Here is a 72,089-nt window from a genome sequence, read left to right as displayed (position 1 = left end):
ACTAAAAATACAACAATTTAATTAGTATTATAAACTGTGCAATGCTTTACTGACATCTATTTAATATAAAAGTGTCCAGATTTTGGTATGATAAATATCCACTCATTGTCTAATATCCAAAGCCATCCATAGCTGCTCATCTGTCTCTGTAAAAGCTGTGATAGAATTTATAATATAAACCATTATTAAAGGGATGATTAAGTACAAGGAGATGAATCCTGCTCTCTGTGCAGGGGTGTAAATGCTGAGCAACACCACTAGCTCATATGTCATTGCCCTACAATTTAATAGGAAGGCATCATCATATTTTCAGTTACAGACACACTAGTAGCAGAGATAAAGAATGTTGCATATGCCTGTAACCTAATGATTTACAGACACCCTCACCCTCGGTCCTTCTTCTTGCCAAATGGTATATGCATTAAATATAGAATCATCAACTCACAGAATGTTTTGGGCTGGAAAGGACCTTTAAGGGTCATATAGTCCCACTTCCCTGCAATGAAAAGAGTCAACTTTCACTAGATCTGATTGTTCAAATAACCAGTCCAACCTGATTTTGAGCACTTTCATGGATGGGGTGTCCATAGCTCCTCTGGGTAACCTGTCTCAATGTCTCACCACCCTCATTGCAGTAGTTGGGTGCAGCTGTCAGTCAATTCCTTCTCCACAAAATCCTTACATCTGCAATTTAGAGGTAAGAATGTTGTGGAGCTTAACAAAGGCCTTACAGATGTAGGTGATCCATAATTCTTACCTGATCCAAAAATGCAGTTTATCAGCATTTGTTTCCTATAGCATCATGAGAGTATAGCTGCCTGTAATGGTTTGGCCATAGTTATGAATACTGCTGTACAGTACCAAGAAGTTCCAGGACATCACTGCAGAGCACATCCTATCCCAAAGATAGGTTCATGCAGGCACTTCCAAAACTTTCCTATTTGTCATTATGAAACCATTACTAGAATGAAATAAAAATATATTCTGTAAAAACTTGTTTTAGAAAATCCACCTAATTACTAAATTAAAGCCTTCTTTTTGGTAGGTCTGCATTAAAATTTTATTAAATTCTGTGGCAGTCATTGTTTAGCAGAGAGGAATCTGTGGACATAATCATTCTAAATATTTATGCTGGTTATCCAACAGGTTCCAGAGAGTTTGGTTGGTTTTTTGGTAACAATTAGAAGGCTTGATAACATATTTTTGCTTTTTTTCATTAACAATTAGAATGCTCTGTTTGCTCTTAAGGAAAATCACCTACATACAGAGTGAGTTGGGGAATCTCAGAATGACTGAAAATTTAGGCAAAATACAGTCCGATTGAAGTAAGCAGTTCATTTTCAGGGAGCAATCAATTTTCATCATTATGGTCATATAGCTAAACCAAACAAACAGCAGAGTAGAACTTCTGCACTGCAAGTACTGGAATTTTACCAAATATTAATGAAAAAAACATTCCAAAAATAGCTTCAAAAAATGCATTTGAAGTTAAAATTATGTGACAGTGTTTTCATTTATAAATCTATTTTCTTCCACCTCTAGAAATGGAAATAACTTGCATTTTTTTTACTGTATCTCCCATCTGCAGAAATCAGGCTTCAGATTGGCGCCACATAACATTGTAATTTTAAAACGTGTTCTATAGGTGTACTGTGTGCAGAGTTAAAAGTACCGTTCATAGTGTCCAAAAGAACTTCAAAAACCAGAATTCATTACTCCTGTAAGCAAGAAGTGCAAAGAAATCTGTAACCTTTAGGTTTTGAGAAAAGTGGAGTAGTACAGTATGAATGAGTAGTTGGATATAATCTTTTCCATACAAATAATACTGAGTCACACAATCTGCTTCACACACAGATTAATAAAGGGAAATTATTGTATGCTGAACACATTTTACTTATTTACTTATGACTAAAAATGTAATCACTCTACAGATGAACAGAAAACATGGAAGGTTTTGTGATGCTACCTCGCAAAAGCTAAGAAACAGGCAACACATCTGTGTCTCAGAAATGAAGCTTTACCATCTGTATTGTTTTTTGAGGAACATTGTGTGGAGGGCTAAGATGCTACTCTGCCTCAGTTGTAATGCACATTCATTACTCATGCTGCAGATCCCAGGCTGCTACTCTATATTCAACCAACACCCAGTAGAGAAAATAGTGTCACTAAGTGAGGAGATGGTATTGCTTGTTGTAATTAGCAAGTGTTCACAAATAGATGTCTGAAAACAACAGAAGGAACTAGCATTGCTGAAAATAATGTCCAGAAAGAAAGCAAGAAAGCAAGAAAGCAAGAAAGCAAGAAAGAAAGAAAGGGTAAATTATTGCCAGCACAATAACTACTTTGAATAACAAAGGAAATCTGCTTCTCGTGACTGCTGTGGCAATGGGAAGAGCATTACAACTGACTTGACAACTAACAAAGACTTTGGACTGATGCCTTTACTGTCTTCCCTTGACAAAAGCAGATGTCCTGGTTTGACCTTGTATTTTTGAAGCGGGCTAGGCTCTGCACCCAGGAATAATGCATGCCAATATTTTTGCAGAGTCACTGGAGAAGACATGAGGATAAAAAATGAATGCACTATTATAGAGAATTTCATATCCTAATTAAAAACAATATAGCACCAGGTCTTATTCCCTAATAGACCTGAGCCCCCCTGAAGCAACAGAAGGACACTTACAGGCTTTACTGGCATTCTGAAAGGGAAACAAAATTTCTTCAGGCCCATCTGGATTTCATGATTATCAAACCAAATTTCTGGAACAGGACACTGCCTACAGAGTTCACCACTTTGTAAACAGATGTAAATATGAGCTATTCCTTCTGGATGTTATTGCTCAGTCATCTGAAATATGACTTGTCCTCCGACAGGTGAGAATTGAGTTCTCCAGGTCAGTTGTGCCAAGGTATCCAGGAATCAGGTTGGCAGACCTGCCCTGAACATTACTACCAGGACATTATCATCTATTCTGTATCTCCTGCTTTACTAATGAGTCTTTCCTTATTAAGACTCTTGACTGCTTTGAAATCATTAGATCGCTTTATCAAGAAAAGTGTGTTAGGCTAGACAGAGAAGTTTTCACTTCAAAAACATATTTTAGGCATCTTCTGTGTCAGGGAAGAGAATTTTGAGCACCTTCACACCTTTTAAACATAGAAACATATTGAAGTTTCAAGTACCATTAATGCAGAAAATGCAATCTCCTTTCATCAGTTTTTTCAATTGAACAGTTTTATACCAAATGAACTTATTTGACACTCTTTTTCCCAGGCACAGAGAGATATTTGAATATATAGCTCACTAACCTACTTTTTAAAAGTCTGCAAAGCTGGAAAGAAGCCAGGAAGATTTTAATGCAGTATTTTAACTTTTATAGGATTCCAGTATTTGCCAGCTTTCCATTTTGTTGCTTTATTATAACTCTTGAATTCTTACATGGCTTCAGGGCTTTAAAAAATATCAATACAAATGCTTTTAAATGATTAATGGTTCTGAATAAGACATTTACAAAAGCATAATTTTATAGAGTTAGATTGAAATTGTATGGTGGTAATTTCACACAGAATTGAAATCCTTATTCTCCTAAATTTTCTTCTCAAAAGTCAACAACCTGCTTATAAGAGGTGGATGGGAGTTTAGAAATAAGGATGTTTTTACTTAAAGGCCCGTAAAGTGTAAGCAATACAGAAATCTATGCTGTACTATGCTACTAGAACTAAAATGTTCTTTCTACATCTGAGGCTTAGACAACCTCTAGCAAATTCTCAGCCTTTGACAAGACTAGAAGCTACATAATCAGATTAAAAGTGCAATTTCCAGTCAAACTATGAACTTTGAATAGGAACTGAATGAAACAGATCACATAATCCAAACTGATATTTACCGAGGGTCAGAAATTCCTATGGCTTTCAGAAAGGAAAAGAAAAGTGTATGGACTTTGAAAGCAAGATCAGGCTACATAGGATGATTACAGAAGTGTTGTTTGACACAGTAGGGAGAAAATTCATGTGGCCAAAACTTAATTTCAATAATTCTCACTTTAGTTCATGATAATATTGTGTAGGTTATCTGGAAGCTCTTGTAAACTACTTGAAAGACAATGCAGCCACCAATCAATGCCAAGATGTGTTCCTGAAGGGCATGCCTTCCTAAGGTTACTGTCTAGTGGACAAAGGGAAGGCAGTGGATGTAGGGTATTTTATTTTTAGCAGAGCTTTTGGTACAGTCTCTGACATTATCCTTCTGGACAAAATGTTGAGCATACAGGTGGACACGTACACAATATAATGGTTGAAAAATTGGATGAAGGTTTGTGTTCAAAGAGCTGTAGTAAAGGGGGTAACTTTTGGCCATGGCCAGACACTGGTGGTGTTTTCAGGGCTCCCAGCATAGTGCTTTTATGTTGTTTTTTTTTTATGTCGGATACCTGGACAAAAAAGTGAAATGCACTTTAAGTAAGTTTGCAGGCAATACTAAACTAGGAGGAGAAACTGGTTGCCTTGAGGGTAGAGATGCCTTACAAAGAGAGATATTTAAAAGAGTAGAGTGCTGTAAGATCACCAGCTGTACAAAATTTAACAGCATGTCTCACTTTGTACCTGGGAGAATGTAACGGAAAATGCATGTATAGACTGGGCAACCAGATTCTGAAGTGCAGCCCTGTAGAGAGGGATAGAGGAGTTTGGTCAATGGTTGTTCTGATGGGAGTCAACAATGTGCTCTAGCAGCCAAAAGGCCAACAGTATCTTGGGGTATGTCAAGTGCAGTATAGCTAACTGGCCAAAGGAAGTGATTGTCCCAATGTACTCAGCACTGGTGCAGCCTCATCTTGAGTACTGTATGCAGTTTTGGGTTCCCCAAAATTAAAACAAAACTACAATGTGTCCTAAAGAGGGCAACAAACACGTTGAAAGGACTAGAGAGCAGCTGAGGATGTTAGGTTTGTACAGCTTATTGAAGTGTAGGCTGAGACATTATCTCATTGTTGTCTACACCTTTGACATGAAGGAAAGTAGAGACTGAGATGCTGAATTCTTCTGTCTTGTGTCTGCTAAAAAGACTTGAGGGAATGGCTTTAAACATCAGGGAAAGTTCAGATTGGATATGAATTAGTATCTTCCTCACAAAGAAGGTGGAAAGCACTGGAAATTGTCAAGGCTCCAAGCTTAGTTTTCATTAAGTGGTCAGACATAATTTTTGATATATAAGCTTGTGATCTGTCCACAGAGCAGGTGACCAAAGCATTTATTTATGCTGCTGCTCAGCAACAGCCAATCATTTTATTTAGACTGTGCATTGCTGATGTCCTTTCACAGCTAAACATTTCTTCTGCTGTAGAGTCCAGCCCTACACTTTACTTGAAGCTTAGCATCACTGCCTGTTTCAAGTCTCCAAGTCATAATGCATCTGTGAAGGTTCTTCATCCTGCAGAATCTAAGTACGCAGCACAGTCAATGGGTTTCAACTTTTTTCTTGTCTTGTCAAATTGATTGTGCAGGCATAGAAGGTGTGTCCTGGCCATTTGGACAGATAGAAGCCAGTGAGAGATTCTTGACCTTCCTAGTATGTACTAAGTTCGGCCATATAATGGCTGTTTCTTCTTCTTATGTTTTCTGATAAATGCCTACTAAATAATTTCTCCTGTACCTTACATTCATCACCCGTAGTGTAAGGTACAATCTCCCACAGCTCTCTGCAGTGCTAGGAAATTATTGTCATCTGCAAACTTCTCTAAGGTTCTTGAATGTAAGATGCAATGGAAGAATGACATAGAAGTTGGAGGAGGGAAGTCCTCTGGATAAAAGTTTTAGTTTATAACATTACAGTGATTATTAATTTATCTGCCTTGCAGAAAAACAATTTAATGATTTCCATAGGAGAATGCATTGATGTGTGCGAACACTCAAAAGAGAGGAATTCCCTTTCAACTACATATTTCTGCTTATTAGTTAGTAATCCTTTAATGCTGGTGGTGTTACTACTTTGAAGAACAAGTGCCTACAGGCAGATGTCATAGTTTGAAAAGAAGTGTCAAGGGACTCAGCGATTTCTGAAGACAAGTGAACTCAAAGAGGAGAAGAGAGAGATTTGATTTAGTACACACATATCAAATGTGGCTGTTCATAATTCTAATTATGTCAGTAGGACTAATGTGCTTCAGCTTGCCAGCTGTATTTGAAACTAGCAAAACACATTGCTCACTTTCAAAACATGTACATCCTTTCCCTGTGAGCTGCAGGATGCTAGGGCTCCAAAACAGCCCTTGGACAAAGAGCAGCAGACCACAGGAACAGGGAAATGAGGAACATCTGGATAAGACATAATTGCAAAGTTAAGCAGCTTCCAGTCTATTATTCTCATGCAGTGAGCACAGAAACTGTGTTATTAATGGTAGAAAGCTGGCATCTTTTTTGTTTGGCCAGGTATCATAGTTTAACCCCAGCCAGCAACTAAGAATCACACATCCATTTGATCTCTCCCCTCTCCTTCAGAGATAAGGGCAGCCAAAGGAAAAAAAACTGAACTTCATGGCTTGATAAAGGAACATTTAATTATTGAAACAAAGTAAAATTTAATAATGCTCCTAATGACAAAAATAATACTAATGACAAAAATAGCAATAATACTAATACTACTAATAACTAATAATAATGCTAATAACAAAATAATAATACTAATGACAAAAATAGCAATAATTACAATAATAGTAATGATAACAATAGCAACAATAATAATTGTAATGGAAAGGAGAGAGTAAAACTCAAAAGAAAGAAGTGATGCACAATACAATTGTTCCCTACTCACAGTAGTGAACAGCAGTGAACAGTAATGATGCCTAACCCAGAAAGTACTTGGCCCCTTTCCACATAACTCTCCCTCATTTATATACTGGACATGGTGTTCTACGGTATGGAATATCTTTTTCGCCAGTTCAGGTCAGCTGTCAGGTCCATGGTCCCTTCCAGCTTCTTGAGCACCTGCTCACTGGCAGAGAATAGGACACTGAAAAGTCATAGACCCAGAGTAAACACTGCTCAGCAACAGCCAAAAGCATTGCTGTGTTATCAACATGATTCTCATACTGATTTCAAAACACAGCATGTACCAGTTACTGAGATGAAAATGAAGTCCATCAGAGCCAAAACAAGGATAGTATCCACCCCTGATTCCATACAATTTACTTCATACCAGGTCCAACACTTCCTAGTAGCACATCACCTTTCTTGTCTCTCGGTATTTATACACACAGATATGATTTCCTTAGTCTATGGACCATCCCCGTAAAGGTCCAATTAGTTAATTTAGACCATGACCTCGGACTCAATCTGTCAAAGCTGCCTAGGTCAGTATATAGAAGGTGTTTGGGCTGTATTTCCACCCTGGGGCAGATGATTTTAGCTGTACTAGACACCCCTCTAAGTGAAGGCTGTGGTCTTCACTCTGCCATCAAAGGGATTGAGAAAGATGCATAATCAATTTAAATTTTGGTACCACTGGGTTACTTTTAACTTTTACCAGTTCTTATGTTCCAGTTCCAGCATGTCTGGTATGGCCATAGTCAGTGATGGCATGAATCACAGAATCACAGAACCATGGAATCACAGAATCACAGAGTGGGTAGTGATGGAAGGGACCGTAGTGGGTCATCTGGTCCAAGGGCCCTGTGTAAGCAGGACATTTCTAGAGCACATGGCACAGGATTGTGTCCAGACAGTTCTTGAATATCTCCAGTGAGGGAGACTCCACAACCTCTTTGGGTAACCAGCTCCATTATGGGTCACCCACACTGTAAAGAAGCTATTCCTCATATTCAGGTGGAATCTCCTGTACATCCTTTTCTGCCTGTTGCCTCTTGACCTATTGCTTGGCAACACCAAGAAGAGACTATGTCCATCTTCTTGACACCCTTCCTTCAGATACTGACAGACAATGATGTGGTCCCTCTCAGTCATCTCTTCTCAACATTGAACAGGCCCAGCTTCCTCAGCCTTTCCTCATAAGAAAAATGGTCCAGTCCCTTAATCATCTTCAGAGTTCTCTGCTGGATACACTCCAGGAACTCCATGTCTCTCTTGTAAAAGGCCAAGACGAGAGGCGGGATCACCTCCCTTGACCTGCTGGCCATCCTCTTCCAAATTGCACTCCAGGTTATCACTGGCCTTGGCCACCAGGGCACTGCTGGCTCATGGAGAGCTTGTTGTCCACAGGACCCCCAGCTCCTTCTCCACAGAGCTGCTTCCCAGCAGGTCACCCCCAGGCTGTGCTGGTGCCTGGGGTTGCTCCTCCCCAGCTGCAGGACCCTGCACTTGCCTTGGCTGACTTTCAGAAGGTTCCTCTGTGCCCATCTCTCCAGGCTGCTGAGGTCCTTCTGAAGGGCTGCACAGCCCTCTGGGCTATCGGCCACTGCTCCCAGCCTTGTGCTGTCAGTGAAATTGCTGAGAAGGCCTCTGCCCTTCACCCAAGTCATTGATGGATAAATTAAACAAGACCCACTACTGAGCCCTGGGGACACCATGAGTGACAGGCCTGCAACCAGAGCCTGTGCCACTGACTGTGACTCTGGGATCTGCTGTTTAGCCAGTTCTCAATCCACCTCCCTGTCCATTCATCCGCTCTTCCTGAATTTGTCTGTGAGGACATTGTTAGAGACAGTGTCAAAAGCCTTGGAGTTGAGGTAGACAAGATCTGCTGCTCTCCCCTCATTCCCTCATCCATCCATGTAGTTGTTTCATCGTGGAAGGCAATCAGGTTGGTCAAGCATGACTTGCCTTTAATGAATCCATGCTGACTACTCCTGATCACCTTCTTTTCTTCCCTGTGATAGAAGTGGCCTCCAAAATGAGGTGCTCCATCACCTTTCCAGGGACTGAGCTGAGACTGACTGGCTGAAAGTTCCCTGCATCCTCCTTCTTGCCCTGTTTGAAGACTGGAGTGACATTTGCTTTCTTCAGTCCTCAGGCACTAGTCCTGATCTCCATGGCCTTTCAAAGGTAAGCAAGCACAGCTATGATGTCCATCAGCTGTCTCAGCACTCCTGTGTGCATCCTGCACATAGGACTTGTAGCTGGCAAGTTTACTTAGGTGTTCTCCAACCCAAACCTTCTTGACCAAGGAAAATTCTTCCAGCATTCCTTTACCTTAGTCTCCTGGGTCAGAGATCCCTGCAGGCTGGTCTTGCCAATCGTGACCGTCTGAGACAGCCAGGACACAGCTTTGACCCAACTGGCCAAGGAAACAAAACAACCTTCACCAGTGTCCAATAACCAAATCACTTTTGGTAAACAATCTCCATAACACATTCCACATGTGCAAAACAACAGGAGCAGTGAATAGAGATAAGAATTGTTTCCTCTTCTTCTCTGAGGTTCTCACTGTCTTCCCTAGGAAAAATCCTGGAAGAGAGAATTATGTCTCTCTCTGTTCAGAGAATGTGAATACCACAGCCAGTGAAGACCAAAATAAACGTGTCGTTCAGTAACTCTGCCTTCTCCGCATCCCGTTACCATGGTCCCCTAGGCCCATATTATCTTTTGTTTTCTTTCTGTTGTTGATGTATTTGAAAAAGCCTTTCTTGTTGTTCTTGACATCCTTGGTCAAATTTAATTCTGTGTGGGCCTTGGTCTTCCTTCTCTCATTTCTACTTAGTCTGACAGCCTCTCAACATTATTTCTAAGTGGCATGACCCTACTTCTACCTTCTGTGTGTTTTGTGCTTACACTTGAGTAATGACACAAGTTCTTTATTCATCCATGCCAATGTCCCACGCCTTTGCCTAATTTCTTGCCCATCACGATGTATCATTCTTGAGCCTGAGGAAGCCATCCTTGTATAACAAAATGTCTTGGACCTTCTTTTCCCCCAAGGCCACAATAATCTTTAAGTCTCCATTCTCTGTTAAATTTTCACACTTAAAGCCCCATATAGGGGCTTTTTCTGCCTTAAAAGCCCCATATAGGGCTTTTACAAGGTAAGCAGGTCCGGCTGATCACCCCTTGGCTCTCCAGTCAGCAAACCAGCCTCTGAGGAGGAACCATGGAGTCTCAGTTGCAGAAATCCTCTAACTGGTGCACCTTTGTGGTAGCAATTGGCACCAGCTGTTTTTCAGCAACCCCACAACAGAAAGGTCCTTCAAGAGACTAGTTGATGTAGACAGCTCCCTAACTTCCTTCATCTCCAGGGCAGCTATACCAAAGACCAGTTGTTATCCTTTTGGGTCCTTGAAATACCCTCTCCTGAGGTAGTTTACGCCAAAGATGCCTCTCAGGCAATCATAATAAGGCATTTTTTCCACTCAGTCCCAGTCAGGCTGACATCAGCCTCCAATACAGTAGCTGCTGGGATTCCCCTGCCATTCCAGAAACACTAATGGATTCTCTCCCTGCATACTTTGATGTCATTAAGGGTACATTGTGCACTGGTGTCTACTAGAGATCCCCATGGGGCTGATGGGCCAGGTCATCAGATCCACAGAGTCCAGTAAACCATGTCCCACTCCTCCACCTGGCAGGGGTCAGACCCCTCTAGTCCTGGTCATAGGATTCCTCACTTATTTGTAAAAACAAATTAGAATTCCTTTCCATGTGATATTGAGGAAGATCAATCCTTCTACTTTGCCAAGGGAACTAGTAAATGAAGACTGGACAACGAGTTTTCTGGAAGAGCCCTCATTTGTGATTGTTTTTCCTCCCAGGTACCCATGCCTCTAGGGTTGTGGTAGATTTTCCATCCCACTTAATCATGTCTTCTCCATATACACATAGTACCCCATGGTGTGTATTTTCTATAAACTCCCTCTTGATCAAAAGAAGGCATCCTGTTAATAGCTGAGATACAGGCCCACACATGGTTCATGTGCACCGGACTTGGTCTGTTTCTGTGGGCAATTGCATGTTTCTTGGAAGTAGATGTGTAATCTCTAGCACAGCTAATTCCCTGAGGCATGGGATGCCTCTTCCTACTGTGGTCCACTTGCCAGGGCATCACATAACATCTTCTTTGCTGGGATACCTTTACTTCACATTTAACAGGAGTCACCTTCAGAGAGTCTGGGGACTTATGTCCCTTTTCCAAGCACATTGTCAATGCCCATTTTCCTAGAAGGTGATCCAGCTGCTTGACTTCCCTAACCTTTTATTCAAGGCTACTGGCCCCACAATGCCAGCATCCAAGCAGCCAGGTAACAATGTGCTTATACTGGACGATAGCTGAAACCTTTTCATACACAACACAGCTCACCTGGGGAGCAGGATCGAGTGGTTACCTCTTGTTCTGCCTCTTCTTTCTGCCCTTGTGGCATCCCTGCTTTGTGCTTCTGTAGTAAACAACTTGCCTTTCCTGTCCATTTCTTTGTACGTATAGAGGCAACTGATAGAGGCATTGATTTGTTCTCTGGTTCAGCTGCATCACCCATCTCTGGGGTATCAGTAGCTGTAGTACCTGTTGCTCGGGTTTGAGGAGATCGTGCTTGTCACAGGGGTTTGAGTACAAGCAGTGTCTGTTGCTAGAATTTGAGCAGCAGCATTGCTTGTCCCATGGTTTGGAGTAGACACAAACAGCTGATTACCCTACACAAGATCTGAGCCACATTCATGGCTCCTAGCAGTAGCAAAGTGCTGGTTTGAATTTCAAAATTCTCAAATGCTATAGCATTTGACTTAGAGAAGAAGGAGAAAATGTGCGAAGGTGCCTTCTCCATAGGTTGGTTCTTGGAGAAAAGGTAAGATGTGCAATCATTAGGTTTCCAAAAGATGGCTCCTGTAGTACAGACATGACAGCAACACTGAGTACCATACCAGATTAATTTCAAGACCACTGATTCTGTAATATCACAACCCAGTGTTAGAGTACAGCAACATGCTAATTTTAGTCCAGCCCTTGGAGGTTATAAAGAGGAGGTTATGACAAGAACACATACTGCAAGTAAGCTGTTACATAAAACAACCCTGGGAACAAATGCAAAAACTCGAGAGTGAAAGAGATTAATATTGTAACCAGCTATTAAACTAATACAATTAATGCTTATAATAAATTTGTTCTAATATGTTCTGGTCAGATCTGCCATTATCTCAATGCTTTGTGCCCCTCATTGGGCACAAAAAAAGACTGTGTTGGTTTAACTAAGTACCTTCCATTCACTCACTCACTCACTCACTCACTCACTCACTCACTCACTCACTCACTCACTCACTCTCTGTGCCTCCCCTCTAGTGGGTTATGGAGAACTGGTAAAAGGTAAAATATGTGATTTGAAATAAAAAAAGTTTAGTAATTGAAAAGAAGTAAAATATAGTAATACTGCTATTAATATTAATATTAATATTAATATTAATACAAATAGCAATGAAAAGGAAAAAGGGAGAGAGGGATAAAATCCTAGAGAAAAAAGCAATGCACAATACAAATCTTCACCACTCACTGACTGACACCCAGCCTTTCCCTAAGCAGCAATCACTTCCTTACAGCCAACTCCTTCTGATTTATAACACTGAACATGGCACTCTATGTTTGGTAAGTTCAGATCAGCTGCCCTAGCTGTTCTCCCTCCCAGTTTCTCGTGCACCTACTCGCTGGCAGAGCATGGGCAAACTGAGCGGTCCTTGATTTAGGGTAAGCATTACCTAGCAAGAGCCAAAACATCAGTGTGTTATCAACATTATTCTCATACTGAATCCAAACCACAGCGTTGTACCAGCTACTGGGAAAAAAGCGAGGCTGTACTGTGGGGTGTATTGGTAATAGGATTTTTTCTCATGAATCAGAGCAGAAAGTAATTGAGATGAGTTAAAGACGGGTATCACTGTCTCCAGTGCATTTACTAGGCATAAAACAATGGGTGAATTTCTGCATCCATCACTGTGAAGTACCATGAATTGAAAAAGAGGAAGCTCTTTATGATATACATATACAATTACAGGTTTTAATTTAGCCATAATCTCTCAGGAAGAAGCTTAGAGCATTTGGGACAGTTCCATGTAAACATAACATCAATATTTAACATTACTCAAAAAGGCAAATAGAATGTTAAGAAGTGTAAGGGGAGAAATCAAGCACAGCACAGGAAATACCACACTGCTGCTATATAGATATTTTGTGCAACTTCATCTAATTAATATAATATAATATAATATGATATAATATAATATAATATCTCAAAAAATAGAAAATTGTATATTCTTTTCAGAGTAATACTGCAGAAATTGAAGAGATACAGCAAAAGGTGGTGTAGCTGATCAGTGTTGCAGAACAGCTCCTCAAGGAAGAAAAGATAAATAGATGAGGATTCCTTGAGCCTTGGAAGCAAACATCTGCTGAAAAAAAATGGTACGTTTATGTCAACAAAAAAGATTAACAGGAAATTAACAGGTTTGATGAGGATACATTTTTGGGAGATACCTTCTGAAATTTAAAAGTAATAGAAAAGCAAGTCCTTGTTCCCCAGGGCATAATTAAAGCGCAGGCTATTAAGGTCATCGACTGTCATGACTGTAAAAACAGGGAAATTCCAAAGCAAAAAAAAAAAAAAAAAAAAGCACCATGTTTTTCCACACATTGAAACATCTGATCATGTGTCAATATGAACTATTTATATGAAAGCTGATCATTGCCCAAGCATCAACATAACTCAAACCCTGAAGTACAGCACTGTTTGAAAGTAAAGAAAAGTAAGTCATATCTTTTTTATCCATCTCATAACTTAGTTTAGGTTCCAAAGGGAAAACTCCTGTTTGTGCAGGACTTCAGGAAAAGCTTCTTTTCACAAGAAAATACTTGCATTATCAGCTAAATTAACAATAATGGCTATCCCCAAGGCCCAGATTATTTTCCCTTCACCTAGTCAGTTTTTCTTCTGTAATTTGTCTTTCAACAAGCTGTTCAGGCAACACAGGGGATGCAGCACACTCATTCAGTTTTCTGTTCTTCATTGCAAATGGGTTTGCATTGCCTTCAGCACAAGGACATCATCAATCAAGTTGATTTTTGCTCTGAATATCTGGAATAGGTGGCTTTCTTTCTACCATTTAGATGTCACTTAATTTTTTGTTACTATTGCAGTTGATGTCAGGGGATAAAGAAAAAAAATTATGATCATGGTCAGATGAGAAGGAGCCTGGCAACCAGACTGACTTGTGCTTTGTATTTGGGGCAAACATTTACTATTTTATAGCACTCTCCCAACTTTAGTGTGATTTAGCAGCCGTTGCAAAGTGGGATGCATCTGATTTGTACTTTTTCTGAATTTTATTTTAGTAATACATGCAGTCTCTTTGAAGTATCTGCTAAGATTAAGGAAGAATGCATTTAAATGAATACTCTTCATTTTTATCTACTCTTATAAGAAAGACAGTGATGGAGAAAAGATGTCCTTTTTTATTTAGCTCTACTATGGGATCGGAAGATCCTCATCTGATAAAAGAAATAATCATGATGTCGGTTGACCCACTTAGAAAAAACATATGAAACAGAATTTAAAGCACCTTAACCTTTTGTCTTCTACTCATTTGTCACACTAAAAGAAAAACTCATAGAAGCAGGGTTGGAAAATAGCTTGGAACTAGCTCCACAAGCTGCAAATTATCATGCTTGGAGTAACTTCTTTCTGTGCTGAGTCAGAAAGAACTGGATAATACTGAACTACTGCTCCTGGGATGTCTGTATCACATGCAATACAAAACCATGGGCCGCAACAAATACCCTCACCACTGAGGTGAGGAGTCACTGACAGTGCCCTTTTCCTCCTAACATGTAATCAGGGTGAGCCTGTGGTCTGTAGAGTATGTTGAAATTTTCAGCCAAGAAGCACTGGTCTCATTTAGGACAGTTCCCCACAGACATATACAGAAAGTTGTTGATGTGAGTTATAAATTCATAAAGCACAAATGTAGCTGAGATTCTGAAATTACAGATAAATTTTCCAGAGATGCTCAGGTCTGCAGTGAGATGCTGTCTTGTGCTGATGTAATTTTGCTGCATATATCCATTGCAGTCCCCCAGTCCACTGTTTTTCTCATCCTCATTGGTGTTACAGATTTCATCGTTCCTTACATTTACTGTGCTTTTTCTGCCAAAGCAGAAGTTTCTGCTGTTTTATCAGGCACTATGTAAATCCCCAGTAAAGCAGATCCCCTCGAAGAGAAGTGAAACAGCAGTTTTAGCCTCCACTGTGCACACACATAAAGCAAGAGGAACTGGAGGGTGTCTGTGACCATGTTCTGGGCAGGCTGAAAGCTTCAGAGTATCCAAATCTTGGTACTTGCCTTGTCCCCAGAGAAACAGCAAATTTTGAGACAATCTGAACCACTGTGTGGATGTTCAAGACCCTCATTTTTTGACTTTTAAACCAACATCATCTTAGCCATAGTTGAGCAAGCACATTACTATAATTCTTCTAAAAATAAAGAGCAGCTAGAGTACTGAGAGGCTTCAGCAGCTTGACAATCAGCTAAGAGTAAATGCTCATGGATCATTAACTCTTTGGGTTTCCCAATGCCTGTTGTTGCAGTCTGATTTGCTGCCTAAGGGCTTAAGGCCCAACAGGCCTCTAGGAGCCATTGTAAAGTGAGAAAATTCACTTACTGGGAGAAAAGATGAATCTCAGGTCCCACCACTAAGGGTTGACAGATAGGACTGCGAGTACATGAAGACCATTAAGAGATAATGGTGGAGGCCAGAGAAAGAGATGGAAACTAGTCTCAGCTGGGTGAAACGACTCAAAATGAACAGAATTATTCTCAGCAGCAGTGTAAAAACCCTAGTGGGAAGACCTACAGTAGTCACGCAAAAGCAGAAATTTAAGTGAGATGCACTGGCAGGACCAACCTTTGACAATTTGCACTTGAGGAAGTTCTGACACAAGCTGCTCAGAGTTGGAGGTTGCTCAGGACAATGGGACCCATGCTAAGAGAAAGACACCTCTAATTGACTTTGGATGTCTTCTTGACGACTTTTCTATGGTTGAACAATGCTTCAGAGTAATGCAGTGGAGACAAGATTAGGGGGTGTGGTTGAGGAACATAAGGGATAGAAAACAGAAGTAGTCAGTTTTTACAAATGTTTGCTGTCTGTTTCCATTAGACATCCAGTATTCCCAGTGTACAAGCCTCAAATCTTGGCACAAAATACATTTATAGGCAGTTTACAGTTAGAGAGTTTTACTAAATACAAATTCTTTTTAGGTGGGCCTCATTTCCTGGCATCTTGATAAGTAATTTGCAGAGCAAAAGATTTCCCTTGAATTTCTGGTCAGCAAAGACCCTCATCTCCATTTCAGATGCACAAAAGTTTATCCAACTTACACTATGATAGCCAGATTCAGGTTATGAATATACTGGCAATGTAGTCTTCCACATTCAAGAAAAATTAGGCTTGCTGGGTCCCAAACCCAAGGCAGACTACTAGTATACAGTAAAATAGTATGACCTGATGCAATGCCTAAGCCACTATCTATCTCAGGAACAGCAGAAGTGGTTCAGTTCTTATTATATCAAGGAAAAACTACTGAGCACTGAAGAATTAGCTGCTCTTATACCCTTATCTTGAATTTTGTATCCTCTTATATCTCATCTCCTGCTGTCTTTTCTGTGTTTTTCAAAACTCAGTACTTTAAAGTCTTCTACTTTTCTCTACCATTTGGATACTTAGCTAACATTTTTTACCCATAGCAGAGTATTGTCACTTCTGGAAATATGAAAATTAAGGTGACATTCTGCTTTGGAGAAATAAGACCAAAAGAGTACTAAATAACACAAAACCTAATCACATATATTTTATTAAAAGAAAGCAGAACACTTCAAGTAAAAACAGTTTGCCATAACCTAGTTACTTTTTAACTAGTAATATACTAGGCAGTAATATATTTAACTGTAAATGTAAATTGAAAACATACAGCATATAAAATATCAGATGTCAAAAAGAAGTGTCATCATTGGAGTTGGGTACAGGCATGGAAAATAAAAGACTTCTATTTTGTCCAGACAAATATGGCCTATGAGCACAGTCAGCACAACTGTTCTGTTGTGTTCCATTTAACCTCCCCATAAAAGAGGAAATTGCAGGCATAGCTTATTGCATGGTCAAGCTAATCTATTTAATATTGGTAAAGCTGAGAGGGCAGAAGGCAATATCAGACTGTGGGTTATACATTATGTCAACTAATTCAGTACTGCTCCAATAAATCTGTCTTACTAAACGAATTTCTGTGCTTAAGCAATGTTGCTAGCAATTTGAAATTCTCCTGGAAGATGTAATATATTTGTATGGAAACCAAATCTTTGCATTGCTTCATTGCCAAGAAGAAATCAAATATATATCTATTGCAGAAAATGTATGCTAAAAAAATTGGATAAATGGAAGTAACAGCTGTGTGAAAACAAGGACTTCAAACAACTAAAAGTATCACTTCTTTCAGTGAAGTATTTGGAGCTGCATAACCTTGAATCAAAATCTGTGTATAGCAACAGAAGTGAATTTGGCAGTCAGCTGTATTTACATTCTGTGCTATTAGCTTTTTGAAATATAAATATCTTGCTTTTACCACTCTTCTGGTATAAAAGCAATTGGTATAAAAGTTGAGGTTTGATTCTTTTCACCCTTTGACGGAAAGTGAGTGCTTGGCAGAAATGCAGTCGTAGGAGAAGAGATTAGGTTTTTCAGGAAGAAAAAGAAAAGTGGACAAGAAAGAAAAGAGAGAGGAAAAGAATGAGAAAGCACCCAGTTCTCCTTTTGATGTACTGCATTTACTGGTACACTGTTTGACCCCACTGGCAGACTGGCTCCACAAAGAGGATGAAGATAGATGTCCTCATTTCTGGAATGGCCCTCTGTCACACTGTGTTTCAGCAGCTTTCAGCCACCGCACTGGTCTTTGGTCACCTGAAGCTATGAGTATCACTCCCACTGTGTACATGAAAAGCAACTAAGAAAAGCAATTCATTGCTCTGAATTTGCTTGACTGCTATTCTCACCCCAGATGGAAAATTTTCAAGGGCGTTCAGTGAGGATGATGCTGTACCAGAGCCCCGGCTGGCATGAGAGAGCATTGCAGATGCAGAACAGCACATAGCAGCATGAGAAGCTGCAGAAACAAGTCCCTGCTCAGACCTCGGCCGACCCCATTTTCCTGCCCCTCCATCCAAGGCTGCTTTGCAAGCTGAACTGCTCTGTTGCTGCTCTGTGAGCAAGGCAGGTGAAGAAATTCTGTGTGAGCACAGAATGCAGTTGTTCCCTCCTGCCCCACATGTTCAAGCTCCTCTGTCAACATACAGGTGCTGTGCAGATTCAGCCACTTCTCCTGTGGCAAGGTGGAAACAGCCCACACAAAGTGTATGTGGACAGTATCAGGAGGCAGTACACCAATGCCATGCTTAAGCTTTGGGAAACCTCCCCACTGTGGCACTTCCAGCACAACACTGACCTACCAAAATCAGCTTGATGGATGAAGAGCTCCTCCACAACCACTACCATCACCTTTTTTCCTACTTTGATCATATCTGTCTGTCAGACTTAATTCCGTTCTAGAGGGAAGGATGCTTTGGCCATGAGTAATGGCCACTTCTCCCGGACACACTGACTGCTGTTACTCATCTCTGAGGAGAGGCTGGGGAGACCCATCCTGACAGAAGGGCAGAGGCCACAGATAGACTGCAGGGCTTCCTGGGATTTCACCATTAGTGCTGTGGCTTTCAGAGCTAAAACCTTGTGGCAATAAAGTCAGCAAAGTACTGCCAATACCACCAGAGGAACGCACACACACAGAACTCAGCAAATTCCAGAGTGGATATGCAGAACATGGAATCAGGTTTTCCTGTATTTCTTTATTAGTACCCTAGCATCAAATCTTGTATCAAGAAACTAGTTTTGGCACAAACCATTTGGGTCACTAACTTAATACACAATGGGTATTAAGATGCTCAGGTGAAACAGGATAATCGTGATTTTGATTGGTCTTCTACTGTTAGCATAAGTTAAATATTTAACCTTGAATTTTTCCTCTCACTGGGGGAAAAAAAATCCCAAGTAAGTGGAGAGTGAAAGTCCATGTAAATTTCTTAGATTCCAAACAGATTTTCCTACTAAAAGGAAAAAGATAATTTTTTTTTCTTAAGAAGATAGTGTCAAGAACAAACCTATCATTAAAAATACGAGCAGCAGACTGGGGATCTCCCAAGTCAGGATTGTGTGTCTTCCAGGCAAGAGGAAATCTCCCTGTAAGGCAGATAGGGAGTTTGAATTATTAAACTGAAGGAATAATCGAGTCAGACTGATCAGAGCAGGGCTCTCTTGAGAGCTGGTGGGGTTTTTCCATTGGCAGGGAGACTATGTTTTGTACGTGAGCTGCATTTAAAGCAGTTTATTTCCATATTGCTTTCTCAAGCAGAATTTCTATTGCTGCAAGTAGTTTCCAAAGAAACCTCCACCACTTCACCACCCACCCACACACACACAAAAAACACCCCTGTTGTTAGAGATAATAAAAAAACAAATGAGGAATTAAGATTAAACTCTCTAGAAAATAAAAAGTAATTTCCCCATCACTCCACTGATTCCATGGGGAGAATTTTGGGGGAATTTTTTGGATGAAAATAGCTACACCTACAAGTACATAATGCAGCAAAATGAAAATCAACGGGCACAGGGTTTCCCAGGCAACCTCTTATCAATTGTCTGTTTCTTGGTGATACTGTTCACTGCAATATAAAACCTTGAACAGTTTCATCTGCTGCAGACTCAAAAAAAGGGGGGTGGCAGAGGGAATCACCCAAACAAGAGGCTCATGAATAAATGAGTACTTCTAAGATTGTTTTGATTCCTCTGAATAATTTCCAAGCTATCCGAGCGCAAAGACTGGTTGTCAAGCAATGCATTAATATATTAAGAGAAATTATTATCCTAAACACTAAAGTATTTTCAGTCTCTTACAGAATATATATCCTGTATTTTAAAAAATATTTCCTGGCACCCCTGTGAAATATTTCTGCCTTCTTTCATAATTCAGATCTGTCACTCACATTTATTATGACTTGCACCTCCTGAGGTTTCACAAGAAGAAATGCCAATCATGCTGCAGACATACATAAATAATCACTTTGTTGGAGTCAGCCTCAAAGAGCCAGGCATTAGGAAAAGCAATCTAATGTCCTGACATTCTCTCCTCACCATGTCAGTTGCCTTGTTTATAAATTCTCCTCGAGGTGGGGAACAGAGAGTTGCTGGGTGCTGTGCTCTCACCTTGCAAATTTGCCTGGTGGTATCACAAACGGCTGGAAGCCCCACTGCAGCTGAAAGCTCATGAAAGCTTATGTTTTGGGTAGGTATTTATGTGTTACAAAGGTACCCACCTGCATTGAGAAAATTTAAAAGTCTCCAATTACTAAACACAAAAGCTTTTCAGGTTACAAGAATGCCTGTAGCCATAAGCCTACCATCCTCACTGACAAACATCTTGCATAAAAATTCTCCTGTGAGTTCCTGCAGCAGTCACATCTTCACCTTCTCTTTCTCTCCAGCACATTTCCCTGTCCTGGCTTTTGCCTTTTCCTGTCTTTTTTTGTCTATTTGCTTTCATGAAAAACTGATATTTGGGTCAGTCCTGCCAAGGTGGGTAAAGAGTATGTGCTGGTAACCTATGGAGCCCCTAAGAAATCACAAGCATATTTCAGGAGCCACATTTCAACCCCCATCCTGCTGTACTAATTGTAGTTCCACAAGCACAACAACAAGGCAAACTCTGTTGTCTTTTTGTCCTTTCATGTTCCCTTGAGAAGATGGTGAAAATGTGTCTCATATCTTGGTACATACATACAGAGGTAAACAAATACTTAATTTTCTTTTATTTTCTCCTCATATGGCAAAACCACTAAAGTCTGTTGTGGGCACACAGCTTTGTGGATTCCTCCATCATGCGATTTAGATTGGAGATATGGGGAAACATTTAGCAGGGAACCTTCAGATCACTAATAGTTTGCAGAGAAGTAAGGGAAGAAATTTATGCCAATAAAATGAGAAGGTCAAAAGCCAACACTATACTTTGAATACTAAACGGACTAGCACTGCCTGGATATGTTCAATCACTTCCATATTTTTACTGCAGCTTGATTCCAAATTTTACTTTTAAATCCTAAGGTTAAAGCATTGGACACAAAGTAAATGTGACCCAGCTTTGGTAACAGCAATAACCGGTAAACAGCAAGTAAAGCAGAACACACAGCACTGATAGCTAACATCTCATTGAGTTGTTGGGAGTTTTTGAGACTCCCAAAGTAAAACTTAGTAATAATTACTAAATATTACAAAAGGAGATTGATTTTATTTGGTACCCGTACCAAACACTACGGCACAATTTACTGCAATTGTTTATTTTGTTGGCTATATGTAAATAGTAGAACACAGAAATAATGTTTTGAAAATTAATTGAAGCAGAAGACAAACAAAATCTGCTAGTCTCATCTACAAGAGTCAAGAGGGAGAGATTAAGCAATACTACTACTTGAACCTTGCTAATTCATAAAAAAATTTCTGGATTATTTCATCTACTTTGCAAGACAGTAAAGTAATCCAGTCCCTGATCAATTATGTTTGCTGCAGCAGCACCTCTACACAAGACAGCATCCTGCAAGAACTGCTTCACTATTGCTTAGTGTGGAACAGACTGGCGAGCCTCATGGGGGTAAAGCACTAGATAGAAAAGACAGGGTGTATGGTCAATATGGGTTTGATCACTACAGTATCAGAGGTACCACCTCTAACTGCAAAAGATCACCTCCAGAGAAGCAATTCAGTGTAGAAAGAAGCCTCATTAACATCAATACCTTGCTAGTGTCAGAAAGCAAAAGCTCTGCAGTCTTACAAGGCATAGCTATGGAAGGCAGGGCAACAGCAATTTTCTAATTTGATAGTAATATACACAAAATACTTGAGTGCTTCTCTGTTCAGATCTCCAACAAAACTTACTCTACAGTAAGTAGAAATTTTGGATATTTTAGGGACAAAACCTCTCATTGCTCCAGATTCATTAATATTTTTCTCCACAACACCTGTTGCTATTTAGGCAGGACATAGGTCTACTGAAGAAAGGCCCTTCGCTGTCACCTACCTTAACTCTTAGCTACTGGCCAGAGGGTAATACAGAGCTTACACTCAGAGCTAAAGAAATCAGAATTAGAAGTCTTTTTCCTCAATGAATTGGGCGTGAAAATGTGTGATGCACTCTGTGACCTAAGCACACCACTTCCTCCTTGTAAAATGTTTTATTATCTTATGTTGTGGTTACAGGAGAAACAGTACAAATATGGGTGTAGCCAAAGCATGCATTCCACACCCATCTGCATTATTCCTGATGAACTGTTAATAGTGGGCCATTTGCAGAAGCTGTCCCATGCACATCCCACATATGAGCTGGGTGTAAGGTTTTCTTTGGCTTCACATGATGATCCTTAAGGGGGATCATCTCTGCCAATGAGCCATCAAGGACCCCCCATAATATTCTATGGCTCATAGGAATACATCATCCCATTGTGAAAATGCCCACCCTGGGGGAGGTACCAAACATTCTCTGCCTGTATATATGACACCACCATCACCACTGGACACCTGGAGGGGGACCAGACTTTCCACAGGACCACGTCTTTTGACAAGACTGCAATCATGTCTCAACAGCACTACAACCACTGCTTAATTGGACTGAGACCACCACCCTGATTAATAGAGGCCACGTTGTATCCTGTGGTTTTAAGCCAGTTTTCTGCATTCATTGCATTTATTGTAACCTTTCTATTAAATTTTAACTTCAACTTAAAGTCTCTTGCAAGGTATTTGTGTGGGGTTAACTTCTCCTGCTGGCTTACCCTCAAGCTGGCACAGCTTATTAAAAATAATACCTAAATACACTATCTCATTACAGCTGAGTGACCTTAACTCTTCTCCATGTATTTTTGCTATATGTCCAGAGGGCCATAATCCTTAAAACCCCTCTATTAATTACCTTGATTAGCTGTGCAAAACACAGTTAGTTTTTGATGTGCAGAACTCTTTACCTTTTTATCACCAGTTCCAAGTTTTGAAGTATCAAAGGACAGAGGTATCACCCCCTGATCACAATCACACAAAAAGGCATGAAATTAAGAGGTGTATCCATCCTGAACCCAAAGAGAGTGCCCCTCTCAAATGCAAAATCTGGCCTCTGTAAACTGTAGTACAAGGTTTCTCTTCCAGTCAGCAAAGAGTCTATGCCACCTCCTGATTGTATTTGTGGGTTTTGACAAGTTGAAGAACTTGATGCTGATTTCATTCTCCTGCTGCAGCCAGAGAGCTCTGCTGTGGGCACAGTTCTGCTTTATGCCACCAGGTATTCCAGAACCCCCCTGCATACACAGGCTCCTCACAATGGCTTTGTTGGGGTTGGGATTGGCATTACTGGGATGGCTTAACTGCACAGCCATCTCTAGGGGTCTTCATGAATGAAAATCTTCCAAACTAGAAAAACTAAGTAAAATAACTGTTATGCTAATTCCACTACTCACCCAGCAGGAAAAAAAGCACTTTATGACTGATTTTTGGCAGTAATTTTACTCAGTATTGCCCAAAAATACTGAAGCAAAAGCAGTTACCTGTGCACAACTCTGGCATTAGAGTGCTATTGCTAGCTGATTCCAGTTCCAGAAGTTAACTGAATGCTCAAAATCTCCTTTCACTCAAAAGTAGGATCAGTTAAATGTTGAAAGAATGGATGTCATTTTGAATTCATCACCAACAGAGTTAACAGGCTTCAGCGTTTTATTACTTTGCAATATAACCCAAAGAATATTGCTGTTACTGAGATCTACCATGATTGCCTATAAGAGAAGCACAGCTATTTTACTGAGAGTACAAGCAGGAGCCTCAAAGCTTAAATTGTGGCCTTTTTCCTAATGTTCACAATAAAAGAAGCGCAGCATAATTAACTATATTTAAATTTGGCTTTCTGTCAGGGGTAAACAAAATTAACCTAAAAGATTACCATGATTACAAATTATGTGCATTTTTTCCAGATGTGGAGTTTACAAAGTTCCTAAGTGGCAGCATTAAAAATCTATAAAACTCAAATGTTATTACAGAATTGAGACCTTTACAGAGGAATCACAGTTTTCAAATACAAGTATGAATCCTGTTTTCTCAACCAAATCCTAATATTTAATATGGAAAGCATAGCTGAATACCTATTTTTTCAGAAAATGTAACAGTTTCCTTATGAATGATGAAATTTCAAAGGTTATTAGCTTTTCAAAGGACTAAATGCCAGCAGCCTGTGGATTGAAAAATGTTTTATTGCAAGAGTGATGTGCTAGAATGTGCTACTTCACTTTCTTATTAAATATTTCTGGTTAAACGAAAAAATGTGCCACAGACTCCTGCTAAATGCTCCTCTCACCAGCAATACTAAGGACTCATCCTCTGGACCTGATAAACCCAGGTAAGCTCATGGACAAGCTTCCCCCTATCCTGTTGGATACAACTTTTTACTTGACTCTAAAATGAGATCATGAAATTAAAAATATGTGTAATAAACAGAGGTATCTTTATAGTAGATGTTGCTGTGCAGGAGTTTGAGCCCAGCTTGCTCCACAGGTAGCATGCCAACAGCCTGTGTGTGACTGCTATGTGGCCACATAGCTCTGACTCCGGACCGGAGGCAGGCGAGGCGTACAGCAGCCTAAGGTGCTCTCCCTCGCGGCGTGGCGGGGAATGCAGCACCTTGGGAGGCAAGGCAGACAGCCGCAGGAACGAGGCGCAGGCACGAAGAAGGCAAACGAGGCAGACGGTTCTCCGCAGCGCGGGAAACAGATCCACTCAAAAAGGGAGGAAGGCTGCAGAAAACTGTCCAGAGGGGAGGGGTGGACAAAGGTTATAAAGGACTCTAAAAGGGTGGAGCAACCCACCCCCTGGCCAGTAACATAACAGAACACAATGATTGATACGAGGCAGCAGCAAATGGGAGATGTGTTAGGGAGGGACAGCAACCCCTGCTCCAATCACTCCCTGCCCAGAGTGGAAGGTTCTAGGGAAAGGGTGTGGGCAGAGAGTGATGGACAGGGAGGTTGCCAGGGAAACATAGGAGGGGTTTACAGAGTAACTATAGAAACAGGGGAGGGAACAAATGATCGACTGAAAGGGTTGGGACAGTCTCCTGGCAACCAGGGAGAGTGACAGGGCAGTGGCCGGAAACAAGGGCCCAGGCAGAACCATTTAACATAAGTGAACAGGGGGCGCAGAACATACAAACTTAGTACAGACATTAAAATATAACTTCAACATTAAACTTATACAAAACATAACTGTGAACAGAAAAGTGGCCGCGCTGCAACAGTAGTCTCCTAATTTAATTGCACAGCATCCTGTTGGTTGTCCAGCAGTTTCTTAAGATTTCAGTATTATAGACCTGGGATGGTTTTGCCTCTCTAACAGCACTTGTGTCTTCAAAATATAATCAGTAATAGAATCTTGGTATTTTCTGCTCTGGAAAGATTTTCCTTTTGCAGCATGATTGGACATGGCATAAAACAGACAAAAGCTTTCAGCTGGGGCAGTAAGAGCTGCGGAACTTCTTACAGGGTGAATGTTCTCTCCTGTGAAAAAAGCAAGCTATCATAGTGTGGTTTGATTTTCGCCTAAAAGCCACCTCCATATCAGGGGGCTTCATCAGTATTTACAGCAATGCTGGAATAGTCAAGGCATTTCTAAGGGATGAATATAGAACTTATTAATCAGATGAAAATTTGAAGTCACTAATGTCTCTCTCATTTTTTGTGTGTTGCCAGTAAGTAACCAAGAAGCTCCTCCTTTGCTTGGTCTACAGCAAAGTTAATGAACCCCCATAGGACAGATACAGTTTACACACCAAGACTGCTTATGCTGACACAGCTTATTACTACTGCCACAAATGAAATAAACTGTATTGACTTGTTTGTGAGAATGAGTTGCATTTGCACCAGACATTTACTCTGCTGGTATGAAAATGCCCATTATTTTATTTTTTACCCCACAAGCCTCAGAGACATCACTGGACTTGGATGAGCTTTTTGCATCTACCTGTCCCAGTGCCTTTCCCTCTCCCTCCTCTGTTGGAGAGGCCATTTCATAACTGACTGTGTTGTTTATGAGTTGGCGGATAGCCATAAGTTATTTGGGCATTTGTTTTTCACTGTTCCTAAAAATGCTTGGGGGAAGAGGCAAGGGAAGAAAATTAAATTCTTATTTTTATTTAATCAGACCTCAGAAACTTGTTTTGGAATGTAATTGGCAGGAATACGATCTGGGTGGAAAATTTTGATTTAGCATTTCACACATGCACAATTCTCAAAGACATGTAATAACTCCTAAAACAGGTTGCTGCGGACTAAGGAGACTATTTCCTTCCCCTTGTGCCTATCCAGTCCAAAATACTGTGGTCATAGATTAAAATTCTTGATAACCCAAAAGATTCTTATATTATTTCATAGCTTCCAGTGTGTTTCTGCTCTCTCTTGATCTATATCAAGGAGATTGCAAAGACAAACAACTTTGCAGAAGTAGGAATGGTAGTCACACTAAAGAAAGTATTTGTATTTGCTGGAAAAGGAGAGTCATGCAGCAGAGAAGCACATATCAAAACGCAGATATGACTGAATTCACCTATTTTAGTATACAGGTGCTCTGTATTCTTGCAAGTTTCATAACATAAGCTGCAAGCAGCAACTGCCAGAGAGAAAAGAACTAAATACATCTTTTCTGCTTCTTTTTAATACAGAAGTAAAGACCAAGACTTCTGTTATACGTTGGAACGGCAAATTCTACCCATCTGGTCAAAATTTTAGGAGATAACAAGAAATTGGTATTTGGGAAAAAATCAAAGAGGTTTTAACATCTGTTTCAAAATTATGAAAAGATGATTCTTCTGAAAGTTTAAGTACACTTTATACTATTGCCTGTGACATAAGGAACAATTATCCTCTTATTTAAGGGAGGACCATCCTGGTTTTAAGGAACACTTCTGCACCTCCTTATAGAGTAGGAAAACATATAACAAAGCAAATACATTTATGAAAGCAGAAATGTCTCATAACTATATGTCAATCTCAACACCTTATTTACTCCCTTCTGTATCAACTCCAGGCATAATTTTAAACATCAGATTTGAAAATGCAGTATCAGATGCCAACACCCTTCCCAAGATCTTTACAGCAGTAGTGTCAACTGCCTGATGAAGGAAGATGTAATTATTCATGTACAAAGCCATTACTCAAGTTAACGTTCATAACAAATAATTCATAAATTTGAAATAAATCAACCAGAAAAGAGGATTTTTTCCCCCTGAACTTACAAATTTTGCAAAACTATAAAGAAAAAACTGCAATAACTAAATAATTGTAATCTCTACGTTCTCTGGCCTTTTTCATCCTTTATTCATGAATCTGTAGCTCCCATATTTTAAGCTTTTCTTTGGCAGAACATCACCACCTAGTGATCATGTGTGCTTACAGGAGCTTCCAGAAAGCTGATTAGAACCCCAAAACAGAAGGCTGATGGGGAGAGAAAAAGAAAATTTAAGTGAAGAAAAATCCTTTTTTTATTTACATTGGAAACAGTTCCTAAGGAAGATTGAATAGGACACTCTAAAGTAATATAAGAAGATTTTTAGAGACTGATTAATTGAATAATAGTTAAGTAACAATATTATTTGGATAAGAAAATGTATCCTTTTAGCTGACAGTATCTCAGATAAATTTATTTCATTAATATCAGGTAAAATTAAAATTAAATTTACATGTAAAATACTAAGAAAGAGGAAATTCAGACTTTTTAGGAAAACCCTCCCAGTAGTGACAGCTATTAAGTGGAAATAGCATCTTGATTACATGTTATACCCTAAAACAAGGCTAGTACACATCATAGAATTAAAACCCATATTTACCAGCATCTCATACAGTCCAGTTGGTAAGTTTCTTCAGAATTTTTTTTTGGCTCTGAGACACCTAAGAATCAAGATGGAGGTCTCATTTGTAGATAAACTTCTCCCAAGCAAATCACTTAGTATTGCAATCATTGTTAAAGTGTTTCTTTCTGTGAGACCATACTGCCACTCCAGTTATACTCTGTTCACCTTTGGAGTAATTTTAAAAGGCAGAAATACAAAATAAAGACTAACTCAGTATATATTTTCTAAATATTAAATATTCTAAATATTCTAAACAAAAAAAAGGAAACATACCAAATTTTTGCAGATATGTTCAGAGACTTATAAAATTAAATGTCATTGCTATGTTGAGCTAAATAAAGTAAAAGATAACAAAAGATAACACACATTTAAAAGCCAGCCACATTGAACTGTTCCCTAGAATGTTTCTCAAAAGTGGACATACCTGGAGTTTTCAGCTTGTTCAAACAATGAACACAGGTATAACTAACACAGAGGAGCCACACAAATCTGTGCAAAAAGCAAGAAAGTATTTCAGACAATGAAATTGCATTGCAGTCAGTTTAACCAGGGAAGAATCACCTCAACAAAATGGTTTCTTTTCAGGAAGTTCACTTCAGAATATTCATAAATGCTTTGCCTCTTTAAATGCTTGCTAAAGCTTATTCTCCCAAATCCTTCTGCTTAGAAGTGCACTGGAAGGATCATATTTATGCCTTTCCTGCCAATAAAGTTCAATTCCAGGCCCCATTCTGGAGTTTTCTCAATTACATTTTCTACGGCTGTAAGTGGGAATCTCAAGCAAGAGCTGTAGCAAAGGGAAAATTAAAGTCCATGACCTGTCCTAAGCAGGAGGTTCCAAAGAACTGCCCAAAAGAGAAGGCAAGCCACACCAAGCCTAGGTGCAAAGGGACAGAGGCCAAAGCTTCACTACTCCTGCATACGAGGGGCTCACCCCTTGCGAGGCACAGGCCTTTGGTAAGGGGCCAGTGCAGGGCTGCCAGAGGGGAACCCATGGCCTCAGCAGGGCTCAGGCTGCCCACAGCCAGCATCCCTCCCACTTCAGGTGGGCACTCCGGGCTCTGAGTGCCACTCTGCCTGCATGGGGGGATGCCCTGAGCATTAGTGGCCCACTGCCAGCACCGGCTCAGGCTCCAGAGATGCTGGCTGGCCCTGAGCCTGCTCAGCCTCCCATGGGAGCAACACAGGTGGAGAATGCCAGAAGAGAAGAGGCCCGCACTGTGTTTGTGTCTCAAACACTGCCAACTGCATGGCTGTGGAGTCAGCCAAGGACCTGGTGAAAACATGCGAGAGCTGTTGGGAGGAACCCAGCACTATTGGTAATAACTGCACATCAGAAAGAACAACTTGTGGCCGGAGAAGGGGGCCATGCAGAGGTAGGACACCACTCCTCTAGGACAATATCCTTGTTCTAGTGCCTGGAGGTAAACACAACACAGTACAGCAAAACAGTAAGAATAAAGCCAAGAAGTGAGCATAGGCTGTAGAGCAGAGTCAAGATCATGCAAGAACCACCACAAAGCCTCTGACCTATTTCCAGAAAGGTCTGAAAAAATGGACTGTGCATGACAAGTAATTGGCATACAAAGCAAGAAACCTGGTTTCCGAGCAAAAAAATGAAGCCCCTAAATCCTGGGCAGTGCTTACAGGACCATGGACATCTATTTTATCATCTGCATCAATGACAGAACCAGGAACGACATCCCATCATCTGGGTTGATGATGGAACCAGGATTGCTGGTCTCTTTTTCTCTCCCTTTTTCTTTCTCTCTCTCTCCTTCTCTTTAATCCACCTCTCCTTTTCTCCCTTGTCTTTCACCATTCCCCTTTCTACCAAACCCTCTGCCATGCGTATATAGGGTAGGCTAGGACTCACATAGCAATTTCCATGCCAAGTGTGTAATCTAGAACTGGGACTAGTAATCTCTCATGCACTTTTTTTTCTTTCCCTCCCTCTGTTTAATTAATGTTTTATTCTCTGCTTTCCCTTTCACCCTGCCCTTTCTCCCAAACCCTCTGCCTTGTGTATAGGACAGGGTATGGACTAACATAAACACAGCAATTTCCATGCCAAGTGTGTAAGTTACTAATGAAACTTGGTGAGGTTTTGCAGACCCTGTCACTTTTGCTGTTCCTTTTGATCATGAGCAGTTACGAGTATTGGATACTTGCTTCCCCGTAAAGGGGGATTCACAAGGGGGTGGTTTCACCATGGACACACTAATAAAATTCTGTCTCAAGAAGTTTTCTTCCTCCCATTTCTGGGAATCTCCTGGACCAGTCCTGCAGGAGAGGATCACAGAGATGCCAATGGAGGAGAACACGATCCCCAGCTGTTGGGGCAACCACAGTGAGCAGGGCACAGCCACAACCTCTTAGAGCTTGGGGGCTGCACTGCGCTGCACCTCATCCCATGGCACATACACCATGCACAGGAGCTGTATTCCTGTACAAGTCTCCCATGTGGTCTCCACTGGGATCCAGAGGCCCAGCCAGCAGTCAGCTGCCCCACAGGACCAGGCACACAGCATGCCTGTGTCAGTTCCCCTGAGAAAGCAGGACCCAGAAATGCCTTTGCCCAGCATGGAGGAGAACATCAGCAGGACACCTCTGCCAGACCCTGAGAAGCATAAGAAGGATCAGAGAGTCATCTCCCAGACAGAGCCTTCTCACGTGGTGAACACCAGCAGCCAGGTAGCCATTGCACATCCCAGGAGACCTGCATCAAATACTGGAGTTATATCACAGGAAATATCCCTCACAAGAAACTGCCAGGATTTAATTATTTGGACTACCTCCCAGATATTACTCCCCAGGTAGATCTGGCACCCTTTTCTACACCTGATACAATCCTGAGGAACTTTTATCAGGTATTAAGCTTTCACCAGACCTATCTAAGAAGGTCTGTTTGTTTTGCCTAACACAGTAGGCCACTTCTCACATTACATTTCATTTAGGCCTTGGATCACCACCAAAATGGTAGACAGCTGATTTTTTTCTCTAATTTAAGACCTCCAGAAGCAGTGTATCAGCCAGATCTATCCCTTCTGTATTTGGTACTAATTACCTGTAATCCAGCCAAACAAAGTATAAAAGCCCAGCTGCAGCAAGTAAAGGAAAGACAGAGACACCTATTTTAATGAACACAAGAATCAGGAACCATTGTGTAACTCAGCTTCTCTCCAGTTTGGATCTGGATCTTAGTTCCATGCCGTACTTATCCTCACTTGAAATTAAAGCAAGGAGGTCCTTAAGATCTTCTAAATCCAGAGATACTATTTTGTCTTACCTCTGTTACTCAGCACCTTCCCTCCTCCAACCAAACCCAAACTTTAATGGCTCCCTTAAACAGTAAATAGATACATCCCGATTGCCCCACAGGCAACTGGGAATGCTCCAAGAGACTGCAGAACAACTGCAGAGCCACTACAAGCAAGATCAATACAAAAGCTCTTATCTACAGTTTCATTACAAAATTTTTCATACAGGTTATTTGACAGGATGAAGACAATTAAAAAAAAACCCCAAAAACTGAAGGACAGAGAAAGGCACCAAGTCTAAAAAAATCAGTTTATGCCAAGTACCTTGTTCAATGAGAACACTGAGAAGCTGAACATTTTAGTACAGATTTTCTGCCTCCCTTCCATCAGTTTCAGATCTAGGGAAAAAACTACGCATTCCAGCCTCTACTCCTACAAAGAAATAAGTTTACCTCTTAGGGTCCTTTCAATAAGGATTCCTCCAAATGCCATGTTAATGAACAGTAATGATCACTTTGATCAGGTAGAGAGAAAAGGTAGCAGTCAGAGAGGACATGGCAAGCATGCCCTAGGCCTGTTTATGAAATTATTGCATCTTGATTGACATAGAGAATTAGCAACATGCCAAAAATCTGACTGTTTTCTAAGAGCAGGGTTCCTGTAGGTTATATTTACTATTTTTACATAAGTTAAATAGGGTGCTAAACAAGTAATAATTGTCTTCCTAGGAAAAAAAAATGTGAGAGATGGATTTTAAAGAACACTACTTGGTGCAAATGAGTCTTCAGTTCTGGATTCAAGATGAAAACATACTATACATGTATTTTTTAAGATGTTTCTTTGGTTTTTTATGCCTAAAGATCCCTTTTCTTTTAAATCTTTGGATACCTTTTCCATCTCGTTATCTTTCACAGCCATTCATATCCTTGGCAGCTTTTTTATTGACTGCACAAGGCCCTGCAGTAGCCTGTTTCAGGTCTAACTTAAATTTCTAATGATGCTGTGCCAGAGTTAATGAATACATGGGATAGTCTGAACTATAAGAACATCCTAAGAAGACATGAGAAATTAAGTAGAAGCTCAGAAGCAGAAAAAGCTTTCAGTTTAACTCAAGAATGAGCAACATTGCTGACAGTGAGCAGACTGAATTTGCAACAGCCTTACGTTACAGTATGTTAATGACTAAGGAAAAGCCCAATAAATGAAAACAGCAGTAGTATAGAAGAAAGATATGAACTTGAAAGGCAAGGTTGAAGACTACATTGAAAGATGAAGCAACTGGTGCCAATGTACTGGCAATTATTTTTTATTTTTTATAAAAGAAGTAGAAATCTTATAACAATGCTCAAGTTAGTGAACTATTAGAATACCATTTGGCCACAGGCCTCTCAAAGATTGTTTCAGCTTGTCAAAGTGTGAGTATTTTTACGTGCAAAAAAATTGAAACTGGAAATACCACTGGATCAATCCACACTAAAAAAAGTCTCATGCTCCTTTCCCTTCTGTATTTAAACTAGAATTCAAAAGCTATTGTTCTCCAGTTGTCTAGTTGCTTGTAATTGACTATATCCTTCTCTCTTACATACAGAAGTTCATCAAACAATTACAGAATCTCCCAGCATATTTGGAGACATCTATTCTCAATTCATTTATTTTAATCAAACTGCAAGAATGATTAATTAACATTAAACCGGCTTCTTTCATACATTTACTGGATTGAGAATGCTATAAATGTAAACTGTCTGCTGTGCTATTTTAAACCCATGATTTACATGTGGTGAATTGCTTTAAACTTAGTTTTGAACTTTACCACATTTTCAAGTATCTGCCCACTACTGTAGAAAAAAAAAATCAGTCAAAAAAAGACTGGTGGATAACCTTATTGACATTTTTTACAACAAAGAAATGCTGAAACAAACATAACTCCCTCTTTTTTTTCCACTGCTAGCTAAGAGCTAGCATGACTAAGAGCTTCAGGAATTTGTTTGTTGTGCCACCTTCTTCCTTATCTTGGTATTGTAGGCATGCTGCTGGTTTTAGTTGTTAGAGCTGATGTTTCAACAATGTCAGCTAGAAAAAATCAAAAGGAAGAAAACATTTAGTTCTCTGTGTACCTGTTGTTCCACAAGCTACAAATGACAGTACTGAAATGATATAGTGTATGTTGACACCTTTTCCTCTATCATAAAACCAGAATGCAATACATGAAATAATAACTACCTCTATCTCATTATCTGTCAGGCTTAATCAGTTGAATTTTTTCATTCCAAAGGAATCTGGTCCCAAAGCTGCAGCAACTGCTCTCCAACCTGTGGTTCGAGCTCCTAGAAGCAATCAGGAAATTAGAAAATTTATTAGCACTGCTGCCATTGTGCATGTAAAAACTATTTATTACAAAATCCTTACAAGAGGTTGCTGGTGGTCTTTCTGAAAGAATTGTTACTTTTGCTATTGTGACTTATATTAGAACTATACCTAGAACAAGGGGTCAACAGGAGATTAGAAACATTCATAAGCAATCCTCACCTACCAGTTGTTTGGGGTTTTTTGTTTCAGGCAAGATATCAGTTCTCAAAAAAGAATTCTTAATGAAGATACCATCACTAGAACAGATGTGCTATACAATTTGTGTGTTCCACAGGCCACTTCCTTATTAACTAAAGATCATTATTCTCCACATCTTTTAGGTTTAATTCCATTAAATGCAGCGGAGAATGTGGAAAGGCAGGTCACAGATAATGCAGTGGCTCTTGGTGGAATCACAGACAATAATATAAATCACTCATCTTTGATATTGTTCAGATTCTTTCGGTCTTAAGAGCCACTTAAGAGGAGAAGCACTGTCAACTTCAACATGTGCTATGTTCCTTTCCTTGTTCTTACAATACGCTCCTTTCCTTATTTTTCAACAGAAGAGTTTTTGGGGAAGCAGTGAGAAGACAATACAAAAAGTTTAGCTCCAGAATCTTGTATCAAGGAGATGTTTTGGGAGAAGAGTGAGGAGAACAGTACTAAGATTTATTCTGCCTCAAATATCAAGATTCTCTTAAGGCTTTACAGAAAATGCAAACCTCTAATTATGAGCAGTTATTTGGGTATGACAGACTATTTTATCTCAGAGGACACATTTGAATCAAACAGGAAACAAACCTCCAGAAATTAGAAGAAAACCACCAACAACACTTCATTTATTTTGGAAAAATCCAGCTTTAAATATTTTTTTTAAAAACAACATTAAGCAAGAAACTGGTTTGATTTTAACAAATTCACTACTGCAACAGTAATTATGCATTAGCTGAAGCTACAATGTCCTCCAAGGAACTGTGATTCAGATTAATACATATATGAGCACAGTTGAGTTCAAGGCTGAACAAGTAAAGAAGACTTTAGAAGAGAATAACTACCTGGCCATCTCTGCTTATTTGTACTTTCTTATTGTCATTCCAAGGGTTGAGCAAATGATGTGCAAACTGGAAAGGAATGCTTTCTTTTCGGATCCACTCAACTTTAAATACACCTCCAAATCCAGCAGATCCCCAGTCCTGACTTTTCTCAAACCCTATTGATGAACACATTCTAGCAAAACCCTGGAAGAAAAATTTAAATATGAACAAATGGACATAATGAGAGCATATCTATTTATGCTGGAATTAAATAAATGAGTGGACTTCATATGAAATTTTCAAATTAGTTTCACTGGTTAGTTTCAAATACATGAAACTGGGTCTCCCAAAATGTTTACACCTAGAAAGTTAGAAGTATAATTTGTTTTTTCCACTTCAACTATACCTTCTAGAATATGAGCATAAAGGATATCTTTCAATTAATCTTTCACAATTAACATTCAAGCGGCTTTTTAGAGCTTCGTAACAGAGGCTGAAAAGCTGCAGTAGAAAGTGCAAGGTATCAAGATGAATGTTCTATGCCCATTAGCTATCCCTTGCTACTCGTACAAAATTCTTTCAAACATCCCTTCCTCCCTTCCTCCCTTCCTCCTTCCTTCCTTCCTTCCTTCCTTCCTTCCTTCCTTCCTTCCTTCCTTCCTTCCTTCCTTCCTTCCTTCCTTCCTTCCTTCCTCCTTCCTTCCTTCCTTCCTTCCTTCCGTCCTTCCGTCCTCCGTCCTTCCGTCCTTCCGTCCGTCCTCCTTCCCGTCCTTCCGTCCTTCTGTCCATCCATCCTTCTTTCCCTTATGCCCTCTTTGTTAACAAACATTCATATACAATTAAAAATGTGGAGCTGTTCTCCAAAGAAGTAAGTTAAAGCTACTTAAAGTTTCTTTTCTAATGAAGCTGAAAGAAATTCCAACAAGACAAGTATTCAGAAATGAAATGAAAGAAACTACAAATCCAAGATGGCATTTAGTTTATTTAAGGATACCCTTTAAACACACACACCAAACAAAACAAAAATGAACCCAGACCATGCAAAATGTATCAACTGCTCAGGCAAATTTACTCCAGTTATGACTCAGGAGTCCAAGAGATGCAGTGCACTGCCTAATGTTACCAGCACACACTGCTGCTGTAAGTCATGAAGTCCTAGACAGCTCAAGCCTTAAATTAAAATAAATGAAAATTAATAAAAGGAACAGAGGAAAAATACAGGTGGAAAGTAGAGACATCTGAGGCAAGAAAATATTATTAGAAATGTTAATCTCACGTTCCCATGAAGATAAGTGCATTGTCAAAACTGGAAGGGAAAGGCAACATAATCCACCTACATCCTGAGTTCAGTGTGTCCTCCCCTCCCAGATTTCTTGTCTAAGAGCACCAATACAACAGCCCATTTTCAGATTCAAATGGCATGCTGAAAATTACTTTCCAATATGGCATTTGCATTTGCCAAATCACTGTACACATATGTACATTTCACCACAATCCTTCAGTGGCATCATCAAGATCTCTATATTTGGACTGGTTCATTAAATTTTAAGTTTAGCTGACTTCTATTAATAGTTTATAATATATAAAGAGGCAAATTGAACTTTCTTTACTTGGAGCAATTGAGTTTAGCAGGCTCTACAAAATAGTTAACCTGCAACTTTGTACTAGCAGGCCATGTCTTTACCTTTAAACTGGCCACAGATTTGTCAACAAACTGCTGACAAATACCTCACTAAATGTGAACTCAAGGCAGCTGTGAAAGAAACATGGCCATGACTTTCCAGCTTCCTAACTTTGAGAAACTACAGTGCCAGCAGAACAGTTCTTATTAAAACTTGTATTAAAGATATATGAGTTTCCTGGCTTTAGAAAGCTGTGACTTGATTGTATCTTCTTGTTCACTTACAACATTTATTTTGGCATGCAGAGAAAATGTCAGCAGTTCCCTGCTTTGTATGGATTTCTTTGTTTGTTCCACTGCTGCTGTTTTAAAGCATTTATGTAGGGTAGAAACATTATTCTGACTCATTATGTTTGGAGACAACTTAAGTTTTATCCTTCGAGGGAAAAACCGAGTTCATTAAAAGGGACTATTTTGGAAAAGAATGAAGTACTCTTCCTCAGCAATCAGAGACATTGGCACAGTACTTATTATGAACTGAGAAGTCATAAGCAAAGCCCTCCCTACTGTCCACAGCCATTTGCTGCACTTTCCTAAACCATCAACCACTACCAACAGCTGGTATTAGCTAAGGACTCACCTGGAAGTGTCCAGACCCTTGAACAGAAAACACTAAGTAAACCATGCTGCTTTTCCAAAAGGCTCCATTCAGTTTTTGTTCATTACTTGGCATAGTGGACCATATACCCTTCTGCTGAGAAATCTCAATGTTCTGCAAGTTGCTACTTTTCATTATAAAGTACCGAACTGGCATATTTTTTCTTGGTGAAGGTAATTTGGAAGCCTGAAAGAATTAAATTAAATTAATAAATACAATAAAAATAATAATACAATAACAAAAAATACAGTAAAATAATAATTAAAATAAACCAAGCTTTAGCTCTGAAGTTCTACACGCATGCAGACAGACCTTTCAAGGAGTTTTTCCTCTCTTCTCTAAGTTTATACAAGAAATATACTATCTATCAGCTGTTCCTGTCAGAATTGACTTGAAAGTATATTTACATCTATTTTACATTTTTAAGCATTTTTCAAAATTATAATTCATTCATGAGGGCAGCAAACAATTATGGCAGAACAAGCCTACAGAGTCTAGTGATTAATTACAATTTTTTGAAGTCTGAGACAATTTCAGATGACACAAAATTAATCACTCTAGACTGTAGCCTGCAGCACACTTGCATTTCCATTTTCAGGAACAAATTTTCTCTCTGTAACACTGGCTGAACTTAAAAAATACAGGGAGACTTATGAAAATAACCTCACTAAAAATGTATGCTTTAATAAATAATCATCAAAAAATGGCCAAACAGTCATAATGTTGCAGATAACACAAAACTTATAGAGAATCAGTACCAATGTATGCTATAACAGAAACAGAGGAAGACAGAATCCACAGAATTCGGAAATGTATGTATTGTACGCAAAAAAAAAAAAAAAAATCAAAATTGGATTTTTTTTCTACTTTGAATAGCTTTTATAACAAGGATATTTATTCTTGATTTTTGATTCCAAAAGAAATATTATGTGGTTGTTAACAATGAAAATCTAAGTTAGATTCTTAATTTATCAATACAATACCTGGTAGTTGCTGAAAGATATCAGCAAGAGGTTCTATTAATTTTGAAGAGCAGGGTAATATGTTTATGAGAACCGTACCTTTCCAGACATTGTAGAGGATGGACTAGCACAGGGGCTAGGGAAGCTACTGCTGTCTGCAGATTTCACCGATGATCGATCTGACCTGTCATCTGAAGTTTGTTTGGAGTGCATAATATTTTTTCGTTCGTCCTTCTCTGGCTGATGAAGTATGGGACATGTAGATCTCATCAGAACTCTAAAATGTAAAGGTAGATACACAACAGACCCTGACTTTTGCAAGAGGTCACAGAATAATTTATATCTATGTATCAGCCTACTGGATGACCATATATATTGGTCATTCCAAGACATATTAAACATTAAATAAAAAAGGATGCATTCATTCTGTAATGGTTAAACCTCTTCTGCTACTTCCCAAGGAGTACAACTCATGAACACTATTTCTGACTTCTCTCCCAAACAGCCAGCATTTATATTAAATAGTTCTCAATGAAATCACAACTACAACACAGCACAGGGCAGTATCAAAGCTTTCAGCTGTATTTATATTGTTTCTTTCTTCTTAAAACTAGCAGAAATTCAAGTGATGATTTTACAGAAAAATAAATTACAAGCTACAGTCTCTGGAAGATCTCAACATCTTACTTTTCAGCATTAGAGGAGTCAGAGAATTCAGTTTCTGCTGTACTTCTCCTGGTGTTAGCTCTCCTCCATGTAGATGGTACAAGATGATCTTCAGAATCCATACGTCTTGGTCTCTGACCAATTCCTGAAGGCTGCTGCAAACCTGCAGACTGTTCTTCAGCAGTTAAAACAGCTACAACTGCTCTTACAACTGCTTCATCAGCTTGAGACCATGATTTAGAAGGAGCTCGCATGCGACGCAGAAATAAGCTATGCCACTTCTGTCTGAGTTGCAACAGCAAGCCAGCAGCCTGTAATGAATTTCAGTTAAAGACTAATAAAAAATGTATCAGTTAGGCAAAGGGTATCCTACATCTTTCCTATCAGGCAGCAGGTGGCAGTCCGGCAAACTGAAAGGCAAGTCTAAGGTCTCAAGGGGGGAAGAAAACCTCACATTTAAATTATGCTGTTATCTTTTCTTTCCTCAGGTCCAAGATAATTTCTAAACCACTTCATGCTGCCTGCACAAAACTTAAAATCCTGTTGTAAACACACAGCATTTTTCATTTTTCACTTTAAAAATTTATCTTCTCTTTAAAAGCAGTCTTTTCATGTCTAATGCCCTTCCTGCCAGTTCAGTTTGTATTTATGGGCTCTTCAAACATACTTGATGGAAAAGACCTCTGGTTACTCTACCTTCTAACACAATCAGAGCTTCGCAATAACCAGAAGACTTGTATCCTCAGAGGCTGGGGCTCTTTTGTTCTTTTTATAAAACCTGACAGCAATTTTCTTTCAGCAGTTCCAGTTTCAGGTGCTCCATTTTAGTCAAGCAACTTAAGTCATCCTCTCAGAAGAGGAAATGCACAATATGCCATTTTTACTCTTCTCTCAACTCTTGCTCAAATTTTGTCTAACCCAGCTCAAGCTAAGGTCTTGTGTGCTGGGAGCACCACATAGGCAATACACAAGAGCCATTATACAGCCACTACTCCTGCACCTTGCTGCTCCCTGCAGCCATTTTCTTTTGTCTGCCAGTTTCTTTAGAATCTCCTAACTTACGGAAATGGATCAAACTGCCAAGCTGGAAATCATAAAACATCAGATACCCAAACTGCTTCTGAAGCAAATCCAACAGCAGATGACTGCTGAGGCTTTCCTGCTTCCCAGTGTGATATGTAGGACAGCTGCACCACGACAGAGGAAGAAGGATGAACACTTGCAGTTGGCTAGGTAACTAATTCTTTCTTCCTTTTTGCTCACAGGCGCAAGATTTAAGAGTTATGGGTTGTTAAAATCCATAGGAAGCCCTACAACTTGGATGCTGTATATGTGAATTCATGCAAATGACTAGCCTGGGCAGAAGAAGATTGAGTCCGTGCTTGTGTGTTTTTCATATTTCTTACTGAACTCACGAAATAAAAGTTAACTAAAAGTTAGTGTGTTTTCCTGTAAATTTGAGAGACTAGAAGGGATCACAATAGCCATTCTTACAGCAAACTTTTGGCTATCCAACTGTTTTAAAAATCTTTTTAGGATGGCATGGCATAAATATTCTTCTACACAAAACAAGCATGGAAGTGATAGATTACATACTTCAGAGTCCAATTTGAGGTGGAGCCATTCATCTAGCTTCAGAAGTGATACATTAGAAGTTGTTCTGTCCTCCATCTCACTGTCACTGCTATCACTAGATACCCGGTCTCCTGAATTAAGTATAAAAAGTGCATTAACATTTCTGTATTATCTACATTTACATAAAAAAACTTGAACATCACTATATTACCAGCAATAAGCTAATTTTCCTTCTAAATTTTCACTTAAAATGTAAACATTTGTAAACACACTTTTTCATTTCTGAATATACAGAAGGGAAGGTCCTTGCTTCAGTTAGGAGAACAGGTTCCCAGACCTCCTAAGAGCCTTACTACATAAACATCTATACTGATGTGATCTGACTCTTTCATGTACCTTCATCAATAGCAAGCCATTATCAAACTTTTGCCTGAAGTTGTTTGTAAAACCACACACTTCCCTATGCTTTATATCTTAGTATAACGATTAAGAAAAATATTATAAATGCACATGGCTATTTAGGATTCCTTTTTCAAAGTGCAATTCAATCAGCATTAACATTATTTTAAGGGTAACAGTTTCGGAGCAGTCAGGAAAGTCAGCCTGGACTCTTACTTCAAACTAGTATTTCTACAGAACTGACAACAGATAAGATTATTTTTGTTTCTATTCTTACAGCACGCCCTTTAAATATGAAAAAAGGAAATTTTAATGAATTGTCTACTACTTCTAGCTAATAATATGGCTAATTGACATTAAAAGTTATCAGTAAAAAATAATCTTTAAAATGCATGTGTCAACTGAAAGCAATATGGTTATTTGCCACATTAACTGTAACTATATTATACAGTTTGAATCATCTGGTTCAATGTATCAAATACACTAGGCTGTAGAAAAAATACACATACTACACTTCTCAGCATTACTACTGTCTTTAAACATTTTGGTTGCATTTTTTATTTTTTTGAAAACTAAACTGTAATTTCTGAGACTCCAGAATTATAAAGATTATGAACTTACAAGGATTCACAAAACTCAAGGCATTTGTTACACAGCCTATAAATTATTCCTGAACAGCTACAGGAACTATATATAGCTCTGTATTTCAAGAAATAGCCAAATTATGTAGAAAATACACTTGCAAAATAAGTTTTCCAAATGACATACTAGTATAATACCAAGGCAAACATTCCAAATCCAGACTCCGGTATACCTTGACAGGATGAAGATGCCTGTAAAGCATTACTTGGTAACCTAGCTGGTCCACAGAAGAGAGCCACAGTGATGGGTGTTACAACAGAACAGCACCTGATGTTTGCTATCCTGTGAGCTCTCGTCATTTCATCATATATCAGCCAGTCGGTAGGGAGTGCCTGAACAGCTGCAGTTTGGCCATTCACTGGGGGAATCTGTGCAGGAGCAAATAAGACTAGGTTATTTTATTGTCTGTGAGTCATTAAAATAAATGTTAAACTTAGCTCCTACTTTATGTATGTAGAAATAAATACGTAAATATTTACATACAAAGAATAAGAAAAGCACAAGTATATTCAACCAGACTTAAAAGTTATCCTATCACCTTGATATTTGAAGGAAAATATTTTGCTTTAAAAGCGAATCTAAAGAAATATCAGTTTCAGAGCAGAACTTTTTCCTCGTAACAATGAGCAGAGATTGCTACCTCATCCAAATACTTCTACAACTAGCTTTTTCTTTTTATATTTTATCTTGTTCCACTAAGCAGAACTAACTGAAATACTGGAAAAATACATCAACTCCATTTTTTCATTCTACCATCCACCAGAAAAAATATTTTCTAAAACATTCAAAGTGCCTTTACCTTTTTATACTGAGGTTGACTAAGAACAGAGGTTGGATGAAATCGCACTTTCTTCTCCTTTGGTGCAGTTAAAACCAGGCTCTCTCGGTCTACATGCACAAGATTGGGATACATCCCAGCCACTAAGGCAGCTTTAACTACAGCCCAGTTTTCAGAGTTAGCATTAACAACTCTAATATCAGCTCCTCCTCTGCCTCTAACAAAACCTGAAGAAAGAAGGAGATCAAAACTGTGTTATATTTGCTTGTATTTAAGATTTCCTTTTTTGCTTCTCAAAAGGAATTTGAAAAACAAAAATTAAATAAACTACAAACTAGGTGCATTTTTCACAACTGCCAACATTAACAGCACCAAGAAGAAACCCTTACACTGAACTCCTTCCTGGTAAAGGGTTTCATACTAATGCAAAATAGAACTACTTTTTACAATACTTCTTAACAGAGTATTAGAAATTGTGTAATTTAATTGCAACTTGCTTACATCTTAGCATGAGTGGACCCTGCTCAAAACCTAGAGTAGGTGAACTTTAAATATAGTGCAGGTGAACTGTTAGCATGAACAGCTAAGCAGGGGAAGTAAAAGATATCTCTGGATAAAGAATGAGACCTTGGAAGGGCCCCAAGGCTGGCTCAATCTGTAATATAAGAGCAGGTGATGGGCTGCCCACACTGAGTTAGTGGAAGACCCCAGACCATAAACTGCCATTGGATCAAGAGAAGCATGCAAGGAACAAGCGGGCTACGTGAAGATCAGGCACACTGACAGTAAGGGATAAAGGGATTTCATTATTCAGGACACTCTCCAGGGACATCCAGCTTGAGCTGAAATTAACTGACTCTGTCTGAGAACCTAGGGTCTGAACTCATTTTAACAACTGCCTCAGGAAAAAAAAACCTAGAACATAAAAACCCAAGGAAACATGTCTCACACTACAAGACAGCAGGATGTTGAACAATCAGGGTGCTTTCAGTTATGCCAGCTGTTCCCCAGACACATTTTCTTACCCTACCATCTCCCCCATGCCCAGCATGAATATGTACTGGTCTTTTTCAACTTACAATGGAAAATTACAAGTAAACACTACTTTCCTTACAATTTGTAAACACTTAACTCTAAAATTATGTTAGAACTTTTTCTAACCTATTTACCTGAGGCTCTAAGCTGGCTAAGCAACTGTGCTCTCATTCCTACGATGATTTGCATTGTGGCTTGAGACAGGAAGTTCTTTTCACAGAAGGCTCTCTCCCAGCCATCACTGTGCGCCTTCTGCCATGCCTGTAAAGAATAATTTTTTAACATTTGCCTACTAATTTAAATATCTAAAATTCAAAGGTGCAGAGTTCTAAAAGCTACATTTATGTCATTAAAATTAACCAAAGTAAATGTATCAAACCTGATTTATTTAACGACTAGATTTTTTTCCCATTCCCTAACTGAAATATAATGATAATTAATTTATTTAAGGTTCATTATGTTATTATAGAGATCGCTATGTCAAGCTTGCTATTTTAAGTTACCCATGTAACAGGATATAAAGTGGCATCTTGCTGGAACTAACAGAATTTAATCAGGTTTGAAAAGGTCAGACAAAATGTGTCTCTCAGAATTTGAGTCCAATATACAGGAAGGCCATAGTCTATCGCTCTATGTCCAGCTTGGCTGGTAGGTCATTTACTCTGATGTGTGAACAGTCCTCGTTCTGAAAGGATACCTGAAAAGCCCTGAGAAGCACCATGTGGTCGCTGAAGGTTCCCGCAGTGAAAAGCTTCCTGCACAGCATGGCTGCCTGCTTCTGAGAGGCCAGCGTGGGCAGCACAAAAGGGTCTCGGTAGGCAAGAGCACAGGCAATGGTCAGGACAGGATCCAGGCACTTCAAAACAATGGCGCACAACACCATTTTACCAAGGTGTGGCTCCACTGGCAATTCAGTGAGATGATAACCAAGTTCAGTGAGATCTTCCCAAGGGTCCATGGCATCTATAGTCTTCGAAAAAGGAAAAAAGGTGGGGATGCAGGGAAAAGGGTAAGAAGGGGTAAGGGGGCAAAATTAATCTACAATGAAAGCAGAAAAGATATTAATTACATCAACTGGATTTGCTCCCAAACACTAAAGAAGCAAGTCAAACTAGTTTCAATTCAAGATTTTACAGTAGTCTCTTCCCTTAACATGGAAAAATACATACACACACACACACAAAATGAAAACCAACAAAAATTCAAAGCATCCTTAAGTAAGCGAACAAGACTTTCAGTACAATTAAAAGTCAGTAAGATATGTTACCACACCACAAATACTAATTAAACACAACTCCCATCTAAATTGTATTCCTCTGCTGACCTTGAGCATTTGCAGAGCATTTTTCTCAATTAAAGCTGGTGGAGGATCAGGAGCTTTCATAAGAAAGTCAACAACTGAACAATTAATTGGAGCCAGAAGTTTTGTGTGTAAACAAAGCTCCTGCAAATTAAAAAGAAGAAAAATACTATGAAGGTTTGGGAAAGAAAAAACACCTTTTTGGAGTTATTAGTATGGTCTGGTGATAATACATTTTTTAGAAGTTGTAACTTCTAAGTGAACATGCACCTGAAGTGGCATTCTTAGAAGTTCTGGAGTCTGAAATTCCAACATATTCTCAAATCGGAGCCTACTGAAGAGACGAAAACAGACTCCAGGCTGACAGCGCCCAGCCCTGGAAAATAAAATGTGGGAAGCTGTGAAAATTAGGGTTTCCTTTTTATAAAAACCCAACCAAACAAAAAACAATCCACATAAACATAGAATGCAAATGCAGAAGGTCTAAGAGAATGGTAATTTTGTTGTTAAGAGGAAGTCCCTCATACGAATTAAAAGAGTTTTCCAGTACATTAATTATTTTTGACAGTGTGGAAATTTATATAATTTTATTATAAGAAAATACTTATAATTTTATTATAAGAAAAATCTGGACAGAAAAAAGAAGCAAGACCTATCTAAATAAAGTGATACAATTTTTTTGCTAACTTGAGATCAATCCAAATCTCAGCCATCTTGCGCCATAGGGAACCTAAGTTGGAAACTTTGTTTCTTCCTCTTCAAATTCCCCAGATAAAAGTCTAGATGCAAACGGTAAAATGAAGACCCAAAAACATGTGAATGAAGGAACAGAGACAGCAAATGCTCACAATTCATGCTCAAAAACCTGGAGGATAATGACAACATTTTATCTCCAAACAGGCATTTGTTGCAGCCCTCACTCACTGCACTGGGAAGATATGATCTTGAGCATCCTGGTGAATATACAAAGTCATGAATACTCTGGAGCTGGTCAATAAGAAATCACTGCTCAGTGTCACTTCTAAAGAAGGGATGCCAGTATATCAATTAAAAACAAGCAGTAGGCAGTCCTTCGCCCACAGACAAGTTACTGTGTCTGCTGGTGCTACATGGCAGAAAGAGGAATTAAGTTCACAGGGGACAACAACCTAGACCTAATATAAGTTCTGGGACATTCCTGAGTGCCGCTTCTCTGTATCTTGGGAAATCAGTCCAAGAAAATACATGCTGACTCTTCATTTACTGCAGAGAAGTAGTATTAGCCATTGTTCAACATGACACTGGACTAGCCTAGAAAAATTACCCAGTGTGGCTGTTATAGGTTTGCACTTTACTCTTAATATATGGGATGGTGGATATCTGCAAAATAAAAATCAGTATGAAGCATTTATTACCTGCCTTTTCTCTGGATAGCACTGGCTTTTGAAATCCACACCATCTTCAGCATTGTAACACAACTCAGTGCATCAAAGGACTTCTATAAAAGCAGAGCAAGGAACATAAAGCCATGATTAACTATGATACGTGAAATAAAGTTATTAATAAGCTTTTAACAGAAGTTCTTTGAAAAACAGAAAAAATAATTTGAACAAACATCAGCAGCTTCTGACACAAAGGTATGCTCTGAAGTACCTCCTTTCAATTGAATTTATAATATATGTTTTGCATTATCTTTGTGCTATAGTTTCCTAAATTGAAGTTCTCTTTCTAGTCTCAGTAGGTAATTTTGTATCAATAAAAGATACAGACTGTATTCTGAATTATCACAAATCAGGAAAAAAACATATTGTTGTATTGATTAAAGTCTTCTTTGTTTCACTTGGAAATCACATCCTTATATTCTTACATGTGATGCAAAGTTCCAGAAAAACTATTACCATAGGAACTTCAGAAATTTGGCATGTATCTCCTCTATGAAATCCAACTTCATTTTCACAGACAGAGGTCTTGAACTACGTCATCATACTACATCTCCTTTCTTTCACATATAATTTGGGAATGGGCATTCAACACATCATAAGCACTACTTAAAAACTTAATGGCTTTGATTTGGACTTTACACAATAGTAGGACAAAGGGAACTCCCAGTGCTCTCTTAAGTCTCAGGAAGATGGTGGTCTAAATAGATGGACTTGTTTTAAAACAACTAAGAGAAACTATAAATTAAAAAATATATATTAGCATATCAATCTACAACAGTTTTTACAAGGTTTATTAACAGCTAATTATTTACAGTATTTGTCATAAAATAAATGTCAAAACTTCTGTGATCTTTGTTATTTGACATGCACTAGCTGTCAGCCTACTGTAAGAAAATAGTACTCTAAAATTTACCCATTATATATTGTAGAATAACACTAGGAAGCTTACTTGTCACAGAAAGTTTTAACCAATCATACCTCTTTCACCTTGCCTGAGTCAATAACAAATACAACATCACTGACTGTTATGCTGGTTTCTGCTATATTTGTAGAAAGAATCTGCAAATGAAACAACCAAAACTGTAGTTAAAAGCAAAGACAAAAGAGATTCATATAGTATCTGATAAAGTCCTCTAAAACTTACTATTTTGCGCACACCAGAAGGTGGAGTTTTAAGTACTTTCTTCTGATCCAAAGTCTGCATATTTGAATGAAGCATGAAAACCTGGTATCTAGTGCAAGACAAAGAGTACATTTAAGTATTTTTAAAAGACGCAATGAAAACCTCAACTATAGGAACCAGAGGCTTTACCTGTGCGCATCGTCAGCAAATCTCCTGTCATCAAATAGAATACGGTCCCTCAGGCTAACTATCTCATCATATCCAGGAAGAAATATTAAAATCGCTCCTGAAAAAGATGGGGGTTGGCAGAGTTAAGCAGCAAATTCACTTAAAATACACATCAGTATTGTGCAGAGTAGCATTTGGAAGGTTTTATCTATTTAGTGTTTCCAAAAGAAGGGTAGAATTCATCAAAGGCTGAAAGTACAGTCATTTATAGGGAGTGTGTGTTTATACTTACCGGTCTCATAACTATGACAGATGTTATAAAGTAAGTGCATAATAAGGTCAAGATCCACTTTTTCATCATCAAAACTGTGAAGATAAGCTGTCAACAGTTCTCTGTCCTCTGCACTAAGGTCACTACCACTTGTTCGGACCAGGGAACTTTCATCCAGATTTCCAAATCCTGCTGAAGCACTAAAATACAAAAATGCACAGACCAGAGTCTAGGATGTTTGTTTTAGGTTTGCATTCAGCCACCAAGTAAACTTAGATCAACACCAACAAGACTACTCCTTTCAAATTTAAATTTTAAAGAGTAGCAGCTTCTCCAAAATACTATTACTGTTCACTGATTTACGTGTAATTCAACAAAGCATGAAACTTCAGTTTTTAGCATACCTTTACTTTTCTTACTCTTTACTGAAACACAGCCATAAGCAAAGTGCCAGAACTCAAAGTATAAAGACACTACTTGTTTACCTGTTAAATAAAAAGTATTTAAAAGAAATGTTTGCCCAAATGTTTTCCTGACATGAACAGGTACTACGAAAACGGAAACTACACTACAAACTGCTCTAAAAATACTGGTCTCTACCAAACGATAACTGAACTATAACTGTAAGGTAATCAGAAACCAATTCTTAAATGACCTAGTGTAAATGTTACTTCTATTAAATTTCTTTAATATGGCTACTATGTATAGACAACAACGTATAGATAAAAACACAACAGGTTTGTCTCCTAAATAAGCATCTGAAATTAAAATGGTACACGGTAGAATCATTATCTCTATTTACCTAAGTCAGTATATTCATATCTTGCCTAGACATATAATCATGATAGCAATGCCCACATCAAAATGATAAAAAATAACAATATGAAAGAAGTCTAGACAACTCTAACTATATTTATCCTAGGATTTGCACAAACATAATCAATTAAATACACTGACTACAAACATACTTTTTTTTTAAAGAGCATCTTTTTTAAACATTCCTGGTCTCAAATAAATCCTGCTTTTTAGGTCAGATTTAAAGGCATAAAAGGCTAAAAACTGTTCTGATTAGAAGACAAAATCCAAATTTCCCTTCAACATTTCCCTTCAACTGTTTCTGCAAAGTAGTTATAGCTTACCTGTAGGATTCCAACAGATCAACAACCTCCGTCTGTCCAAAGTGCTTAGCCCAGTCCACAGCCATCCTGAAATATTACACAGAAACATTTTTTAAACTTCTTGCTTCAAAAGAAACACAGCCTAAGACTCTGAATTAAGAATTCAAGTTATAATTTCCAGAATAAAATGTGATAAACAGAAGTTAGAAAATGCTTTGAATGTCAAAATTTACTATTGTGTATAGCAGTCTATTAAGTTAGCAATTAGTTTAAATGTTGAAGAAATTTCTTTCTCATTTGTATATTGACAAATGAATCTATGTTCTGGTTTGTCTGTTTGTTTTTACCAGCCATTAGATGATCTGCAGTGGATATTTGCTCCCAAACTGATCAGCTGCTCCACTTGACTCAAAAAGCCTCTCCCTGAAGCAATCATTAGTGCAGTCGCACTGGTTTCACTGTGCCTATAATCAACTGAGAATTACAAATAAATAAATAAACAAATAAACCAGCAAACCAAATAAAAACATTCTTACTTTTTCACCTAAATGTGGTATGAATGTGGCTTACATGACTTTTAAAATCTAGGCCAGAGAGAATTTGTTTTCTGACTTCATCCCACCATTCAGTTTGCATGAATTTAACACTACTTTAGACACACCATAACATCTGTTAATACTTCAAACAAGTACAAACAAAAAATAACTAAACAATTCATTAATTCTGCTAATTCTATTCACTTTTCCAACAGGCACCAGAATTCAAACCTAACAACGTTTGAAACTAGATAAAGATAAAGCAGCCACAGAAATTCAAGTCATTTGTTACTGTTTTTTGTGTTATAAGATGACAGACTTACCACTGACATTTTCATTTAACATGAGATGGAACACCTGAGCAAAGGCATCAATATTTTTATGCAGCCAGATGTCAGAAAGACAAGAATCCATTTCTTTTATTAACCATAGTTCAAGGCAATTTGCATCTTTTTCAGTCTGAAGAGGAAAAACAGTATTGAAAGATAGATGTCTTCTAAGAATTATCTTTATTCTCCTATATTACACATGAAAAAATTGAACAGTTGCTTTTCCAAGAAGCAATCAGAAATCCAGCATTCAGGTACCAGTTAAAGCATTTATTGTATCTTGCAAGTACTTTAAGCAATGGCAGTTCAGCTATTTAAGCTGAAGAGAAGTTTTGCACAAACCATTTTCAGTGAAAAGCACACTCCGGCTAGAGTAGTTCTTGATAACTTCAAAAAAATCATCCATAAGACATGTTAATACCCTTCAAGAAATTCTACAGGACTAGTATCTTTGGAAAACAGTTTTTAAAGCAGATTTAAACACATTTTCCAACAAAAGGAAAAGCTTACCAGTTGATTGAACACTGTGTCACCATCATCACCCAAAAGACTACACTCTTCAGCTACCCTTGGGACAAACCTTGGTCTCTCAGATTCCATCTTACTATCATTTTCTCGAGCAGCGCACCACTCAGTAAGAGTGCTTTGCTGTTTTTCTTCTGCAACACATAAAAGATTTCCATGAAAAGTTTTACAGCCATCTTAATTATCAATTAATTTCAATTTTAAAAAATTGCAATATCTAATTACAAAGTTTAAACTGTTGGATCTCTTATTTAATCTAGAACGTTGTTACCAGTCCAATATAAATTCCATGATTAAGGGCACCCAAAGTGCACTTAATCTACAAAAATCTACTATAAGAATAAGGTAAGAAATACCACTTGGTTGCTTAAACCATTAAGCCTGCAACTTGCTGTATTCAAATGAAATTCCTAAGTAGCTTCTACACAATTCTCAATCCAGATGCTCCTCCAGAAGTGAAATGCCAAAGAGCAGTGACGTAACTCTTGCATGTAACAACTAATTTTTGCGTACCAGTAAAAGAAACAGTAGAAGCCATCAGTGTCCCAAGTGAACTTTTCTACCTACAGTGATCAGAGCTGAGTATCATGATCAATATGTAGTTAGGACTGCATGTTACAGCTTTGGGATCGGCCTTTTCAAAAATTTTTTTAATACTCATGAAGATAATTACTTTCAGCTGTCAGAAAAACTTCTCAAATATTATGATCAATATACCAAATACTTAATCAATTGAAATAAATCCCCTATATTTGGTTCAAGTATTACTGGAGGAGTAACAAGGAGTCACTGCTCCTTGACCTAAATATGTTAAATGAATCCATGTCTGAAGAATGCACTTAAAAATGTTAATAGTAGAAAAAACTTCTGTGCAAGACATGCAAAATCCTGCATTCTCTAATGGCCGCTCTTAAATTTGCACCTAAATGTCAGCATAGTGTATCTTATGTTTCTATAGTATTCATGTGGGCAAAGCCCATGCATTATGTAATTCTACTTCATAATAATTAGGAAAAAATATAAAATTTATCAACTAAAATAAATGTGAATATAACCACTGAAAGTAAAAATACTTTTTTCAATCACAATTTACATCAACAATGTAAACACAGAGTTTTAAAGATACATGCGGTCATCTAATAGTCTCATTTAAAAATTTGACTTTAGAATTTTAACAGAGAATCATTTTACTTGTTCAGTCAATCAATCAATTAGACTCATTGTCAACACATAACAATTAACAAGTCCACCAACCTTGCTGCTTCTCTTTTTTGTACTTCACCATCTCTTTGTTTGTATACCCAGTACTTCGTAAAATGTCCTCCAAAAACAGCTCTTTAACTTCAAAAGGTCTTCCTTGGACTAAAAGTAGAAATAATTCAAGAAAGATTAGATATTCCCAAGCTTTGCTTTAAGAACATTAGTTCTTAAAAATAGTTTTTATAGACAGGAAAGTGAATTAAACATGATTAGGGCCAGATTTAATGAATTCTTATATTCCTTGGAAGGTCTTGTAAAAGTATCTTCACTTGAGATTATCTTCTTTAAGTGACTGGGACATAAGAAAAAATTCAAAAAGGAAATGTCAGCTGCATACCATGTTTTTCATTAACCTCTTCAATTCTATTAAGTGTTAATAGCAAGAGACGTAAGATTGACAGTTATTTACTGCAATTTTATCAAATGAGAATAGTCACTTTTGTTTAGGCATACAAAGAAAAATTCACTGTGTCAGCCACCTGAATTACTCAATATAAGAGCAATTAAGACAGTTTTAGTGTAAGATCCCACGAGCAGACTGCCATGTCTGCATTCAGACACTACCTCCTTTCATGAGAAGTATACGAGGAGATGGACTTCTCTCAATGCCCTCAATTACTGCAGCCAATTTTGGCTTTCTTTGCTGACCACTTCCCATGGTCTTTCTCTCTTAAGAACTTACTCTGATTTCTCTTTTAACATCACTGTTTTCTAGACCTTACTTATGGATATCAAATTATGTTTCTACACAGGAAGAATTCACATCTATTTTAGGTTCCTTAGCAGACACCACAACTAAGTTCAGATCACCTAGGACTTATCTCTCCTTCAGCAAGAACAAGCTACAGCTCACATATTTTTAGAAGCTGTCATAAAGGAAGTCTTCTAACACTAATCACAAACTCTGTGTTCTACAGAAACCCACAACTAAAAAATATTGGTTTCTGTGGTCAGGATTGTGTCAACTATACTGCTGAACAATCAAAGCTTTTTCATTATATTAATGGATGAAGTATCTAAACCCTCTTTTCTTCACTCTTAAATTAGCAATATTGGAAAAAGCATCTTTTCAATTGTGATTATCCCGTGAAGTCCAGTATGTGGTAATAGTATAACCACTGCAGTAAACTGAAGAAAGAGACAGTAGCCAGAATTTCCAAAATAAATCTATTAATCTAAAAGGATGAGAAGCTGCAAAAAAAGTAAACTGGAAAGTCACACAAAAATACAATGAGGTTTTCCTCCTCCAAAAAAAATTGCCAAATATTAAAATCAAGTGTAACTTCCAGATCCATGCCTTCACCAAGCTGCAAGCCTTATTTTCCTAGGCAATAATTTAAACCTGAAAACCAGAAATGAACACTTTTATGTGTAAATAAGAAAAAATAATGCTTTCTCATTAACATCCCATAAAATTAACAAATGGACTTGTGTAAAAAATTCTAAACAAAGCAAAGAATCATACGATTCAAACATATATCCCAATTTGCCTAGGACTGCATTTCTGAAATGAATACATAGAGTTATCTGGGTTTTATCCTCTAACTAGTAGCAATCTCTGAAGCCAGAACTACAATCTACTGCAATATACTAATAGATATCACACTCTTGTAAATCCCAGGGTCTGTATCGCTATGCAGACCAGCATTTTAAGAACCTTCTCCTCCTTGAATTCAACACAGAGGGGATGGACCAGGACATCCCTGCATTTACAGAATATCCATTGATAAAAACAATTCCCTCTGAGGTACATGCAAATAGTTAAGAAATAATAAACAAAATAACAAATAAGTAAACAAGGAACAACCACTGCTGGTAACTGTAAGTATATTTATCACCTGCCTTTACTCAGAATGGTTTGGTACAGTTAAGATCTAGGAGTCTCAGGACAGGTATACTGAGATTTAAGAATTTACTTAAATACTTACTGTGTATTACTGGGCAACATCCAAAATACCTAATAAAGAGGTCTGCGTCTAGAGCAGCACTGGAAATAATTAGTTTTAAATTAGCTTGGCTTTGCAACACATCTCTCAGTTTTGTTAGCAAGAAGTCACTGAACCTATCCCTCTCATGTACTTCATCCTGTATGAAAGAAAAAAAAAAAGAACATCTGAACATCATGGATCCGAGATCATAACTTTTCACAAATATGATTTTTTTTAATTAAAACATGTAATTTGGTGGTGCATTGCAGAGGTTTTAAAATGTTTAAGTTTAACTTAAGAAAGATATTTTCAAAAATTTAAAAGTAAAAAAAAAATACTTCAAAAAGTTTTATAATGGTATCAGAGTAGACTGCACTGTAATGAACAACCCATCACAGACCTTAATTTCAGAGATCAAAAAGAGCATCTGAAACTTCTCTAATTCTTGCACTTGAATCTCAGTTTCAAGATAAAGCCACAAAGTGCAAATCCTAAAATCTTATTTCAATACAATTACCCTTCACAACTGATAAGAATTTTAAAAAATTTATGATACCACATAATGATAAAAAGATCGTTTTCTTAGATCCAACAAATCATTCACAAAGCTTATCATTAAGGCACATGTCTGGTTAATCATCTTTGCCGATCTTCTGTTTAGTTTTATATTCTGAATCTATGAATCAAGAACAAAATTTGCAGGCAGAAGTCAAGAATGCGCAAACCATTCTTCTGCTTTTTTCCTCCTTGGTGAACAGACAGCCATCTAAACTTACCATGTTTTTTTTCTTTTTCAGCAGTGGAGAGCTTGAGTAAACATTCGGGTTCCACTGACTTATCAAACTCCACAACAGGAAGTTCACATAATCATACATGAACATAAATAATTTGCTAGAAATTAGACTACATTTTATGTTGAAAACATTGGGCAAACAAAGGGACTGCAAACTTGGTACTGCAAAATCAAGTACATGATAGCAGAAATTCTGACACACTTGTATTGAACCTTCCTAAGGCTTTTCTGCTGACAGAGGAAATTCAGAAAAATTTTGACCTCTACCCCCCATAATCACATCACAATTCCAAAATTAACTGTTGACAAAAACCTAATATAAGATGCTTTTACAAGAAAAAAATAAAACAACAAACCCCAGAAAAATATGCATATTACAATAAAATAATCAATAACTCTTTAAAGTTAATTCAGATTCTAACTTAACAAAAACACCTTAAATGTCCATCAAATTAATACAGAAAACTAGGGCCTCATCTTCCAATTAAGAAACAATACATCCTGCTCCACCTCACCCGAAATAAAAGACCCTTACCACAATGACATGTGTCACGGTTGATAGGGCGCTGTCTCCTGCCATCAACGCACGGAGCAGTATGCCATTAGAGCAAAAGGTTACCAGCGTCTTTGGAGAAACCCTAGTAACAGTGAACAAAGATGCTTCTGCTTTTTTCACCATTTAAATGCTGCTAGCTTTCCACTATTTACTGAAAATTAAAGATTGAAAGGCTCCTCACCAGAAGTGGAATCACAGTTCTGTCACCAAAGAGTTCATGCATACTATTTGTTTATAAATTATGCCTATTCCCTAAGAGCTCCTAAGGATTCTTAGTGCTAATGCTCAAAAGCTTTAGACAAGTGATTAATAAACAAGGAGAGATTCATTTTTTCTAAATTAATAAGCAAGTGAAACAGAATCTGGAGAGCCTCACCATGTTGTTTGAATTAATTTACTGGAAAATTCATTGTGGACTGTCTTGAAGAAACAGGTTACAATTCGTCCAAATACCCTCAGATATAGTCTTTGTCTACATGTGGTAGGTTGACCTTGGCTGAATGCCAGGCACCCACTCAGGCTATCCCTCTCCTTTTCAGCTGGACAGGGGAGAAGGAATTCAACAAAAAATTCAAGGGTCAACATAAGATCACTCACCAGTTACCACCATGGGCAAAACAGACTTGACTTGCACAACTTGGTTTAGTGTATTACCAATTAAATCCAAGTAGGATAATGAGAAATATAATCAAATGTTACAGAAGTTCCCCTCACCCTGCCCTTCTTCCCAGGTTTAACTTCCATTTTTCTCTAATTCCTACCCCTCAGTACACCAGGGGACATAGAATGGAGGCTGTGGTCAATTCACATCTTGTCTCTGCTGCTCCTTCCTCCTCACAGGGGGGATTTCTCACACTCTTCACAGATTGCTCCAGTGCAGGTCCCTCCCATGTGGTGCAGTCCTTCAGGAACAGACTGCTCCAGCATGGGACCGCCATGGGTTAACAAGTCCCATCAGCAAAACTGCTCCAGTGAAAACTCCACTCTCTGTGGGGCCACATGTCCTGTCAGGAGCCTGCTCCAGCACAGGCTTCCCACAGGGTCACAACCTCCTTTGGACAACCACCTGCTCTAGTATTAGGGTCCTCCACAGGCTGCAGGCGGACTGCTCCACTGTGGACTTCCAGGGGCTGCAGGGGAACATCCTCTCACACTACAGTCTTCATCACAGGCTGCACAGTAATCTCTGCTGTGGCACCTGGAGCACCTTGTGCCACTCCTCTGGCACTGACCTTGGTGTCTGCAGAACTATTCCTCTCAAATATTCGCAGTCCTCTCTTCCTACTGCTGCGCAGATTTTCTTCTCAAATACGCTGCTCTAGAGTCATGCCCACTGTTGTCGGTGGGCTCAGCCTCGGCTAGAGGTGGGCTTCTCTTACAGCCAACTGCCACAGGCTTTATCAGACACGTGGGAAACTTCTTCTCACAAAAAACAACCCCTCACTACCAAAACTTTGCCATACAAACACAATACACTATACTTTACTGAATCTCAAAGATAAGCTGAACCCTTTCCAATGCTTTGATTTTTCAAGAATCTAAAATTCTTTAAAAGTACCAACTACCCCCTGTGCTAGTTGTGCAAGTACAAACAGCAATTACTTCCTCCAACACTGACACGGTATGTACTGAAAACTTCCACAAAAAACTGTAGAGTGCTAAACAAAGGAACACACATACATATGTCTCTATTTCAAGTATGTAATTCTTTTTTCACTTCAAAAATACTCTTACATGTTGAATTCAGGGAACACATACCAGACAGAAGTGCTTCACTTTTTTAGTTTCTTCTCTCTTTTTCATCAGCCTTCTAGAAATCACCCCTGCTGTCTAATAGACACTAAAACATAAAAAACCAGATTTCTGTGTCACTGCAAACACTTCCATCCAACACTTTTTGCCAAGACGGAAACAGTGCCATCTGTCCCTTCTGCTCTTTCTCAAGTGAACTCTTTGGTCTTCTGCACTGCTTCCAGTAATTCTTCCAGCTGACCTATACTTTGTTTTCTTCATACAGCATAATTCTTCCACGCAATAATCATCCCCCTTACTTGCAATTAATCTTCACTTGCTCTTCTAATCTTCTAATGCTCTTCTTCTAGCTTTGTGGCCTTCGGTATGCATAACAAAATTCCTCAACTTGGCTTTGCTGTTCAAGTGCATTCATTTTCATTAGAAATGTATTATCTTCATCCATATAACCAACATAACCAGCCGTACCTTTTGCCATCTTCCTATCACTTGTATCCCAGCTGCTGCCCGTTCCTGAAAATCCCATGATTTACACAATTCAAAGATTTTAGAAACCCTGCTCTGCTTTAGGAGCAAATTCCTCAGGTCATCTAGAATTTCTGCTTTTGCTTTAAACATAAAAGATGAAACAGAGTAAATTTAACCCAAAGTAGATTGTTAAAGCTCATCATTGTTCACTTCCCAATTTTGTTGCTTTCACTCTTCTCTGCCCTATAAACTCTCCCCACATAGCTTTTGTCACAGCATGCTGGTCTTCCTAGCTATTTTCAAATCTTGCAGAACTTTTGGATTTATCAATGCTAAAAGTAGAGAGGACAAGGATATCCACACATATACTCCCTAGAAGAAATCAAGAGAAAGCACTTGCGGTTCAGTTCTCACTCACTGCATGAAACTGTGTAATACAGGAGAAAAAACATCCTTTTCAACTCTTAAACATTCATTACCCAAAATAACACATCCTACTTATCCTACACAGTGATATTTTACTGGGCTGCAAACCAAATACACTGCAGTTTAAACAACCAAGACACAAAACACTAATACCAGATCAACTGACTTTAAAAAATGTCATCAGTACCTGCTTTCTAATCGGATCTGATAACCAACTGTCTGGCCAATCTTTTCTCCTCTTTCTGCTGCCACTCTTTCAGCCACAGCAAGTGCTGCCAAACGTCTTGGCTGAGTGCAAACTATACGGCAGGGAGTTCCATTTTTGTGACAGTCATCAAGAATAAACTGAGGGATCTGTAAAGAAGTGGTTTAAATGTACTTTTTAGTTTGATAGACTCATAACTTTTTTATCACAATGAAGCAATTTAACTACACCTCAGTATCATACATCTTGCAAAATTATTCACAATAGGATTATCATTGCAAACGTACCTGAAGTGGCAAAAAAGACCACAAAAGTCAATTTTGTCTATTAAGTTTCATCTCTTTCAAACAAAACACAACAACAACAACAAAGACAAGAAAACTCAATCAACCAAACAAACGTTGAAGTTCTCTCCCCCACTTCAGGGAAATCGATGCAAAAAAACCCCTTGTAGACAATCTTTCACTGTAACACAGTAATACTCCAGATACTAGGAACTAGCTTTAGAAGGAAAAGGGCATACAAAACTGTAGCTACTTTCCCTTCCATATTCTATGATTATTTTAAAGAATAGCTGATATCCATCAGAAAATTGTGCAGAATAATTTATGCTTTAAATATGTATCTACTGGTTTAGTACTGCAAAAGCAAAAAAGTTAACCAGAACACTAGACTTTGAACCACACAGGAAAACAAAATCCTTAGAACTAGACTAAAAAATTCCTTATTATAAAAATATTACAGATTTGGCATCAGTTTGGTATAAATACTGTCATATTTTTTATTTCACTAAAACGTACTTGAGTAGTTTTTCCTGATCCAGTCTCTCCTACAATCAAAACAACTTTATGGTCCTTTATTATTTTAACAATTTCTTCCTGTTTTTCAAAAACTGGTAGTGATTGCCTGAAAGAATCAAACTCTGATTCCCCTCTTTTCACAGGAACCTGGGGGATACCATCACTAAGTCGTCCACTTGTCTTCACTTCTTTGTTTTCTGTGAAAAGAAGTCAATAAATTATAAAGGAAGGTCACTAAAACACTGGTTAAAATTGTACTTAAAAATGAGCATTTCTGATTTTATTAGCATCCCTGTTGATAAAGTGAGAAACCCATAAGATATTTAAAAGTGGTTTTCATGGTAACACATCCTGTTATGGTGCTTGAAATAAATATAGCTCAAATTATTTTTTACTTACACAGAAATTTTAAACTAAATTATCACAGTATGAAACTGAATTATCACAGTACATTGCTCAAGTTAAAAAAAGGCATGGAAAGCTTAAAGAGAAATAGAAACTAAATCAGAGAAAAAAAGCCTTGGCCTTTGTATCTGTTTACACATTCCCATCTCAAGATTTCTGCCTACAGAAATCCACCGGAGGGTTAAACATTTAAGTTATTCCAAACTGACAAGTGTGTTTTCCAACAAAAAGACAACTTTACTGATTAACATGCCTTCTTTCACATCCTTACTTGTCTTTTAAGACTTCCTTTCAGTCAGTCTTACATAACCTAATAGTCTAGTTCATAAGATTTGTCTTAACAAGTACTAATTGAAACACGATGTATTGAGAGCCCAGGAGCCACACAGCAGTGTGATGTATCAGAAAGCAATACATAAGTAGGTAAAAAACCTGCAGTCTTCTGAGGAGGCTACTTCAACATCAGTATCTTAAATGCTACTCTACAATTCCTCAATAATTATTTTCCAGAAGAATGAGAAGCTCACGGTCAATGCAATTATATAGGCATAATGTAATTATTTAATGCAATTAACAGATTCATGTGTTAAATTCCAAACACTGTTTCACCAAGACAGACACAGACTAACAGATTAAAAGAGCCGAAGACCATTCTGGAGATGTAAAGAAAGATAAATTTTACACTATTCATTAATTTATACCCTATATCCTTAAGAAATTGCTTTTTGGTACTTTTATTATAGTTTCCCTCTGTTCATTAAACAATCCTATTAAAAAAATAAAAGAACTGAGAAAGAAAACTAGCAAAGTAAGCACTTAAAGAACGAGCAGAATTAATCAGAAATATCCCTTTAAACAAGGCATACTGCTATGTTCTCTGTTCACTACACCCAGCTTTGTACACAGAAACACACCATAACCTTTACAAACATAACTTTAAGGCAACAACCACGTTAAAAGCATTATTTTAAAAACCTATCTTTTATCAGAAGTTTGTCTTCCAGAGGACTTAATATATTCAAGAAATCAAAAAGTTTACATAATAGCCTGAGTTTACTTAATAGCTCTTACAGACCGAATCTATTTTAGATGACAAAACAAAATATGAACTCCTTATTTTATTTTCTCTTAAGGGTATTCTTACACAGAGTGATGTCTCTTTAATCTTACCCCATGGAACTTGCAGGAATCCACATTTCACAAATGTATTTAAAAAAAAAAATCTGGCTGACATTGTCTCAAAGAAATCAAAATTAACTTGATACAGGGGAGACACTGCATGAGCATGTTATGACACAGGTTTTAAAAGATCCTATATTAACAATTACAAGACAAGAAAATTGTAAGGTTTGTTTAGAAAGAAGAGTTTCAGTTAGGACAGAAGAAGAGACAGAAAATAGAGGGGCTTGTTTTGAGGTTGGGTTGTGGGCTGTTTTTTCAAGTACTATAGGTTGACAAGTCCATGTCCATATTGACAAGACACACTGAACATACCAGATTCAACAGCATATGCATTTCCTTGTTCTGTCTTTGGCAGAAGTTCTGTTCGTTCTTTATTTGTGACTGGAAAATTTTGAATTAAAGTACAAACAGCGTGTTTTGCACCAGGAGTTAAGGCACAAGTCATTACTGCACGTTTTAGTTCTGATCCATCCTTTTTTCTTACGGTTAGGTATCGATTTGCTCCTTTTCTAGGAGAACGGAAAAAAGGCATTTCAGGAATAAGCAAACTAGTTACCTCCTTGACTAACTCCTTCAATGTGACTTTCAGCTTATTTTCAAATACAATGTCATAACAAGAATCCTCCAAATAATGTCCTAAGTAGCATAATGCAACATTCACAATAGTCATCATCAAAAGCAGCCTCTATTCATGTGAGGTAGTGCAGAACAGACACTGCAGACATCAGACGACTATGCCTCAGTTATCATTGAGTTTGTCTCCCAAAATACAGCCAATTCTACCAATTATTTTATCAATCAATACTGAGAGTTATGACACCAAACTGACTTTTAGACTAACTTGAAAGATTTAGAATTTAAAAATTAACAAATAACCAGAATAGACAAAAAAACTCCCTGCTAGTGGCATTCCAAGCCTTAACAAAATCCAGATAAATGTATCAGATCTCAGGATGTTCATTATTAAAGATTTATTATGTAGAAATGGAGCCAAAACACTTAATCATAACACTGATCTACTTCTCAGACTGAACTCTTGACACTAAAATGCAAAGAATTGACATAAATGTATTTGAAACCGAACTAACTTGTGCCTGGGCTACAACTGACACATGAACACTTTTAAAACAACTTCTCAGGGTAAGAACAGAAGGTCACACTAAGAGCCCAGTGACCTGTCCCTGGAAAGGCTGGAAGACTGGTGTAGGTATGCAGGTGCTGGCAAGGGCAGCCTCTGTGAGGAGAGGCACAGCCACCTCCAGCAGCCCCTGGTAAAAACTACTCTGTTCTCTTTACATTCTCATTTCAAGTACTTACATACACTGCTGAGACCCCCCTGAGCCTTGTCTTCTGCAGGCTGTAAAGTCCTAGCACTCTGGCCCTTTCTGCACAGAGGAGATGCTCCATCCCCTTCACCAGGTTGTTGGTCCTTCACTGAACTCTCACCAGTCTACGTGTCTGTCCTCCTGGTGATCCCAGCCCTGGACAGACGCAACACTCTTGGTGTAGTCTAATCGCTGCTGAGTAGAGGTGAACTATGACCTCCCTCTGCCTGCTAGCAACACTTGAACCCTCTACTATGCTTCCCAACAGAAGCACTCTTTTGAACATGCTATTTTAAGCTGCACCTGTCAACACAGGAGATTTTCTGCAAAACCTTTGAAAACATTAGTGCAGGGAAAGAAAAACAGGAAGGATCGTTATGAGAAGTCTTTCTTATGCACATGAAGTCCTCAAAACTGCATTACAACCTAGTACATCATGCGTTTTTTTATTCAGACATCAAGCAAAGCACAGAGACAATTATTTTTATATTTACTTTTTAAAGTCTCTTCCCTAGTACCATTCCCCACAACACTGCAGGACAAGTTAAAAACACAGAGCGTTTTAACACTGATAACGAAATCCCATAAACTCGCACCAGAAAAAGAAAACAATACATAAAAATAAGAGTCAAAATTACCCTTTACTCTTCGATATCAGTCCAAGAGAATGACAGAGACGGTGAACAAATGCTCTTTCGGTTCTAGTGAAAGAAGACGGAAACTCCATTTCTGGAAAGAGAATTAAATAAATAAAAACCCGAGCACAAAAACTCAACAGGTAATATCCCTGACGTAAGACCTCGGCGCCGCGAGTCTATCAATCGCCAAACCCACCAGGCTTCCCGTGCACAGCGGGACCGGTGGCAGCGCTGTCCCCGGGCACCCGTGCGGAACTCGGCCGCCCCGGGGCAGCGCGGCCGCTCGAGATGCTCCTGCCGGGAGAGCCCGCGGGCCCGGCTGCCCACCCGCCCCGCTCCGCCCGGCTCCCCCACGCACCCGTGTCCTCGCCATAGCGGAACCGCTCCAGAGCGAGGTTCACCGCGATCTCCACCTCCTCGTCCACACGAATATCCCTCAGACCTTTGCCGCCTCGGCCGCGGCCCGGCGCGGCGGGAGCGCCCGAGCCCGCCGTGCCCGCCGTGCCCGCGCCGTGCTGCCGCGGTGGGACATTCCTGGGCCGCCACATGGCTCCGGCACAGAGCGGGGGCTCCGCCGCACGCCGGGACCGCGGGCACTGCCCCCAACGCAGCAGCGGGGCCGGGAGGGCAAGGCGCCGTGACGTGCGCCCAGCGCCGGGCGGCGGCGGGCGGAGAGCGCAGCGGCGCGGCGGCGGCGGGAGGCGGAGCCGCGCTGCGCACGGAAGGAAGCGCCCGGCGGTGTTTGTGCCCGGCGGAGCCGCCCTGCGCACGGAAGGAAGCGCCCGGCGGTGTTTGTGCCCGGCGGAGCCGCCCTGCACACGGAAGGAAGCGCCTGGCGGCGTTTGTGCCCGGCAGAGCCTTACGGAGCGTGTCGTGGGGTCGGTGTTGCGCAGTAGTGCCACAGTGGCTGTGACTGAAGAAGCAGTGCTGATACCTTTTAGGTATCATGCGATTTCACTGAATGAAGTTCAGAGTAGGTGGTAATATCGCAGTCCTCAGCCGTGTTTGTTTTGAATGCTTTACGGAGTCATCAAGATTTTCCTTCTCTTTTTCTCTCTTTTCCGTCTTTATTTCTCTCCTTTCTTGTTATGTCTTGGCAAAGTATGGCTAACATATTCTATCCCTTGGTCTGTGCCAAAGTCTTCGGTGACGACTGGCAGGTTGGTAGTTGTAGAAGTTGAGAGCTTGTTAGCCAACACTTCTGCAGTTATATAGAAGTACTGGAAGGTCTAGTTGCTGGATTTTAGGTGACTGTATAGTAAAAGGATAAAAGTCCCTGACATGTGGACTGGCATCTTTGTTCAACCAACAAAGCCAATGACCCAACCAAATGGGTCATTATATGGTCAGACAGGGAAGTTATCTCAACAGTTTGGCAATCCAAATGGGGCCCTAGGCCACCACCTTCACAGCCTCCCTTATTCAAACATCCAGCTGCTGTGGAGTTCATGGGGAACTGCCTGAGTTCACCTGAGATCTTTGAAGCAGGGACGATACAAAAGATGAATGCTAAAATTCCCCAACTATATTCAACATAAACTACAAGGCTCTCCAATTATTTTCAATAAATTTCTCTAATTATTTCAGACTTTTCCTTCCTGCAGCATTATGTACATAGTTGGTGAAATTAGGTTAGTGCGTAGAGCATGGGTGCACAGCCCGATCAGCAGAAGGTACACGTAAAGGGGTTTCTAGGGCCTCTCCCAAGTTGCACAGGGGACTGAGGTCACCTGTAAAGTGTGCAGGGGAGACTGAAATCTCTTCTAAGGCATGTGGGAGCTGCGGTCCCCTGTAAATCATGCCGCGGGTTTGGAGTCCCTAGTAAGGCATGCAGGGGCAGGGGTTCCTCAGAAGGCCTGCAGGGGGGTTGAGGTTGAGGGTCAGTTGTTGAACTGGGGTCAGTCAGTCCTAAACAACAGGCAGTAGCTCTTCAGAACAGGTTTGTGATCTCTGCTGCTCTTCACCAGCCGGAGTGGGGAGATGAACTCAGATGCCCAAATCCAGAGTGGCACTGATGTGTGTTGCAAGGCACCCTGTGTGCTGATGTAACCCATCCCAGAGAAGCCATCAGTAGCTCCAGGGAGAATTCTGACAGTGCCCAGTGAGTTCTCAACAGCCTGTGGCCATCCAGGGGAAGGGAAAGTCCATGTCACACTGTACCCATATCCACAGCAGGTCTCCAAGGTGAACTGCCCATATCCCAGCATTGCTCTGTGAACATTGATGGATGATTTGAGGGATTAACTAAACCTGGTATAGCAAGAAAAGATACGTAGGAGAGTTGTTTAAGCATTTTAAAAGATTAAGTAGGAAACTATTTAAAAACCTGTGCTATATCATGTGAAAGCAGCAGTGCTTTAGTGTGTGATGATTCCTTGAACACATTTCAAGAGTTTATTTTGCAACTAACAAATAGTCAATTGGTGCATAGATGGACCACATCTCTGGAAAGCACTCACACTGAAGGAGTTTTTCATTCTAGATTGCTATGTGCACACCGCCTCTTCAAAGAGGGGAACCCACAAAGATCTGATGTAGAGGTACACTCATCTTCAAACCATGTTTGTGACTATTTGATTGTTGTGGTGTAAATTTGAAATACTGTGCCAAAAGGAGGTTCTTCAGAAGTTATGCTGAAGTGCTGCTTTATTTTTTGTATTTGCACAACTAGTAATTGTAATAATGGTGGTGATTCTGCGTATATGTCAAAACAGTAGTTAAAACCCACATTTTTCTACATGTACATTTATTTTAAGTGTGAGGGTGGTAAACATGCAAATAATATTTGAAGACTTCCTTCAGCATATGGAGAACTGTTGCAGTTGTCTTGTAAAATTTGCTATTCATAAACAAAGGGCATTCTCAGTAGCCTGGTTTACCAGTGCAGTTACAGGAACAGGAAATCTTTTTAGTATTCAAAATAATGTTATATCTATTAACTTGGGGAATTACGTTTCATTTTCTTACAGGAGGATAATATGCAAAGAGTACTGCCTGAGAAAGAAACTGTCTCTGTTGCCTAGTGTTTTGTATGGCCCCTTTGATGAAAAACAAAAGGAGAAGCTGCTGTTTAAAAAAAAAAAGGTGAATGAGGAAGTGTTTTTACCTTTAGGAGATATGTTAGGCCCCTTGAATCTGCAGAGACTTCAGCACTTACTGCACTGCAATTAAGATACAAAATTACTGGAATCAGCTCTTGTTGTACAGTTCATGAAAATAACTTTTCCTAAGAAAATTGTGATAAGAAAGAATGGTTGTAATACTAGATTGTGTTGCCCTAGCAGAAAGGGAACAGACTGCATCTCCATCCATGTTTCAGCTGTGTCAAAAGGAAATTTAAGTATTTTGACTGTATTTTGGGGAAGGGGCAATAAGTGATAACAAAGAGAGGCCATAATTAAGCTCCCACATCTGATCACAAAAAGCAAGCTTGAGGTTTTCTCAGAGCTGTGGCATCTGACATCCACAGATTCCTAGGTTAGGGCAGTTGACTAAGTCTTTGATTGAGACAACTGAGAACTTCAAGAATAGCTAGTGGAGAGGTAATGCAGAAATTAGGACCTCACAAGAGATCAGTTGCAACTACATACAGTTGCAGCAGGAGCACCAGCTTGTTTTAACTCCGTGGCAGCAGCAGGAGGAACGTAAAGTTCTAACGCCACAACAGACACATAGATATCACATCTTAACACCTTTAATCCAAAAATCTAATAGTAGTACCTAATGATGGAGAAAAACATCACCAGTATGAACAAGTGATACACATTTCAACTAAAGCAGAATATAAATTCTGACAAAGAATATTTAGTCATTCTGGCTAGATGGTTTCATAATAAATCCTACAGAGGGACGCAGGCAATATTTATCCAAGTACAAAAAATATGGCCAGCTATAGCCACCATAAGAATTTAACTCCAGGAATTTATGCCACCTCAAAAGAGAATCACAAATGGCTGCCCGACTTGACATGAGTTTTCAGGCAGCAGACTGAGCTCACAGTTACGAGGGTGACCGTGGACTGATTTCCATTCTCAGGGAATGCAAAGAGACCCTGCAGACATGCCACCCATGGCTGGGTGGTAATAGACCAGCTCTCAGGCTGGACAGAAGCCTTCTTTTCCAACAAAAATGACTTATTCAGGAGGAATAATAGAAGTCTTCTTAAAGAAATCAGTGTTCATTTTATAGCAAATATGATACCAAAATTTTCCAGATAGAAACTTCCTACAAGAGTTCTGAGTATTAGAAAGCAGGCATTCTTTATTGAAGCATGCTGGTCACTCGGAGGACCCTTCCTCTAATTAATTGCCTTGAGTGTTGCATAAACAGAGGTTTTATCATACCCACTGATTTACATAATCATTAGCTATCCCCACTTACTTGATGTGTATGTTTTACTTTATTTTACATTCTCACACTCCTTATCAGAAGTCCTTATATGGTTCTTTGGGGTGTCTTCCATGGTCTTCAACATCTGGTGTCCTTTTTAGGTGGCTGCTCCTCAACCCCCACTTTTGAGTAAGCGCAATATTGTTTATAACTTCTGTTTTGTCAGCCTTGCAGAGATTAGCTGGCATCCTGCTTGTCTTGCAGGACTTCTGTTTGATTAAGTTACATCCTATTTTTATTTTTCCAAGGCTATACTATTCTATTCTACTGTCCTTATCAAATACAATCAGTCAGCTTGCTAACAACACCAAGGTCACATATACATTCATGTATTCTCACACAATCCCCATATGAATCAATTATTTAAAGAGTCGGCCTCAATGATCATTGTAGGTCCCTTCCAATTCAGAATATTCTCTGTGTGAACTTATGTCCCAGTTAAGGCCTGTTAGATGGTGATGAATGCTTGACTTAGTAAGTTAACAAGTAGAGAAGGATCAGTCTCTTGATCACTAACTGACTTTTGAGGATCCTTTGTGGTTTCATATCAATAAATATTTTTGTCCTATGATATTCTTGTTGGCCTTCATACTGTTAAGTTCGTTACTTGTTATAATGCTGTATGTAAAAGCAGTGGTAAAATGCATTGAAATGGGGTTTTTTTCCCTCTCACTATATTAGCAGGTATGCTCAGTGAATACACGTGTTAAGATTAGTGTTAAGATATCTAGTCAATGCAGATAGCTCAGTGTGCAGCTGCAGTCCCAGCTGCAGACTGGGCTCTGACTGGCAGGAACCCAAGGAAAGAGATTGTGAACTAGTGCCTTTTTATTTTGCATTTTAATAGTTTCCTTAAAAGGGGTGAAGAAAAGTGATCCTAAAAGTTTCCCTAAGAGGAAAGCTGTCCTGGGGGTTGGAAGAGGCCAGAAGCCACTGAATATTTCTATTCAGACAGCTCTGAGAATTCTTGGGATCAGTAGTGGGGGGACTTTGCGCTTTGTGACCCAACACTGTACCAGAGAGAAGACCAGCCATTTTCCAAGACAGAAGCTCGCTTCCTCCATGCCTCTCGGAGCTGGTTTTGCAGCAGCCTAACTCTGGAGTGAGGATTTCTCTCTCCAGTTCTTAGAAAGTGCCGGGTTTGAGTTACGAGGTTACAGATAGAGGGGCTAAAGTTATTTGTCATGTGTTGACGGGCTGGAACAGAGAGGAACAGAGACAATTCACAGAATGACTGGGTTGGAAGAGACCTTCAAGATCATCAAGTCCAACCCATGCCCTAACACCTCAACTAAACCATGGCATCGAGTGCCACATCCAGTCTTTTTTTAAACACATCCAGGGATGGTGACTCCACCACCTCCCTGGGCAGACCATTCCAGTACTTTATCACTCTTTCTGTGAAAAACTTTCCCCTAATATCCAATCTATATTTCCCTTGGCGCAGCTTGAGACTGTGTCCTCTGGTTCTGTCATCCTGGTGAAAGAGACCAATCCCCACCTGACTACAACCACCTTTCAGAAGTTGCAGAGAGTGATAAGGTCACCCCAAGTCTCCTTTTTTCCAGGCTAAACAACCCCAGCTCCCTCAGTCATTCCTCACAGGGCTTGTGTTCCAAGCCCCTCACCAGCCTTGTTGCTCTCCTCTGGACACGCTCAAGTGACTCAACGTCCTTCCCAAACTGAGGGCCCAGAACTGGACACAGCACTCCAGGTGTGGCCTCACTAGTGCCGAGTACAGGGGGAGAACGACCTCCCTGTTCCTGCTGGGCACTCTATTCCTGATGCAGGCCAGGATGCCCTTGGCCTTCTTGGCCCCCAGAGCACACTGCTGGCTCGTGTTCAGCTGGCTGTCGACCAGTACCCCCAGGTCCCTTTCTGCCTGGGCACTGTCCAGCCACACCATCCCCAGCCTATAATGTTGCAGGGGGTTATTGTGACCAAAATGCAGGACTTGGCACTTGGACTGATTAAACTTCATCCTATTGAACTTTGCCCATCCATTCAACCATTCCAAGTCTCTCTGCAGAGCCCTCCGACCTTCCAATACATTGACACACGATCTCAGCTTAGTGTCATCCGGAAATTTACTCAATACCCTCATCCATGTCATTGATAAAGATATTGAACAGAACTGGCCCCAGCACAGACCTCTGAGGGACATCACTGGTGACTGGCTGCCAGCTGGATGCAGCACCATTCACCAAGGTCACAAGGTCAGAGCCAAGACCTTTGAGGATCCCAGTCACTAGTCACGGCAGCCCCACTCTGTCCCACCTCACCCAATCCCAGATCTTCCCATGCCCAGAAGACAACTGGAAGTAAGAGTTTAAGCCCAAGTAAGGTGCTTGCCATGAATACCTCATGTGTCCATTAAATCTCTGCTCTGCCCACATCTCTCCCTTGTAGACAGAGCAGAGCCCTGCCCGGGATCTTTCATGCATTCACACCTGTCCCTTCTGACATTCCACTGCTCCCATTGATCCTCACAGGGGACCTGGAACAATTCTTGCTGCCTGCTCAAGTGGCAGCTGCTGAGCACTAGGGACACCAAGCTTGTCATCACCCTAGTGGCACAGCTCCCCAACACCAGTGCTGCCAGCCTGTCTACATGTCCTTCTCCCCTTGGCAGGGCTGAGCCATGTATAAATGACGAGGGCAGGGGTGGCAGAGGGTGGCAAGGAGTCCTAAGGCATAGTCAGAGTACCACAGCCACTGGGCTGAGTCTTGCTGCTGGGGCTGGGGCCAAGCTACAGTAGGGCAGCAAGGTACCCTGAGGGTTTTGGCTCACCAGTGAGCCTGATGGCTGCCTCTCGTATGGACTTCTGTGGGCTCTGCAGGTACATCGCGGACTGGCGCAGGTACCCATCTGCTCTGTCTCTGTCCTCTTCCAGCTGAAGAGAGTACAAGGGGGCAGAGGGAAGTGTTGACGTTGTCTCTTCCCATTGAACAGGTGGCCCCTGCATCCAGGACTGGCATCCCTGCATGGACACTCCTGATGGCCAGCCAACAGTTGGGTTGGAGGGAGCATAGAGTTGGTTACTCCACAGGGACCCTCAATGCTGTCCTGATGCCAAAGCACAGCTGGGCTTGGGCTCTCTTGGCAGCCTGGCTCAGGGAAGCACAGGAGCCTGGAGAGAAGCCTGCTGGGCCACATGCCAGAGGGGAATAGTGTGTGGGGAGCAGGCTGTTGGAGATGAGTGCAGCAGTAGGCAGGGGCCACAGCTGCCAGCCCCTCACAGTGGGTATTGGGGGCAGAGAGCTTGTTCAGACAGTCTGGGGCTTTGAGGACACGCTTACCAGGGACTCGCCAAACCTCCACAGCTCTTCTGATTCCAGAAGCCGCACAAGATTCCATTTCTTCAGGACTATCATTGCTTGAATTAGGGTTTCCCAGGAGGCCTGCAAAGCAGCAGAGACCAGGAGATGGCATTCCAGGGCTTAGGCCCAGCCAAAGGCCAGAAGGAGGCCAGAGTGCTCCAATCTTTGTGGCATTAGAGCAGAAGGCAGCTGAGCCCGCTCCCAGGGGATACAAGTAGCTCAGTGTCCTCACCTCTGCCACAAACTGGTTCTCATCATACATGTGGTAGAAGAGCGGGACCAGGCTCTGGCGCACACAGTCCTGCAGGGCCCACTCTCCTCCTTCCCCCACCAACTCAATCGCTGCTTGAAATAGGTGAATGGAGAGCAGCTGCACATGGCTGTCATCCTAGTGAAGAGAGCAAGAAACTCAGCACTGCCTGCTCCAAGCTGACCTGGGCATGGAACTGAAAATCCACAAGGAAACAGTTTCCTGGCAGCATATTGGGGGGGGGGGGGGAGTTGAGGGGGGCAGAGGAAAAGACATGGGCACAGAGCCTTACATTGTCAAAGAGTGGCCGGAGTGCCTCGGCCAGCTGCAGAGCAAGGGAAGTGGCAATTGGCCCATCTCTGTTCAGAAGCAGCTCGCTGAGCACAGAGAGGCTCATCCACACCACCTCCCTGTCTTTGTCCTTCAGCACCTCTGTGAGGCCTTCACTCAGGTTTTGCATGTTTTCAGCCTGTGTGGAACACAATGCAATGTGAAGCCATGAAAGGCTGCATTGCCAAAAGCACTCCAGCAGTTTAATTCCATGCTAATGCCCTAGAGCCCAGAAGCCAAAGGCTTTGGCCAGGCAAACAGGGAGTCAGGAGAACTGGAAGAAGCTGCCCATCTTCTGAAGTCCATCCAAGTGCAAGCTACTGTGTTACTCAGCCCCACACTGCCAGCCCAGTTTCAGCTGGGCAGCCTGCTTCTCACCATAGACGGTCTCTTGCAAAGTACTATCAGGCATCTGAGCACCAGGAGACGCATCGCTCTGCTCTCCTTGAATAGGTAGATTTGGACAAGTTGTAGGATGCGTCCGTCCCAGTTGTCTAACTTAAGGCAAGGAAGGACCTGAAACACAGCAGTGAGACTGTTGTGTCACCCCAGCAGCAAGGGACAAAGGGCACAGAGCAGAGCCCACCTCAGCCCTTCCTTCACTGACTGGACTCCCCTGCAGCCGCATCTCCAAGAGGGCAGGGTGCAGGGACGCAGCTCCGCAAGGCAGCGCTCGCCATCAGGCTCACCTCAACCAGGAAGGCCATGGCAGCCACCTCCCAGCGTGCCTCCTCTCTGCGAAGCAGCCTGAACAGGTATCGTGCAATCCGGTAACACAAAGACTGTGAGATCCTGAGCATTGCTCTGGCAGGGGGAAAAAGATATTGTTGACTCTGAGCAGGGCAGGCAAACCACACCTGGGACTGACTCACTGCGGCCTCTTCTTTCACCACTACTTCTTGCAAGGAGGAAGGTGGAGCCAAACACCAGCAGGCTCATTTCAGGAAGGAAGCGGCTGAAAAACCACCCTTTCTGCCCACGGGGCAGTCCTGGCCCCCAAGCTGTCAGTGACCCTCAATGCAACCTCCCTGTTCCCAGCAGGCTGTCCTCAGTGAGGCTGCCTGCAGACAGAGCTCCTGCTCTGTGCCATCACCACAGAGACTCTGGCACAGCACTCTGGAAGAGATGCTGGCACTTTGGGTGGTGGCTTCTCCAGTGCACTCAGCCCTTCAAGAATTTTGTCCCTCTGCTCTACCATCCCTCAGTGACAAGTCCCTCTCATCCATGATCACAGGATTATGCAGACACTGTGGAGAAATAACAGCCAGAGTGAAGAGAATGAAGCTCTCACCTGGCCAGAAGACCCACTGTATGGTGGTGGGTGTCAGTGTTGAGGAGCGTGTCCCAGCCACACTCACGTTCCACTTCAGACACCACATCCTCATACTCAAGGTGACAGAGCAATGCTTTCATGGTCATCAATGCAAATCTGTGTGCAGAGAAAAGCCCAGGTCATGCCAGGAATCCTGGCCCCAGCTCCAAGGGCACTGTGGAGATGGCAGGACCAGAATGGAGCACCTGTTGGGGTTCTCGGGCAGGCAGTGCTTGTGCTGACATCGCTTCCAGAATGCGTTGACTTCCACTGGCATGTGCTCTGTGCTGGAGAAAACTTGGAAGAGCAGGGCCACAAATAGGTGGGGGAAATACAGAATCAACATCTCTGGGCACTCGGGCAGGTGAATGATCTCCCACAGTGCTCTGGTTGCCTGCAAAAACCAAAACAGCCAGAGACCATGCTCAGCACTGAGTCATCTGTGTGGCAGGGTCGAACCACAGGAGGATGAAGGTCAGGTATTGCTCTGTGCCAGGGGGAGCAGCATGTGCCCTGGCTGCCTCTGCACCTGCCATGAACCAGATTTCTAGAACACCATGTGAGGCACGGGATGCAGTGATGGATGGGGGAAAAAGGATGGAGAGATGACAAAGAGGCAGCCCTTGAGGATATTCTTGGGCCTAGCCCAGAAACTCACAGCCAGAGGAAACACATCTGAGTTGTCCTTATCAGAGGTGGATGTGCTGTGCAGTGGCCAGTCCTCCAGCACACAGAGGAGCTCTGGCAGCACCTTCTCCACAATTCTGCTTGAGGAGATAATTGCCCTCCACATGGTCACAGCAACTCTGCAAGCCCAGAACACTGTGTCAGTGGGGTTTTGGCCACAACACTGTGGCCTGGCCAGCTGCAGGGTCCTCAGCTGGTCAGCAGCTCTGCCTCTGCCCTCTGCCCCTCTCCAGCAGCACCAAGCCACACTGCTACTGTGAGTAGCACATAGCCAAGTGATGGTGCCTTGAAGGACAGGGAAGGAGCACGGCAGCAGAGTCTCGGGCTGACATGCCATGACTGGGA

General features: G+C 40.1%; 1 protein-coding gene and 1 long non-coding RNA gene across 2 annotated transcripts; both read right to left on the bottom strand.

Moving 5' to 3' along the window:
• Positions 1-23,897: 23,897 nt before the first annotated feature.
• Positions 23,898-32,645, bottom strand: LOC115915312. Its single transcript, XR_004061496.1, has 3 exons — positions 28,372-32,645; positions 27,924-27,984; positions 23,898-24,850 (listed from the first exon to the last, which is right to left on the bottom strand). It is a non-coding gene; the product is annotated as an uncharacterized LOC115915312 (long non-coding RNA).
• A 97-nt stretch (positions 32,646-32,742) lies between these two features.
• On the bottom strand, positions 32,743-62,003 carry LOC115915311 (3'-5' RNA helicase YTHDC2-like). Its single transcript, XM_030968650.1, has 30 exons — positions 61,814-62,003; positions 61,456-61,546; positions 59,805-60,001; positions 57,906-58,102; positions 57,088-57,254; positions 54,234-54,336; positions 52,906-53,062; positions 50,972-51,079; positions 49,703-49,851; positions 49,187-49,322; positions 48,675-48,801; positions 48,349-48,414; positions 47,231-47,409; positions 46,960-47,056; positions 46,792-46,879; positions 46,626-46,706; positions 45,621-45,703; positions 44,497-44,602; positions 44,251-44,370; positions 43,624-43,896; positions 43,061-43,187; positions 41,913-42,118; positions 41,286-41,481; positions 40,094-40,203; positions 38,519-38,808; positions 37,931-38,108; positions 36,852-37,055; positions 34,612-34,794; positions 33,428-33,531; positions 32,743-33,277 (listed from the first exon to the last, which is right to left on the bottom strand). Exons 1-29 carry the CDS (start codon positions 62,001-62,003, stop codon positions 33,469-33,471), a joined length of 4,272 nt encoding a protein of 1,423 aa, XP_030824510.1. The 3' UTR covers positions 32,743-33,277; positions 33,428-33,468.
• Positions 62,004-72,089: the final 10,086 nt, after the last annotated feature.

The sequence above is a fragment of the Camarhynchus parvulus genome, chromosome Z (assembly GCF_901933205.1).
Source record: "Camarhynchus parvulus chromosome Z, STF_HiC, whole genome shotgun sequence".
Lineage (NCBI taxonomy): Eukaryota > Metazoa > Chordata > Aves > Passeriformes > Thraupidae > Camarhynchus > Camarhynchus parvulus.
This window is presented reverse-complemented; position numbering and strand designations above follow the sequence as displayed.

Bases quoted from the DNA above. Each gene is read 5' to 3' on its own strand.
- LOC115915311 (XM_030968650.1), bottom strand. From the start codon at position 62,003: ATGTGGCGGCCCAGGAATGTCCCACCGCGGCAGCACGGCGCGGGCACG. The intron at 38,809-40,093 runs GTATGTAATCTA...AATTCATTACAG, and splicing joins ACCTCAAATTGGACTCTGAA to GCTGCTGGCTTGCTGTTGCA. The intron at 34,795-36,851 runs GTGAGTCCTTAG...TTTTTCTTCCAG, and splicing joins AAGGGTCTGGACACTTCCAG to GGTTTTGCTAGAATGTGTTC.